At 33.6% G+C, this 72,089-nt stretch overlaps 2 protein-coding genes, 1 long non-coding RNA gene and 1 pseudogene across 3 annotated transcripts; all 4 read left to right on the top strand.

Moving 5' to 3' along the window:
• The first annotated feature begins 27,090 nt into the window (after window positions 1-27,090).
• On the top strand, window positions 27,091-32,429 carry LOC124915475 (protein DAMAGED DNA-BINDING 2). Its single transcript, XM_047456199.1, has 11 exons — window positions 27,091-27,428; window positions 27,500-27,590; window positions 27,922-28,049; window positions 28,553-28,675; window positions 28,795-28,883; window positions 28,969-29,089; window positions 29,237-29,328; window positions 29,800-29,929; window positions 29,999-30,247; window positions 31,564-31,760; window positions 31,978-32,429. The coding sequence occupies exons 1-11, from the start codon at window positions 27,198-27,200 to the stop codon at window positions 32,198-32,200; spliced, it is 1,674 nt and encodes a 557-aa protein (XP_047312155.1). The 5' UTR covers window positions 27,091-27,197; the 3' UTR covers window positions 32,201-32,429.
• A 1,408-nt stretch (window positions 32,430-33,837) lies between these two features.
• Window positions 33,838-35,778, top strand: LOC124915485 (peptidyl-prolyl cis-trans isomerase CYP20-1-like). Its single transcript, XM_047456211.1, has 7 exons — window positions 33,838-33,997; window positions 34,207-34,285; window positions 34,492-34,539; window positions 34,648-34,671; window positions 34,799-34,981; window positions 35,285-35,360; window positions 35,456-35,778. The coding sequence occupies exons 1-7, from the start codon at window positions 33,932-33,934 to the stop codon at window positions 35,592-35,594; spliced, it is 615 nt and encodes a 204-aa protein (XP_047312167.1). The 5' UTR covers window positions 33,838-33,931; the 3' UTR covers window positions 35,595-35,778.
• Window positions 35,779-47,403: 11,625 nt separating this feature from the next.
• LOC124921158 lies at window positions 47,404-50,657 on the top strand (annotated as a pseudogene).
• Window positions 50,658-50,675: 18 nt separating this feature from the next.
• On the top strand, window positions 50,676-51,016 carry LOC124921157. Its single transcript, XR_007097651.1, has 2 exons — window positions 50,676-50,722; window positions 50,801-51,016. It is a non-coding gene; the product is annotated as an uncharacterized LOC124921157 (long non-coding RNA).
• Window positions 51,017-72,089: the final 21,073 nt, after the last annotated feature.

Genomic DNA, 72,089 nt, shown 5'->3' with positions numbered 1-72,089 from the left:
CCGACTTCTTCTAAAACATCATCTAAGTCGCATACGTTGCTTCAAACTGAAACAGACATTTCCGCCCTTGAACCCGGTTCAAGAGTCTGTGACAGCTTGTGTAGTGCTGAGAACGATTTTAGTCTCTAACCGGACTATCACCAAAGTGTTGTGTGTATTGTAAGCGGGCACCCTTCCCGAAACCAGAAACACCCCGGTCCTCCAAGGGCGTCCCCGATCCTAACAAATGGTATCAGAGCGAGGTTCTTAGCACTCAAGCAACCGAAGAAGATGGGAAGCATGACCCACAGCGACAAGCCGCCAATGCTAAACAGCGAAGCGTTTAGCAGTTGGAAGAAACAGATGTATCTACATCTGATTACGTTAGATGATGAGATGAGCCGAGTCCTGAAAGAAGGACCGATCAAGATCAACAAGGAGGTAGACCAATGGTCAAATGAAGATCGACGACGGAGTAACCTGGATAACCACTGCATGAGGCACATCTACAAGGCTATAGATGATAACACCTTGAATAAAATATCAGATTGTGATAGTGCAAAGGAAGCCTGGGAAACGATCATTCAGATCCATGAGGGAAACGAAAGAACTAAGGAGAACAAAATTTTGGTGGCTACACAGAAATATGAAAACATCAGGATGAAACCGGGGGAAAACATGAAGGAATTCAGTAACCGGTTCACCAGTGTAGTCAACGAGCTTCAAACACTCGGAAAGAAGTATGACAACTGAGAAGTAATCATCAAAGCCTTAAGATCTCTGCCAAGCACTTGGGATATCAAGACCATGGTGATGAGGGAATCAAGCACCCTCGGGCAGATGAAGTTGCATGATGTGTTCGAGGATCTAAAAGCCTACGAGTTCGAGATCAAGTCTCGGATCGAAGATGAAGCATCCACATCAACCGCAACTTGGACATTTCAGGTCAGAATGTAGAAAACCAAGGAGAGACGATAGAAAACCGGAAGGAAACTATCAAGGAAACAACTATCAGGGAAACAACTATCAAGGCAACCGGTACCAGGGAAACAACTACCAGAGAAACGATAACCAACGAAACGACTACCGGAGAAACGATGATCAGCATGCAGACGAAGGAAAGGAGATTCAGAAGGCACTCATTGCATCCGACGGTGGAAGCGAGTGGGCATACTCCGATAATGAAGATAGTGAAGAGAGAGTAACCTGCTTCATGGCAAACGACGAAGAGGTATTCGATTTCTCTTCTGACGAGTTTACCAAACAAGATCTGATTTCTGCACTCAACGAAATGGTTGCTGAGTTCAGAAACATATCTGCGTACATACCGACTCCGCTCGAATCTAAAACCGAATAATCAAATAATGTATATGATAAAACATGTGAACCCGAAATGAATGAACCGGATGAACTATTCTCCGATAATGAGAAGACAGTTCAACCGGTAAATGAAACCGATGAACGAGCAATGTACGTCACGACTGCGTGGGAGAGATCACGTCAAGCTGTAAAACAAATTTGTAATTATAAAAGACACCCTAAGTGTAGGTTTGGTATCGATTACGAACCAAATAAACAAAACGAATCAAAACAACCTAACGGGATGAAACTCACGAAAGACAACTTTCCATTCATAAGATTTGTCAAGAGTTTAAAAACCGAAAATGATTTAAAACCGGAAGAAACACTTAAGTATGTAAGACCTACTGAATTAGAAAAATGGCTTCATCCTGAGAGAATGAAAGCCAACCGGAAACCAAATAAACCAAATAAAACTCGACCTCAAAGAAACTCATCACAACATAAGGCATTCTTGAGCAACAGCCAAGAAGTTAAGCCAAATATCATAAAAACAGATACCGGGAAAGTGATCCGACTTATTCAAGTCTGGATCCCAAAGGGACTAATCAACCATGGACCCAACTGAATGTGGGTACCAAAAAGGTGTAAATAATTGTTTGTTGCAGGTTAGGAGTAGCAACCGGCTAAAGAATTCAGAATGGTACCTGGATAGTGGATGCTCAAGGCATATGACCGGAAACAAAGAGCTACTAACCGACATCAAGTACGAAACCGGAGCAATTATTACATTCGGGGACAACTAAAAAGGTAAAACCGTGGGCAAGGGTAAGATTGTCCATGGTAATCTATCCATAAGTAATGTATTGCTGGTAGAGGAACTGCGTTTTAACTTGTTAAGTATAAGTCAAATGTGTGATGTGGGTTACAAAGTTGAATTTCATAAAAACTCATGTTTAGTTAAAAATCAGGATAATGACATTCTTTTAACCGGTAACCAGATGGGAAATATTTATAAAGTAAATTGGAAAACTGATTTTGAAAAACCTGTGTGTATGATAGCCGAAAATGATCCAAACTGACTTTGGCATAAACGGTTAAATCACTTGAATTTCAAAACAATCAACTTCATATGTTCCAAGGAACTAGTTCACGGTTTTCCAAATGTTAAGTTCTCAAAAGATAAAGTATGTGCCGCATGTCAAATGGGCAAACAAGTAAAGTCATCTTTCAAAAGTAAAGGAAATTATCAATCTGAACGATGCTTAGAACTCTTGCATATGGATCTGTTTGGTCCGGTTAAAGTAACTAGTTTAGGAGGCATGCATTATACTATGGTAGTCATTGATGATTACTCTAAATTTACTTGGGTTACTTTTCTAGCTTCTAAAAGCCAAGCAACTCCAAACCTGATTAAACTGATTTTGAGAATACAAAATGAAAAATCTATTCGAGTGAACAAAATCGGAAGTGATAGAGGAACTAAATTTATAAACAGTAATTTAACTACTTTTCTTGATGACTCCGGTATTAGACACGAGTTGTCTAGTGCCAGAACTCCTCAACAAAACGGCCTGGCTGAGAGAAGAAACCGAACTCTCAAGGAAGCCGCAAGGTCGATGATAGCTGATTCGAGTATTGCTCAAAAGTTTTGGGCTGAAGCTATCAATACCGCATGCTTTACACAAAACTGATCTTTAGTAACTAAACGATTTTCTAAAACTCCTTTTGAAATTTACTTTGATCAAATTCCATGCGTACGGTATTTTCGAATTTTTGGTAGCAAATGTTTTGTTCACAATAACGGCAAGAATTACTTGACCGCTTTTGATGCTAAATCCGATGAGGGAATAATGTTGGGATATTCAGCTGTGAGTAAAGCCTACAGAATATACAATACTAGGACTTTAACAGTTGAAGAAATCGCACACGTTGTTTTCGATGAATCGGTTGAATGAAACACTGCATTACCCTTCGATCTTCACAACAGAATGGAAAATTTTAATATCTATTATGATGATGAAGACAAGGTTCCGGTTTTTAGACGATTTGTCAAGGACCAAGCGGTTGATGCTGAAACTCAGCCTGATCAAGCTGCTTTACCGCAGAAAGTTGACTCTTCAGCTTCTACTGAAGAAATCGGTCGGTCTGACTCTGTTCAACCTACCGATCAGTCTAACCTTGATCAGCCAACCGAAAGCTTGATAGACACGTCTCGGATTAATCTCAGAAGGAACAAAAATCATCCTCTTGAACTAGTAATAGGTAACATATCCTCACCCGTCCGAACTAGGCAACAGAATTTGGATCACTATGAAAACTCAGCTTTCATATCACAAATTGAGCCGAAAAAGGTGGATGAAGCATTGTCAGATCCCGATTGGATACTAGCAATGCAAGAGGAATTAAACAAGTTTGAGAGAAATAAAGTCTGGTACCTAGTCCCTAGACCGAAAAACAAACCGGTTATAGGAACACGATGGGTATTCAGAAATAAACTCAATGAAGACGGTTTAGTTACGAGGAACAAAGCCCGGTTAGTGGCTCAAGGCTATAAACAGGAAGAAGGCGTTGATTTTGAAGAATCATTTGCCCCTGTAGCTAGACTTGAGGCCATTAGAATATTTTTAGCATATGCAGCTTTTAAAAATTTCAAAGTTTTTCAAATGGATGTTAAGAGTGCTTTTCTAAACGGTAAAGTAAATGAAGAGGTATATGTTAATCAACCTCCAGGTTTCAAAAATCTAGAACACGAAAATCATGTTTACCGGCTGAACAAAGCCCTTTACGGTTTGAAACAAGCTCCAAGAGCTTGGTATGATACATTGACACAATTTTTATTTGATCACAAATTCACAATAGGTTCGGTAGACAAAACACTTTTCAAATTTGAAAGAAAGGAACAAATATTACTTGTTCAGATTTATGTCGATGATATTATATTCGGATCAACCGATCCAAAGTTATGTGACAAGTTTTCAAAAATGATGACTGATAGATTTCAAATGAGTATGATGGGAGAATTGAGTTTCTTTCTAGGACTTCAGATTAAGCAGATTGAAGCCGGAACCTTCATAAGCCAACCGAAGTATACAGCCGAACTGCTGAAGAAGTTTGGAATGGATACATGCGCCGAAGCGGCTACGCCAATGAGCCCTTCCGTAAAACTGGACAAAGATGATGATGGTCAAGCCGTTGACATCACAGCATATTGAGGAATGATCGGATCACTGCTATATCTAACAGCCAGCCGACCTGACATTCTGTTTGCGGTTGGAGTATGCGGAAGATTCCAAGCAAATCCAAAGCAATCTCATTATACGGCGGCCAAAAGAATCCTAGAATATCTGAAGGGAACTCAAGAAGTGGGACTTTGGTACCCAAAGGACTCAAGTTTCAACCTTATAAGCTACTCAGATGCCGATTACGCAGGATGCAAGATCGATAGAAAGAGCACAAGTGGAACCTGTCAGTTCTTAGGTGACCGGTTAGTCACTTGGAGCAACAAGAAACAAACATCTGTTGCAACATCAACCGCAGAGGCAGAGTACATAGCGGCCGGAAGCTGCTGTGCACAACTTCTCTGGATCCAACAGCAACTAAGGGACTTTGGGATAGAAGCCAAGGAATCTCCAATTTTCTGTGACAACACCAACGCTATAGCGATTACATACAATCCGGTGTTGCACTCAAGAACAAAGCATATCGATATAAGACACCATTTCATCCGGGAGCACGTTCAGGAGAAACACATCCGGCTGGAATATGTCTCGACCGAGCAACAAGTAGCGGATATATTCACGAAACCGCTACAGGAAGCTAAGTTCTCTCACTTTCGAAATATTTTGGGACTTACTAATCTTAATCAACTCATATCATGATTATGCATGCATGTATAAAACCGGGATATGTGTTCAGGGAGAAGCTCTCGCTTCTCAAACCATATTCAAATAGGCCATTGATAAATCAAAAATGCTAACCGGGAGGAAGTCTCCAGTTATGCCCGATTACATCATAACTTCAAATCACATGTATACTTACTATACGGTTGAAATAACCAGATTGAAGTGGATATAATAAATCCAAAGTTGAACAAATATTGACGTAAATCAACATTTCCTCACAATCGGAACAAAATATCCTACTAAAACCGGTCATGGAAAACCGCTTAGTACAAATGCATTCTGGTCTGATGGAATGAACTTCTCCAGTTAACCTGGGATGACTAACTAAGTTTTCATGCATATTTTGAAAAATGAAGCCTGTAATAAATAAAACAGTCTACCACAATCGAGATGACGACATGTGTCCATCATCAAGAGAGGGAGACTCACATCTTGTCAATAGATATTTGTCATCATTAATATCTTGGTAATAATTAGTTTCTGCCTTGGAAATAAACATTATTTACTTCAACAAGTTAAAGCCTATTAAATAACTGATGACATCATCAAGCATGCTTAAACCTATTAATCTAGTTGAACCCCTGGCTATATAAACCACCCTTAAACCTTCACAAATCTTCACAAGATTACTATTCACAAGTATCAGTCTTGAGCTTAACATTCTCTCTCAAGAACATGAACTCCAACTCTCTAGCAAAGAAGATTCTATTGGCAGATTTTAACTCAATCTACCAATATGAAGATCACGAAGTTAAAAAAATGTTCTTAGCCGTCGAAAGAAGCGGGCTAAGAAGCTTCCTTGAAAACAGATTCATTCTCGACTATCTAGTAGTCGAAGAATTCTTCCAGACCGCAAAAGAAGTGCATCGAGACATAATCGTTACACAAGTCTACGGTCAGAAATTTCTATTCAGCGAGACAGATTTCGCTGTATACTGCAGTTTGCCCACTGAAGGGGTAACCGACATAACATACTCCCCGGTGACCATGGAAGAAATGTGTCGTCGGTTCTCAGGATCTGACATCCCGGTTAGACCCTGGGGTGCTAAAAGCCAACTCTCTCACAAGTACCAGCTTCTCTGTGAGATTCTAAGAAAGTCCATCTTGGGCAGAGAGAAAAGCTACTATTACACCCAAAGGCTTTTCGAGATGATGATTGCTGTAACGGTTGGGACACCAGTTAATTGGTCCTGGATCATCTTCAGCAACCTGAAGAAAATGCTCCTCTCCAACAAAACCGGCTACGCTCCTCAGCTGAGCAGTTTTTGTGCCAGTCTGGACATCCACTCCGGACCTTTCGTGACCCTCCATCTAAGGAATGTGCTCACTAAAGAGAGAGTACAAGAGCTGGTTGACCGGTGGGAAGCAGTCAAGGCTAAAAGAAATCAAGCGGCTGAGTCATCTAACGTTTAGCCTATCTTTCCTTGTCTCATTTCTTTTCTTTTCCAAAACCGGTAATTTTGTTGTACTACCGGTTTGGTACCCCAATTAATGAAGCTTATTCCCTTCCACTTTAATCTAAAATTCAAAAATCATTATTGATCAAATATTTAATGCGTCGTACCAAATCAAATCAAATCACTCTTGGAAACAGAAATCTTCATTCTCAATGAGCATGTCTGACTTGATTCGACAAGACATGTCTTTATTCTCTTGAAAAATCACAAAGTCATTAATGACCAGACATAAACGGCTAGATTTTTCAAATATCTTCATTAAATGCTTTCAACCGTTTCAAGCTATAAAAGGGGACTCAACCCTCCATTTTCAAAACACGCTTCCTGCATTCCTTATCTCTAAAGCTTGAAAGATCAGAAAATCCCTTCAACCTTTCTTCATTCGTCCTCACAATGTCAGCTGAACTCAGAAACACCCTCATCGTCGACTTCGAAGACGTCAAAGACTGCAGATATCATGACTGCATCTTCCAACCGATCATAGAATTGGGGCTTCAAGGTTTTCTCAAAGGCTCAGACACTATCCTCGTGGAGGAGGTGTGTGAGTTCTTCAACAATGGCCACATTCTAGATGATGGCAACATCTGCACCATCATCGATGGCCAATTTCTTCGGATTACCGAAGAGCAATTTGCCAACTTCTTTCACCTTCCAACCGAAGGCTTTTCAGACTTCCCGACGCCATTCCTTCCGGCTAAGGAAGACTTCTTTCAGATCGTCTCTTCTTCCAACGCTCCGATCAAAGACTTTGGAAAGAAATAGAAACTTGCTCCTCACTACCAAGTCCTGCATGACTTGGTTCAAAGGTCTATCATGGGCTGAATGCCAAACCAGAACTACAACCGGGAGGCTTTCGACATCATGATAGCCATCATCCACAACTCGTCGATCAATTGGGCAACCTACCTTTTCAACAACCTGAAGTCGCTCATAACCGCTTCAAGGGGAAGGACCAGCTTCGCCCCTCAAATCACCCGGTTTCTGATGGCTCAGCGCCGTCACCTTGAACCCGGTGTTCCGGTCGGACCGTCCAATACCATCACCATACCCATGTTGGAAAGATGGATATCAAGGATTGAGGAACGGACACCTGACAACACTGTGAACAAGTGATACGAAAGAATGGTGGAGGGGGACTGGTTCAAAGAAAACTAAGTTATCTGTTTTTCTTTCCGGTTTTTGGTCATTTTGTTGTACGACCAAAACCGCTTAAAATATCTAATTTTGAAAGTCTCCGGTTCTCATTCATATCTTTCCTTCCGGCTTTTAAAATTTAAACACAAAACCTTAATGTTAACCGAAACTTCCGGTTAACAACGCATCAAGTAAAACCGGAATCTCAGGCAAAACGAAAAATTTGAAAAATTTACCGCCCACGGTTTTAACCTCCCAAAATTTACCGCCCATTGATTTTCCGCATTTACCGCCGAAAGTTACTACAGTAACTTTTGGAGGGAAAGTTGGCGCCAAAACATCATCAAGTGACGGTTCGTCTTCCAACCGTTTGGAACCGTCGTCTATATAAGTTCAAACCAGCCCATTCGACACATGCGCTTTCTCTCTCTAAACATTTCCAGATCTTCAAAGGCTTTCTAATCTCCGATCATCTTCTTTCTTCATCTTTTCTTCTTCAAATCTACCATGGATCTAGGCAAAGCTCCCTTCCAATGGATGTTGCAGGTCGATTTCGCGGATATTAATGAACACGCTGATGATAAAAACAAGGTTGTTCTTCAATCTCTAAGAGATTCTGGGTTGGAGGAGTTTCTATATGGTCCATTAACTGTTTATCCGGCGGCGGTGATGGAGTTTCTGACGACGGCGACGCTGACAAAGAGGAAGGTCTCCGCCACCGTCAACGGGAAGGACATTCTGATCACCGAGGAGCTATTTTCTGAAGCTCTCGGTTTACCCAACACCGGTTTGGATCTCAAAACCGATCTAACCGATGCAGAGTCTAACGCTGTCCGGTTGGTGATATCGTTTTCAGATCAGGATCTGGTGATTTACTCCAGCCGGAAGAACAAGCTAAAACCGGAGTTCAGATGGCTGCTGAACATCATCGCTCGCTCACTTCAGGGAAGAGGATGTAACTTCGATAACCTGACAAAACTTAAGCTCAAAATGTTGATGGCCATTGTCCGCGGTGACAAGGTGGATTGGGGAGCGGTTATCTTCGAAGAATTCTGTGGGATGGTGATTAAGAAGGATGGCCGGGTTCAGGCCTTCGCAATGCAGATTGTGAAAATCCTTAAGTTTCTCAAGTTCGATCTTGGTGAAGATGAACCGCTCCCACCAACAATATTCTCAACTCAGAGTCGATGATTGAGAAGCCCGATAAAGCGGTGAAACCGAAGTCCTCCAGAACAAAGTCGTCCAAGGGGACCAGTTCTTCTGCTCCGGCTGAAGAATGTTCCAAACAAAAGAAACCGAAGAGAAAGGCGGTTGAAACCGAAGCCGCACAAGAAACGAAGGGGAGGAAAAAGTCGACTGCAAGGAAGAGCTCTAACAAACTGGCGGACTCCGAGAAAACCCTTTCCTCGGACAATCCACCAGAAAGAACCGGAGACGTCTTCCAACCCATCCCCATCAACATCGTTCGTCTTATCCCTGTTCCATATAACTCACCAAGGCAAACTGAACCGACGGGGAGCCACAAAACCGAGTCAGCATCAAAGGAGGAAGCAGAGGTTAGTATCTACTCTGAAAACTCCAAGTCCCCAAGCAAAATAATCGAAGAGGTAATAGCCGACGTAGGCTTAAATACCTCTAAAGCTATTGAGAACGTTGTCCAAGACATTGCAAGGGAAACCGATGACGATGTGTCAAGTCGTCGTAAGTTAGTTGATCAGGGTGAGATACCTGATCAAAGTGAAGTTCAACCGGTCGAAGAAACGGCCAAAACCGCAAACATCACTCCTCCGACTCAGGAGGGTAGTTCTGAAGAACAGGAACCATCCGGTTCCGCGGGGAACAAGTCAGTTCCAAATAACACAGCAAACCAATCGGCTCAAAATGGGCCAACTGATTCAGCGATCATACCTGAAGGGTCAGTTCAGGTCAACAAAGGAAAAGAGGTCCTTGTTGAAGATTCAGCGGTGACAGGAAAAGGGACTCTGCAAACCGGCCCCCAACCAGAAATCTTAACCGGGGACACGGCCAATCCTTCAGCAGAACAAGAAGATGAATTATTCGAGGACTCCTCAGGGACATGAACTAGAGTGCAAATGATATGATTTCACCATACCTCATGTGGGTAAAGCTCCGTTGTGAGACAAAGCTATCGGATATGGTTCCAGGGATGAGCGGTAACAAACATTGGGACAGACTCATAAAGCTAGAAGAAAGGGCCCTCAAGCTGGCACACACCAATCTTCTTCAACCCGCCTTCAACAAAATCGCGGTAATTCGCGAATACGCCCGGTTACAAGCTGTTGAAGATGCTCTAAAGGAAGTGGAAGGAGCAACGCTAACTCCAATCGAAATGAGAATGTCTGAACGGTTTCTTCCAGTGCGGGAAAAGCTCCTGCAAAGCCTTGACCATCTTGATGCACAATGGAGAAACGACTGCCGACACCAACTTAGCAATGCCGATCTATACAAAAGCAAGCCTTTCTTTATTGCCGGGGAGACTTCTAGAACAGCGGAAAACCTGGAACAAGATCCTTCTCAAACCGCTAAGGCTCCGGAAATCGATCAAATGAAGCAGGCGGTGGTTGATACCATTGATTCATGTCTTGGAAGTTATAAAACTGCAACCGATGAGAGGATTGCAATAGCTGAAGCTAATCTGTCAAACACTATATGGGGATCTGTACAAACCGAAATAGCAAACACCGTTCAAACATCTATCAAGTCCATGATAGATGAGGCTGTGCAAACCTCCGTCAAATCCTTGATCGTCGAGTCCATCCAAACCGCAACCGCCCCTCTAATAGATATACTGCAGGCAATGGCTTGTCAAATTGGGGAGATGTCTAAACTCCAAGTCAGCAAGACTCAAGAGCAAATCGAGTCTGATGCTGAAACCGCTAAGAGGAGGCAAGATGAAGAAAGGGAAAGGGAACGGGTGCAGAGCAGTCAAAGAAAAACAATGGAACCAGTCGGGCTGAATGTGCAACCTCTTGATGAAGAAGAAGAAGAAGAGGACATCGAAGAACTCAACCGGCGCAAGAAGAGGACAATTGAAAGTTCAACCGCAACTACAAGCTCCAGACCAATTGTTGCTCCACCGCCTCCTCCACCAAAACCAGTTTGTGCCGGTTTTGGATTTGGCAAAAGGACTCCCGGCATCTCAAGTGTATGGGCCGGAATACTGATTGACGCTGAAAGACGCGACAGGGAGTGGAAGGCAATGGAAGAGGAAGAAAGAAGGCGGCTTGAAAAAGAACTAGAGAAAGATCTTGAAAAGAGGGGATCATCCAAGCCTTAGTCTTCTTCTTTCTTTCCTTAAAAACAATTTATGTTTAACTATGTTTCAGAACTTGGTTATTTTATCATATTTCTCTTTGTTAGTTTCCACATACCTTTTTGAAAAATCAAACACATGTTTTTGAATACATATTTCGCTAAACAAGTTTTTCAAACCGGCCACACATTACAAGTTTTGAATATTTATTCTAAATAATCAAAAAGGGAGAAATTGATAGAAAAATTAAGAAAGTTAATTTTCAAACCGGCCACACATTACAAGTTTTGAATATTTATTCTAAATAATCAAAAAGGGAGAAATTGATAGAAAAATTAAGTAAAGTTAATTTTTGGAACCGGCTAGAAAAACTAAACAGGTGTTAACTTTCATGTGCAGGTACAGATCAAATCGTATGAACCGGTTGGGGCATCATAAACCGGTTGCTGAAATACTTCAAAGAAACCTGTTCCAATTGATCAAGTCAAAGATCAGAGGAACCGGTTTTCACACTCTCAAGCGACCGGTCAGCAAAGACAAAAGTTCACATACCAGCCGGATCATACTGCACAAGAGACAAAACCGGAAAATTCAAACTTCAAGAGTGACATAACATGACGAAACAGACGTGTCTTGAAGGAATAAAAGAAGATCAGATCCGATCGGAAGCATGCGAGGAAAGCAATGATGCTTTATTGATCTGAAGTTGACAACATGAGGTGCATGTCCAACACGTGTCCAAATCTGAAAACCGATTATGTCATCTTACACTCAGAGTTGCCTGCATGACTGCCAAGTGTTGAGGAAGGTGAAACGTGCAAGCAACCTCTCTGCACCGGCGTGATAATGATCAACCAATCCAGAGGAGAGAGAAGAAAGTGACCGTTGGCTCTTCTCAACTATAAAAGGAAGACAAAACGTCCTCATTTAATGCATCAAGCATCACAGAAAACGAATCATAAAAGCAATAAGTTAGAGAGATAAACTTTTACATTCCAAACCGGTGTGTCTAAAACCGGAAGCTTTCTATATCTTGTTGCGTTGAATTATTGTATTACATCAAAGAGTGAGTTGGTGTAACCGGCGAGTAGCGAGTTGGGCTCGACCGGCAGTGTTGTTGTAACTATAAAAGTTAGTGGAGATCCTTCTCATAACCTGAAAAGACGGGGTGACGTAGGAGAGTTTGCTCCGAACATCCATAAAAATCCTTGTCTCGTGTTCTTTCCTTCGCTTTCATTATTTACTCACTTAGTCTAACCTCAAACCAAATTAATCGTACTCCTTAAACCGGTCCACTCATATCCATAAAACCGACTTCTTCTAAAACATCATCTAAGTCGCATACGTTGTTTCAAACTGAAACAGACATTTCCGCCCTTGAACCCGGTTCAAGAGTCTGTGATAGCTTGTGTAGTGCTGAGAACGGTTTTAGTCTCTAACCGAACTATCACCAAAGTGTTGTGTGTATTGTAAGCGGTCACCCTTCCCGAAACCGGAAACACCCCGGTCCTCTAAGTGCGTCCCCGATCCTAACATCATCTTTTAAGGTCATCTCCATCACTGATAATTGATTAATCAAGCTCTGGAACTCATTTAAATGCTCAGCAACACCTGCACTTCTTCTGAATTTCAGATTTACTAACTTTTCTAATTAGAAACACTTTGTTATTTGTTGTTTTCTGCTCATAAAATGACTTCAGTTTCTTCCACAACTCATGTGCACTCTTCTCACTTACTACATGGTGGTACACGCTATCATCAAGTCATTGTCTGATTGTACCAACTGCTTTCCGGTTCAATTTTGTCCAATCACCATCAGCCATATATTTTGGTTTCGCACTATCTCCTTCAACTGACTCATACAAGTCTTTATAGTAAAGAATATCCTCCATTTTGGATTTCTAAATCTGCCAGTTATTATTTGTCAACCTGATCATTGTGTTATTGCCTTCCATCTATACCTGCAAAAACACTCTTCAAAAATAAACCTAGCAACTCTGATACCACTTGTTAGAAATTTTGAAATGAATAATACTTTTATACTGTAATCAAACGATGTGAGATTGGTAAATGCACAGGTTATCCAAATCTAAAACAGGAGATCAAGAACACAACAAGATAACACCAGATTTACGTGGAAAACCTTCTCAACCTGGAGGGTAAAAAACACGGGGCTAACCGGAAAATTTCAATATAAACAAGAAACGGATACAAATGTTTTTCTCAACTTTAAACCCAAAGTTGAGGTATACAAACAGAGAAAACCAATTCCATTTAGACTCAAGCTAGTCTAGATATACAACAAGAAATTGGAAGCTGAAGGTGATAAATGTAAGGAGATCTCTATTGCCTCTTTCTCTTCTTCTTCCTTTGTTTCTTCTTCTATGTTTCTTCTCTTCTTAGCAAAATGTTCTCTCTCTAGTAGTGATAGAATGAGCAGCATTCTTAGGTTTTGCTTGTTTAATTAAATGTCTGATTGGACTGGACCCAAAGGCTCAACAAGTATATTTAGCGAGATTGAAAAATGTTTAGACGTGAAAATATTCCAACTTATTTGGAGGAACCATTCCTGATTTGTCCCAGCTCAAATGTACATATACAATATCTAGATTTTTTTGCAAGGTCAAATTCTAGCATTTATGGGAAATTTTATGTACTTGCAAAATTTGAATCTTTCTTTCAATAATCTCGAGGGGGAAGTACCCGAAAAAGGAGTCTTTCCTTATCTCTATCGCGTTGTTTCTGACATATAAGTTTGGATTGTTGAGAAAATCAAAGGAGAAGCCTTTTCAGATCTCTTCTTCATTTAGGAGTGTTTATTTGAGGGTTTACTATCCGGACCTATTGGATGCAATTGGTGGATTCTCCTTGAGCAATCTGATTGAGTTCAGCACTGACTTCAAGGCTTTAATATATGAGTTCATGCTAAACGGTTGGGTGTTCAAATGTGTAACTCATATTCAACTCAAATTAAATTTAGTTAACCCATTATCCAATCTATATTATTCAATAATATGGGTTGGATTGGATAACCTAAACTAAATTTTTGTTGGTAACATATTTATTATGTTTTTTACTCGTTTAATATTTAACATGTTTGTTAACACATTTTCATCAATTATTTAATTTGTTTTACCCAATTTAATACACTTATGACTTATTCAACATATTTTTAACACGTTTATTTAATTTTTGATTCGTTTGACATATTTTGACTCGCTTAATACGTTTTTAGTTTTAACAAGTATGCAATTCGTTTCAATCGATTTCACACGTTTTTAGCACGTTTAACACGTTTTTAGTACATTTAACACGTTTTGACACGTTTTTAGCACATGTAACACGTTTTGACACGTTTAATACGTATTTGACATGTTTAACACGTTTTGACCTGTTTAACACACTTGTGACACATTTAACATTTTTGGTTTGTTTAACTTGTTTTTTGTTCTGTCTAATGTGTCTTTGACATTATTATATGTTTTTTTATCCGTTTAACATAATTTTGATTTGTTTGAAATTATTTTGATAATTTAATTATTAAATTAGTTGAAGAAATAATAGGTGAGATTAATATGAATTATTTAAATAATTCATACTAAATAAAATCTTAAATACGATAAACTTTGTTTATTTTCATAAACAAATTAATTCATTAAAATGTTTTAGAACAATTGTGATAGGTTAGTTTTGTATGGCTAAACTATAATTAATAAATATATTATTAATTAACGAGTTTTAAAATTTTTAATTATTTTTTATTTGACTGTAATGGAGATCAACAAAGTAAAAATTAAGAGAATATACTAGAGTTAGAAGAACGTTAGTTTATATTGGATTAATAAGAGAGAATTAATTTAATTTGGATAATCCTAACTTAACCTGAAATAAATCCAACATTAATTCAACCCAACCCAAATTAACTTACCCAAATTAATATTTTGAGTTTAGGTAAGAGTTGAGGTTGGGGTTTAGGTCAACCCAAACTATGTTCATCCCTACCAAACGGTTCCTTGTGGACAATTGGCTACATAGGATTTTTAATTTGGATGATTTTCAAAGAATAAATATCACGATAGATGTGGCATCAGCAATGCGTTATGGTTCATCACGAGTGCTCAATATGTATTGTCCATTGCGATCTTAAGCCGAGTAACATACTTCTTGATAATGATTTCACCGCTAATGTAAGTGACATTGGATTAACCAGGATTCTTGCACGATCAAGTAAAGATGCAATTAGAAACCACTTTAGCTCTATGGGACTCAAGGGAACTATTGGATATGTTGCTCTAGGTGTTGTTATTGTTTTTGTTTGTTTTTTGTTTCTTGTGTTTGACATTATTGATGAATGACCATTAATTGGTCTACTTTTGGGATATAGAATATGGGATGGGAGGTGCAGTCTCAACTAATGGAGATATGTATACCTTTGGAATGCTGTTGCTGGAAATATTTAGAGACGATTTAAACCTTCACAATTATGTAAGGGCCACATTTCCTAGAAAGGTGATGGATATCATGATAGAATGTTTATCATTATCCTAATCATGAATATAGACTATAATTATAACGCAACGGAAGCGTACTTGAAGATGATCCCATTGTAGATCCGGATTGATCTGTTCTTGAAAGGAACGACTAGGTCTTCCAAGACTAAGTATTATCCATTCTCCTTTGATATTGACGGGGGAAATCAAAGGACAAGAAAACGGAGGAGAGTTGAGAGAGAGAAGGCGTGAGAGTTCTTCTTTGAATCTCCCTCTACTGTTTCTTAAATAATATTTGTCTCAGAGACCTAACCCTAGTTGAAGCCCATATATTGTTAAAGCCCACAATATAAGGAGGCCCACCATATTATTAATACTTGTTTTGTCACGTCACCAAATAAACAAATACTAAAAGGGTATCTACAATTATTCATTTCATAATCATTAAGCCCATGACTTTAATCTAATAATATGTTCTACATATATATTTAAATCCAAAATCCAGCAATCTCCCACTGGATTTAATATGTATCCGAATGAACACATTATTCTTCAAGAGCTCAATTTATCAGTCAATAAAAATAAAGGGCTTATAAAAATCTGGTCCATCAATCATAGCAATATAGGACTAAAGAAGCATTCGTCATATTTATGGCTAAACTAATAATAATCACTGATACTACTGCAATCAAATGACATAGATCAATTATGAAACATGTAGAGAGAAAATCACATCAATGTGACCTGAATATATCAATTTTCTCTGGTCCAAACTGAATGAGATCGTTATCTTTGAATATAATGTACAAAAGTGTCAAAAATAAACTTTATTTCTGATCAGAAAAGTGCTTTAGAAAATATCGCGCAATTGACAAAAACTTAATTGTAGCATACTCTCCCACTATAATGAAGTTTCCTTAAATTGTAACACACCCATACGTGCAGTATGCCCGTAAAATACCATAGGTGTTACACCTTTAGTTAGGGGGTCTACTAACATAGATTTTGTTCCTAAATGCTCGATGCAAATCTGACCACTTTGTACCATTTCTTTCACACGTAGGAACTTAATGTCAATATGCTTTGACTTCAAAGAGCTCCTATTGTTATTGGAATACAAAACAGCTGAATTATTGTCACAAAAAATCTTAATAGGTCTTTCGACCCCCGGAATAATGCGCAGCCTTGTGACAAAATTCTTTAACCAAATTCTCTAATTTGATGCTTCAAAACATGCCACAAATTCAGCATCCATAGTAGAGCTGGTAACAAGTATTTGTTTGGAACTACGCCAAGAAATGGCTCCTCCAGCCAATATATAAACGCAGTCAGATGTAGATCTCCTACTGTCTGGGCAACCCGCAAAATCGGAGTCAGAATACTCAACGATCTCCAAATGGTCTGACCTCCTATATGTGAGCATATAATCCTTTATTTTCTTTAGGTATCACATCGCCCTTTTAGCTGCTTTCCAGAGATCCATTCTAGGATTATTGAGATATCTTTCTAACACACCAACTATGAACGCAATATCCGGACGCGTACATACTTGTGCATACATAAGACTTCCAACTGCAGAAGCATATGGAATCTTTTGCATTTCCTGGATGTCTAAACTTGATTTTGGACATTGATTTAAACTAAATTTGTCTCCTTTGGAAACTGGGGTATTTCTTGGTTTGCAATTCTGCATGCCAAATCGTTCAAGCACTTTATCGATATAACTCCTTTGAGATAACCCAAGAATATACTGAGATCTTTCACGGTATATTTGGATCCCTAATACAAAAGATGCTTCACCAAGATCTTTCATTTTAAAGTTATTCGAAAGAAATTTCTTAGTTTCGTGCAAGAAGCTCATATCGTTTGTGGCAAGCAGAATGTCATCCACATACAAAACCAAAAAAATAAATTTACTCCCACTAAATTTTTGATAAACACAATCATCAACTACATTCATTTCAAAACCGTATGAAAGAATTATTTGATGAAATTTGTGATAACACTGGCGAGACGCTTGTTTTAGTCCATAAATAGATTTTCTTAATTTACAAACCATTTGTTTCAGGACATCGACCTCAAAACTTTCAGGTTGTACCATATAGATTGTTTCATCAATGTCACCATTCAGAAACGTTGTCTTTACATTCATCTGGTGAAGCTCTAAATCAAAATGTGCCACTAGAGCCATGATTGTCCTAAAAGAGTCTTTCGAAGAAACCGGAGAGAAAGTCTCTTTATAGTCAATTCCCTTTTTCTAAGTATAACCTTTAGCTACAAGACGTTCTTTATACCTCTCCACATTTCCATTAGCATCCCATTTGGTTTTAAAAATTCATTTACAACCTACGGGTTTTGCACCTTCTGGCAATAGGACAAGTTCCCAAACCTTATTGTTTTGCATTGATTTATACACATCACGCATTGCTTCGATCTATTTATCTGAATTAGGACACTTCATGGCATGACAAAAGTTGATAGGATCATCCTCAGTCATGCCACCATTGTCCTCATTTTCTTGAAGAAATGTCACATAATCATTTGGAATGACATTTCTTCGTTCTCTAGTGGATCTACGTAATAACGTTGGCTCTTGAACAATATATTCTTGAGTTTCTTGAGTTTGTTCTTCAGCTACAACTTGGTGTTCTGAATGGATTCCTCAATTGTATCTTGAAACTATATGGGAGTCGGAATGACTAATCCTTCATGAGGTGTCAGGTCAATCACTTTGGTGATTTATTGATCCTCTAAAGAAAAGTCTAAAACTGTATTTCTCCCCCCCCCCCAAACTCAACATTCTCAAAGAACGTGGCAGTACCCATCTCAAAAATGTTTTTTGATGTGGGATCATAAAACTTATACCCCTTTGACCGTTCCGAGTAACCAATAAAGTGACTACTCACCGTACGAGATGCTAGCTTTGGTTCATTTGGCATATAACGTCTTGCCTCAGCTGTACATCCCCACACCTTAAATTGACGTAAGTTGGGTTTACGCCCAGTCCAAAGTTCATAAGGTGTTTTGATTGTCGCCTTAGTCGGTACTCGATTAAGAATGTAGACTGCAATTTTTAATGCTTCCCCCCAAAAAGATTTTGGCAAAGTAGTTTGACATAGCATACTTCGAACCATATCTTTTAATGTGCTATTACGTCTCTCTGCAACACCATTCATGCTAGGAGAACTCGGCATGGTGTATTGAGGGACTATTCCACACTCTTTAAGGAAGTCAACAAAAGAGCATGGACGTTGTTCACCCGATCCATCATTTCTACCGTGATATTCACCTCCACGGTCAGATTTGATGATCTTAATGCGTTTGTTGAGTTGATTTTCAACTTTAACCTTAAATGCTTTGAACATGTCCACTGCCTCAGATTTTTCCCTTATGAGGTAAAGATAACCATATCGAGAATAATCATCTGTGAATGATACAAAGTATTGTTGACCATTCCATGAAGGTGTGGAAAATGGCCCACAAATGTTTGTATGTATCAACTCTAAGACTTCTGTAGCTCGATAAGCACATGTCCTCTTCACTTTGGTCTGTTTACCTTTAATGCAGTTAACACAAACCTCAATATCCGAAAAAACTATGGAATCAAGGATTCCATCCTTAATGAGTCTTTCAACTCGATTTTCCGAAATATAACCTAAACGTTTGTGCCATAATAAACTTGAATTATTTAATTTTCGCTTAGTATCTCTCGTTTGCACATTTAGAGTTTCATGATATGAAGTTAAAGTGTCAAGCATGTATAAATTGTCATTCAATATAAAAGTATCAAAACCAACCAAATTTGAATTCAAAGACAATGTAACTTCATTGTTTCCAAACGAACAATAATAACCGAATTTGTCCAAATAAGAAACAGAAACCAAAGTCCGTCTAAATAACGGTATAATAAAAGTGTCTTTTAATTCAAGAAAATGCCCAGTACTTAGCAACAATTTAAAATTGCCAACTGCTTCCACTTCGACCGATTCCCCATTTCCAAAGTAAATGCGTCTTTCAACATCAATTGGGCTTCGGTGGCTTAGGCAACCCTGCATTGAAACACTGATATTAGTAGTTGAACTAGAGTCTAACCACCAAGTGTTTCGAGGCACTGAAGCTAGATTAACTTCAGAACAAACCAAAGTAAGAACAGTACATTTCTTCACACACCAATTGTGATAGCTGGCACAATCCTTCTTTTCATGTCCAGTCTTCTTGCAAAAGAAGCAAAATTTCTCCATAGGACGAGCCTGAGGAGCTGGGACTGGAGCCTTAGCCGTCTCAATCTTCACGGCCTTAAACTTTCTTTTATTGTCGCCGACATATTTCGAGGTTCCAATCATATGTACCTCCTCGATCCTTTTGTGCTTCATTCTTTCTTCCTCTTCAACATAGTGAGAAATTTGTTCATTAAGAGTCCATTTCTCCTTTTGACAATTATAACTAACTTTGAACTGATCGTATTGAGCATGAAGTGAGAGCAGGACCAATAGGACTAATATGTCCTCTGAAAGGTCTAACTTGAGTGCTCTCAGTTTTGAAGCGACATTGGACACATTAAGGATGTACTGCCTTATGTTCCCCTTCCCGAGATACCTCATGGTAATGGGTGACTTAAGAAAAGTACTCATTTCCGCCTTATCGCTTTTAGTAAAGCGTTTTTCTATCTCGATGAGAAATTCTTCAGCCTTAGTGATATCAACAGATATCGTACCCCGAAATATTCCAGGAATGATTTTCTTTATGATCATCAGACTTAAACGATTAGATCTTTCCCACTTCTCAAACATCTACCTTTGATCAGCAGTGCTTACATCCGTAAGAGGATCAGGTTGGTCTATCCTTAATGCTAAGTCCAGATCCATACAGCCCAAATGAATTAAAATGAATTCTTTCCATTTCTTAAAGTTGTCCCCCGATAAAATGGGGACTGGATAGTTAGCAGATATCAAAGAACCAGATCCTGAAGTTAACAAAAAAATATAAACACTCACATTATTATAAATATTTAAATAATAAACAAATTATGGTTAACCCCATCGCAAGATACCAAACACAGCATTAAAACCAAATCTTTGGATAATAATTTTGATTGTAAGCGGTATTCTTGTTGCAATAATAAAATCTTGACAATAAATTCTGTAAAACTAATAAATTTATCTTTAGATAAAAGTATAATCCACATGAAAACTTTATAACTGTCACAGATTTATTACCACGAGTATGTTTATATTTCTGCCAAGTATTGATCAACCTTTGGGTTAATCAATAAACGCATGAAATAAAAATATATATATATATATACAACCATCTTTAAGAATTTAAATAAAACAATTACGAAATAGAGGTCACTTTGGTGACATCTGAAGATGAAATTATTTTATTTAAATGAAATAAATATTAGATTATTAATATTATTATCTAATTTAATAAAACAGATTCTAATAATTATTAATGATGATAAAAAATAAATATTATATTATCAATTCCTTATTTATTTAATGATAATAAAAAATTATTATATTATCAATTCCTTATATATATATATATATATATATATATATATATATATATATATTGATTCTTAATTTTTAAAGTGTCCGGATTGTCAAGTCAAGAACTGTGGTTAATTTGGATATTTATGTGAGAATAAATGGATACTTGGGTCGGATTGTGGGTTGACCTGCCCATAAACTTAAAACGGTTAAAAATAAATTTAAAAATGTTATTTGTATGTTTCGAATTTGCAACCTAACAAAACAAGTACAGCCCTTTAACCAACTAAGCTAACAACACTTTATATTTAAGATTCAACACCAAATTTGATGAACGCGAGACATTTTAACAATAAAAGTTCAAATTTGTAACTAACTAATATATATATATATAATGATGCTTAATTTTTAAAGTGTTCGGATTACCGGGTCGATAGTTGTGGTTAATTTGGATATTTATGTGAGAGTAAATGGATACTTAGGTCGGATTCTGGGTTGTGGGTTGACCCGCCCATAAACTTAAAACGGTTAAAAATAAATTTAAAAATGTTATTTGTAGGTTTTGAACTTGCAACTTAACATAACAAATACAACTTTTAACCAAATGTGATTGAGATGTGGTTTTTCAAGTGATGATAGATCGGTATAATTTGAAAGTGGTTAAAAAATATGAATCAAATATTTAATTGACCAAAGTGTGAGGTCGCGATGCTAATTATTAAAAAATATGAATCAAATATTTGATTGACAAAGTGAAAGTGTAAAGTCATGAAATTAGAGATTATTCGGAAAAAAATATGTGATGAAACATGTGAGAAAATAAGTTGTTTTATCGAAGTGAATAAAATATGGAATGAGAGCGTTATATTTTTTATTTTAATAATTTTAAACATTGAATAAACATTATTATAATTTTGTTAATTTATTTTATTTTTATCCTTATCCGTGTGTATCGTACGAAAATTTTCCTAGTTTGTTTAATAATAATAAATATTATATTATGAATTCCTTATTTATTTTATTTTCTTAATATTAATAAAGAATATTATTTCCTTATTTATCTTGTAGTTTAATCGATAATAAAAATAAAATAATATATTTTATTCCTTATTTATTTAATAATAATAAAAAATATTATATTATCAATTCCTTATTTATTTTATTTTCTTAATAGAGAATATTAATTCCTTTCCTAGTTTAATAGTAATAATAATAAAAATAAAATAATATATTTTATTTATTATTAATTAAAAAAAATAAACTCATCCAGATTCATTATTATAAAAATTATCGATTCATAAATAGGATAGCTCTGATAGCAACTGATAGAATGTTTATCATTATCCTAATCATGAATATAAACTATAATTATAACGCAACGGAAGCGTAACTAAAGATGATCCCATTGTAGATCCGGATTAATTTGTTCTTTAAAGGAACGGTTAGGTCTTTCAAGACTAAGTATTAACCGTTCTCCTCTGATATTGACGGGGAAATCAAAGGACAAGAAAACGGAGGAGAGTTGAGAGAGAGAAGGCGTGAGGTTCTTCTTTGAATCTCCCTCTCCTGTTTCTTAAATAATAGTTGTCCCAGGGACCTAACCCTATTTGAAGCCCATATATTGTTAAAGCCCACAATATAAGAAGGCCCAGCATATTATTAATATTTATTTTGTCACGTCACCAAATAAACAAATACTAAACGGGTATCTACAATTATTCATTTTATAATTATTAAGCCCACGACTTTAATCTAATAATATGTTCTACATATATATTTAAATCTAAAATCCAACCTATCATTTGATCTATCAATACGAGAAAGTGAGAGCGAGACTGAAGAGGGTTATTCATTGACGAGTTTCAGCAGCAGCAGCAATGTTTCAGATTACTTTGTAGCTATAATGGAATTGGGAGTGACATGCTCGGATTAAGATCCAAAGAAAATATTGGACATGAAAAAGGTGGTCAAGCAACTTCATGAAATCTAAGAAGATTTCTTAAAAGGAAAAGGCTTCAGAGCAGCCAAGATGGAAGGTAACAGTTAATACTAGAATTAGTAATTGTTAAGAGTGATACATACCATAATAATATCACTACATATCTCCTATCCCTTCGGTTCCATCGATAAGTTTTCCTCCAATAATGATTTCTTCGTTGTATTTCCCTTTTCTCTTGAGGGTGTAAGTTAAGATCGACAGACTCAATGCTATCTTTCAATGTATTTTGATTATTAGAAGTCAACGAGGAAGTCTTTCTTCATTAGAGTGGCTTGTTTCATAAGTGTCTTATTTCGACTAGAGAAGGATTTCGACTACTCGGTTCATCTATTAAGCACCCTGCTCGTTCATCCATATATGATATCTATTTATGAAATTTACTTGATATTTCGTAAACTTATGGTTCCCATTACCTTGATGAACTTAGTGATAGTTTTATTTGTTGCATGATGAGAGAAAGACAAAAAAAAAATAAAAAAAAGAGTAGTCAGAAAATAGAAAGAAAATATTTTTGTTTTTTTTATTTGTTCCTCATGCCTTAACCACTAATAAGGTTGTCAATATATTCAGTTTTGAGATTAAAGGGTTGTAGTTTGAAATACGAATTTAAGTAATGGTTAACAAATTTCTATTTTAATGTGGACTAAAATGTATGTATGTATGTTTACTTATTCTCAACTTTTTGGACTTCTCTTTTTATGGTTTATATTCATTTAGATATTTTTTTTTATATATAATGTTTAGTTGGTTTCAGAATGAAAATATTTTTTTCTCTAAGCTTATATATATATATTGCTTAAATTTAAATTATCGGATGGAGACACTGGTTAATTTGAATCTTAGCGTGAGAGTAAATGAATAGGCCTGTATAGGTCAAACCGTGGGTCGGTTTGAATAAAAAAACGGATAATACTCTTTATATTATTTTTTTCATTATTTCATTTGTCTTTATAACTAATAAATGAAATATATAATCAATATTAATAATTTAAAATTAATAAATTTTAAGAATACAAATTTAATTTAATTATATTAAAATAATAAGTATATTATAATAGAATTTTTTTTAATAAATATTTATATATATATATATATCAATAATTCTACACTATTTTTTGAAATTATATATTGTTTTTATTTTTTTTATTTAACTAATAAATGAAACATTGACAATTCAAGGATAGATTAATTTTAAGAATAAAAAATTAATCTAATTATATTAATGTAATAGTGCTACCGAATTATTTAATAAATATATATATAATTATATTTATATTCATTATTTTTATAATTTGTATAAATATTATATATATGGACTATTTTTTAAAATTATATATATATATATATATATATAATCATTTATTTAAAACTTAATTTGCGATATATTTAAATAAAATTAAATATTATTTTTGATTATTTGCCTACCATTTATATTTGACGGATAAATAATATTTTTTATACTGATAAAATAGTTTAAAATAAATTAATCTTTTTGATTATTTATCTACATTTTCTATCTAACACAAAATGATAAATAATATTTTTTATATTGAAAAAATAGTTTTAGCTTATTAATAAAAATGGTCCAATGTTATTTGTGAATTTTATAAAAAAAAAATCAAAATTTCATTAGTTAAAAAATATATAACAACTTGCATACAAAAATTATAAATAAAACACATCAATTATAAGCGGTCTGATGGTTAAAGTGATCATCTTCCACATACACAAGAGTTCAAATCTTTGGAAATACAAATTTAAGTAAATTGTATGTGTGGTAAATATATGAATCATATATTTGATAAGAAATGTGTGAAAGTGTGATTGATGGTTGGTTTGGCGAGGGATAAAGGTTGATAACAAAGGATCTCGATGTCACGAGATTAAATGTTGATTGAGATTTGGTGGTAGGTTTATTGAATAAGAGGATGATAACATTGATTTTTCAAGGATAAGAGACTTGTGAAAGTGTGTTATTGAAATGTGGTTTGTCGATTGATAAGAGACTTGTGAAAGTGTGATTGATATTGGTGGTTGGTTTGTCGGAGGATAAAAGACGTGTAAAAGTGTGTGTGAGAGATCGATTGAGATTGGTGGTTGTCAAGGGATAAGAGGTGTGGAGGGTGGAAACATTGGATTATCAATAATAAGATATTTATGGTTTGTTTGTTAAGGGATAAGATGACAGATTAATAATATGATAAACTAATTGTAAAACAAAAAATATTTGCGGTTAAATATATGGATGAGATTGTTAGTTTGTCAAAAGTGTGAATGTAAAAGGTGTGGTACTATTGAGATAGTTGAGTACAAAAATAAGTGAGGTTACGAGATTAGAGAGGTCGATTGATGATTAATTTGTCGAGGGATAAGAGGCCACGGTATCATTGAGATTACGATTTGGTTTGTCGATGGATAAGAGGTCGATTGAGATTTGGTGGTTGATCCTTCGAGGGATAAGAGGTCGATAACATTGGTTTGCCAATGATAAAAGACTTGTGAAAATTTGATTGGGATGTGGTTTGAATATTAGTGGTGGTTAAATATATGAATGAGATTGTTGGTTTATCGAAGAAGTTGAGGTAAAGAGGTTAGTGTTATAATGAGATTGTTAATTTGTCAAAAGTGAAGTTAAAATATGTTGGTATTGTTGGTTGCAGAAGTGAGATTACGGGATTAGTAATATGAGATGTCTATTATGTAAGAAATAATATTTTTGGTTGACCGAGAAATGAGGATAAAATCGTTGAACTAATTAAAAAAAATAAATGAGAGGAGTAAGACTACCATTAGGTTGTCCCAACCATTGAAGTTTTTCATGTTCAGATTATATATATTGTTGACGAAAAAGATGATGAATGCGATGAAAACGATGAAAACGATGATAACGACGACAAATAGGTGAATATTATCTATTTCAACTTTATAAATGTGAATTTTATTTATCATTGCAACGCAAGGAATTGCAAGGACATTGCGCTAGTATAATAAAATAGAGTGAAAAGGATCATCTCAAACCTTTTTATTTTATTTATTTGAAAAAACAATTTGAATAAGGGTATTAAGTTGGAGCTCTCTGAAGTGCAATTCCAATGAGATATTTTGGATATTAAAAAAAAAACAAAACAAATTATTTTATGATAGATCGCGTTCTTTTGTCATCTTATATTATATTATATTATATTATCGTCTATTTTATAACTTGTAACGCTCTTGCTGCTAAAATAAATTGGATATCACTCTATGTATATGATTCTGTCTCTCTTTTATTTAATATATTTTTAGTTTTAGAGCTTTGATTAGTGAGGAGCAACTACTAATGTAAAAGTTTAAGTGTTATATTTAATCTTTATTATATTTTTAAAACTCGATTAGTTCAGTTAATCTCAAAAGGGTAAAAAAACAGTTGTATATGTTTTATTGATTTTATAACTTTAAAAATTTAGAATAAAATTTTAAATTTCAAATATTTTTTTTATGTCTAACTTAAAATTTGTAGAAAATTTAGTTTTCGAGTCCAAATATTTGAGTGAATCCCAAAATGATAGAAAACTTAATTTTAAAATTAAAATGATTTTTTTTTTTATTTTAATGTTGGAGATGAGATTTTAAGGTTAGTTTGTATGAATTTTTAAATAATTCAAACAAAATCAAACATCATTTCACTCCACCCTCGTTCATCTCATCACTAAAATCATTAATCAAAATACTATAATACCATATATTTTAAATTATTTATATATATAAATACTTTTTAAATTTTTTATTAAAAATAATCATTAACTTATCAAAATTATCAATAATTTTTTTTTTCTCACTATAAATTTTTTAAATATCCCCAATCCAAATCACTTCGCCTTATTCTCCTTTAATAACTTTTTGTTTTGTTTTTTCTCAGTTACTTAAACAAAAAAAATAAAAATTCCTTGTACCGCCGCGAGCCACGTCGTCGCGCGCTAGTTTCTAATTTGTACAATGACGGAAACACCCCTCGTTTTGAAAGAATACTCACATAAAATGCTATAGATACTAAACCACAAGGGCGTTTCAGTAGTTTGATAATTCCCTCCACCGACCCTTCGTTCTCCTTCCGCCAAATCAAGTTCCAGCGTTACGCCCTGCTTCTTTCCAGAGCAACTGTTTTTGAATCCTTACTCTTTTGAAGATGGCGCCTCAGACTAGAACAACGGCGTTTCCAAACGTACTAGTTATCGAGAGAGACACCGACTCCGAACAAAGTTCGTCGGAGGAAGACGAAGAAGAAGAAGAAGAGGATGAGGCAGTTGAGGAGACTGATAATGTAGCGCCAGAAATGGACGATGCATCTACCTCTGAGACGGCGACGAAAAAGCGAGCGAAAGTTCCCATAACCATCAGTCTCAAAAAAGTCTGCAAAGTACGGAAATTATTTTCCTATTTTTCCTGTTAATATTATTGGAATGTGATTTTCTCTGTTTTTTTGTCAAGGTTTGCAAGCGATCTGGCCATGAGGCGGGGTTCAAAGGGGCAATATACATAGACTGTCCTATGAAGCCTTGCTTCCTTTGCAAAATCCCTGGTATTTCATTGTTTCTTATTTCAATCTATCCATTATCATACATAACGTTAAAACAAGAAAGCTCCTTTATTGTTATGGATATTCCAAAATTGTGGGTTTTTTTCAGTTGTTGCGATCTCAGTCTTTAAGAGAATCTGTATACATTGGGTTTGTGAAAATAAAGAAAATGACATTGTTTTGTGGAATTGAATTTTGTATAGTTAGTGAGTGGGGGAGTGAATTGGAAAGATTATGATATTTCTATAACCTAGTTTGTTTTTTGTACCTTTGAATTTTATTACACTTACATTTCTATCTTGAATTTTTATGTGTCTTTGGTTGGCAATTGAAGGTCATACCACGATTACTTGTCCACATAGGGTGACTCTTGATCATGGGGTTATTCCTGCTCCTCGGGGAATCAGCGGGAAATCACCTGATTATGTTTTTGGACGCCAGATTAGACCTAACATTCCAAAGGTAATGGAGTGACCATATTTTTTTCTAACAAAACTTGTGCTTAATCTGAGGTGCATTTGCACTCATTTAAAGAGTTAAGATATTTTACGTGTTGTTAACTTAAACAAATATTCTGAGGTCATATATATCGTTCTAATGAATAATCTTTCTATTCTGTTATGAATAGCTCTGTTCTTATTTGTGCTTCTCTAGTTACACCTTTAATAGTAGTTAGGATCACATTTATGTTTAGTGGGAGTTTTGCCTCATGTAATGTGGTATAGGCATAAATCATTTCTGAGAATTTTTGGTAGTTCTGAATATTCTAACAGCTTTGTAATTTGTTTTTTGGGAAGGCACAATCTTACAATGTTAAAATAATTTGTGATGTCCCATATCGAGTAATTACAAAAAAAAACATGGACTCCTTATACGTTGTGTGACCAATGTGCTATAATTACCTTCATAGTTACCTTTTAGGGTTTATCTGATGAATGTTTTCTCTTACTTTATCAATGATGTAGATTAAACCGGCCTATGTAATTCCGAACACGGTGACTTGTGGAGTTAGTAAATACCACAGCAGGAGAGTAACGTGCTTGGAATTCCATCCAACGAATAATAATATTCTGCTCTCTGGTGATAAGGTTATTCTTACCTAGATCATTAGTGTCCAATGCTTGTAAATGGAAGAAGTTTGTTCTTTTATATTTTACTCATTTTCTTTATGTTATTGGTCCTTCCTTTTCGCTGTTTGCCGATAAAGAAAGGACAACTTGGAGTTTGGGATTTTCATAAAGTGGATGAAAAGACAGTTTATGAAAGTGTACACAGTTGCATACTTAATAACATGAAGTGAGTTTTTCTTAGTAATATTTGTGTATCCTGAAAACCATTGTCTGGGATACTCATAGAGCAATCTGCATTCTTATAATTGCAGGTTCAGCCCTGCTAATGATGGATCAGTATATTCAGCATCATCTGATGGAACCATTGGTTGTACTGATTTAGAGACTGGAATTTCACAATCACTGATGAACCTCAATCCAAATGGGTGGCAGGTCTTCTTTTATTCAGATTACTTTGTTTTGTTACATAAAAGATAGAAAACTACACGAATTGGGTTTAACATAGGTTGGAAATGTTCTCAAATGATTATAAATTTACTAATCATTTTCAATTAACAGATTGATTTATCTTTTCTGTAGGGCCGAAACAGATGGAGGATGCTTTACGGGTTGGATGTGAACCGGGATAAAAATCTTGTAATTGTTGCAGATAACTTTGGATTCCTTTACAGGTACATGTGCTCTAATTTGACATTGATGAAATCTGGTGAACACGTTTAAATTGGGTCATCAAATTTGGCCCTGAGCTCCCTTTTCATGACTTTGGCTAAGGTGGATACCCAAGGTGGAGTGGCCGGTTATCTCTTCTAGGGTATTGAGACCTTTTGAAGGAGCTTGAGCTCAGTACTGTTTTGGGCTCTCTCTTGTGATTTTTTTTTGGCCTGGCGGTTTTGTCATTATTTTCCCTTTCTTTATGGTTATTTTTTTCGTTATTGTTATACATTTTAGATGTGTCACTGTCAGAACCATTGGAGTATGCTTTGCATGTAATTTCTTCTTCTTGCCGCTATACTATATATTTTTTTAATTCTGCCCCTCAATAGTGCTTTTTGTGTACCTGCATATTCATTTCATTATAGGAGTATAAAATTTAGGAAAGGGAAGCATTATCTACCACTGAATCCCTTACATGATGAATGTAGGGTGGACACTCGTTCTAATTGCAAATATGAGGATCATATTTTAATTCATAAGAAGGGAAGCAAAGTTACTGGGCTGCAATGTAACCCTGCTCAACCAGATCTTCTTTTGAGTTGTGGAAACGATCATCTTGTAAGCATCTTTAACTAGCTTTGTTTTAACTCGTCTTAAATTATTTATCTTTCATATTTTTACTTTCAGGCTCGGTTATGGGACATGCGCATGTTGAAGACTGGATCTTCGCTTTGTGAACTTTCCCATGGGCGTGTTGTGAATTCTGCCTACTTTTCTCCCCAAACTGGCAATAAAATACTCACGACTTCTCAGGATAACCGACTACGTGTATGGGATTACATTTTTGGGGATCTAGAGACCCCTAGTCGGGTTATTGTACATAGTCATGATTTCAATCGACATTTGACCCCCTTCCGAGCCGAATGGGATCCAAAGGTATCTGTAGAGTCATACATAAGTAGTTCCCTTTGTTTGTTCCATTGTATTAACCCCATTTGGAAACACTTGGATACAACAATTTTTTTGGTAAGTAATTGATTCTCAATCAGCCTGGTCTTAGAATAGAAAAAAATGAACACAATGAATTGTGTTAAATTCTTGAAGAAGTGAAACTGAAAATGTAATTTCTCAATCAAACAAGTACATTCCTCCTTAATATAGGAGTTTTACTACTAACTTAAATGAATAACTAACTAATTTGTTATTAACAAAACTAATTAGCAAACAACTTAACTAATTAACAGTTTCTTAAACACTTTTTATTATTTTCTACATTTTCTTTTTGAGGTTGTTTTGGCAATTTTCATTCTTTCACTCAAACGATCACTAGCCCAATATCTTTCAAAGAAGCTATATCCCCTTACTGTATAATCCAATTTTGAGTCATTTTTTAACAAGCCCAATTCAGCAAACTCTATTTTTCTCAGCTACCCAATATAGACAGCCCAATTTTTGTTCAAAGAAGTCCACACCAAAATGACGAGTTCTTCTTGTGTCCATCCACAACAACCTCTATGGAACGTCTTTCCTTTATCAGCTGCCAATCTGAAACCCTAGCAACTTTAGTTTTAGGTCTTTCAAAGAAGCCAATTTAGAATTCTTCTTCGCCTCGACGAAGACGAACCCCTTCTTTCTTCCTTCATGAAGACATGCATTTACAAAAGAAGCAATGTCTCTACACGCCTGAGATGATAGTCCAGTCCCACCATTTCGACTGTCAGTCCATCCATGAGGTTCCTGCCTACGCTCATAATGAGGGCTTCTACTTATACGCTTATAGTCTCTATTGTGGCTACGACTAGGGTAGAGAAAGAGGACTATAGGAGTATGAGTAGAAGCCCACATCATGAGCGTAGACAGGAATCTCATGAATGGATTGACAGTCGAAGTGGTGAGACTTCATCTTAGGCTTGTAGAGACTTTGCTTCTTCTTTTTGTAAATGCAGGTCTTCATGAAAAAGAACGAAGGGATTGTGTCTTCAAACCAGCAAATTAAATCAGTATGTGCAAAACTAGATATTTGCATTACAAAAACAATATTGAGATCATAGTTTAAACTAAAAAGTTTGTTTCATGGATCTTAGCCTGATAGAGATTCAGATCCAGAGGTGTTATCAAATTGAGCTGTATCATCTCTTTTATAAGTCTAACCTATTCCATGTATCTTTTCTCCCCCCTACACTAGAATGCATATCTTTATAATACTGACTACTGAGAAAATTTTACTCATCTCTTTTTCGTTTAACATGCAGGATCCATCAGAATCTCTGGTAGTAATTGGGCGATACATAAGTGAAAATTATTATGGGACAGCTTTGCATCCTATTGATTTCATTGATATCAAGACTGGGAAACTAGTAGCTGAAGTTGTGGATCCTAACATTACAACTATTAGTCCTGTGAACAAATTACATCCTCGAGAAGATATTTTGGCATCTGGAAGCTCAAGGTTCGTCTTCTCTTTACTGACTTACTTTGATGATTAGCATTATCTCAAATTTCTTACCTCAACAACTATGTTGTACTCTTTAGTGTACAAAAAGGTCAGTGTATCTAAATTGGGACATGTATTGTACTACTCAAAACGCAAGAATTTAACTGTGTTTGAATAATTTTCCTAAACCGATTTTGTTAAAGTTATTTATCTAGTTGAACAACTCTCCTAGGTCCATTTTCATATGGAAACAGAGGGACAATCATGAGATCGAACGGCCTATGGAAGAAAAGGTGATCTTAATCTGCTCTACTGATGATAAGAAACGAAGAAAAAGGCTCAATGGTGATATTGATGAGTCTGACGATGATTTGTCAAGCATAAAGAAGAAAAGCTCCAAATCTGGGAAAGGGAAGCAAAAAGTGGCTCAAACCAGTCTCAAAAGAAAGAAGTAACAACCTCAATAATTGAACAGTCCTGCAATGCTGACCTTTGTTCTGATAAAAGCTTTTTCTTTTTTCCTATTTTGCTAATGGTCGAATGTGTGCATTTGATGCCCCATAGCAGCAGTTTGCAGTGTATGTATTCCTTAACCTTTTGTGTACTAACTTATTGCCTTTTGTTAGCTGATACCTTATGAATTATGGAATGGAACTTTGCATATGCAGTTACATCAATTCTTCAGTTCTTTTCATTGTTCTTATGGGGTTTGATTGACTCAGTCTTTCATTGCTCACATAATCAAGTTTGTTTATTTATAAAATGAATGTTTTCTAGTGGAATTTGATTTTGCTGTGGCATGTTGCTTGTATAGTTGATTTTTAGCATTTGTAAGTAGATTAATATTTGCATTATAGTACAACTAATGTTATTATTATTATTATAAATGGATGCAATAATATATGGATGCAATAATACAAACTTTGTGTTCAATTAATTTAGGAAGAGGATTATCTATTTCAAGTTATTAAGCCACTTTGAGTAGGGTCATAAGGGTCCCTATCTTATCAAAAGATGTTTGTGTAGCCTATGCTTTAAGCCTACATAGATAGCTCTCCTCAAAAGATTGAGCTCAATGCATAAGTATAGATCTGAGTAAGATGTAAGATTGGGACTCGTTTCACATCCATCCAATACACCCTCTATCATTCAGTGAGATCACTCTTTAACCTGAACTAAGTCCAACTCCTTATACCTGAATTTGATTCCAACGATCGACATAAATCTCATAAGACCCACTCACTATTACTGCAAAAAAAACTATATGTCATTTTCTTTCGTTAAAGTTCAAGTAAGCACACTATTACTACGAAAAAAACTATATGCCCTTTTCCTTTTTAAAGTTCAAGTAAGCAACCCTGTGCCTTTTTCCTTCACTAAAGTTCATGACAACCTGTCAACCTCTATCAGTGTCAAGCAACCCTAAGCCCTTTTCCTGCGCATCAGTGTCAAGCAATCCTAAGCCCTTTTCCTACGCTAAAGTTCAAGTAAGTAACCTCTATTAGCATCGGATCTTGATTTCTTAAGGTTCTAACCCCCTTGCATTACTCTTATAACAATAATTTTTTATTCATAATTTATAATTTCGAATTTCTCAAGATTAAAATAATGACTTTATATTAATCGGATTTCAAATTAATTAAATTTCAGACAATTTTAAATAAAGTCAGATAATATAAATCAGATTTCAAATTAATTAAATTTCAGACAATTTTAAATAAAGTCAGATAATATAAAAAAAAGTTCGAAAATAATTTATTTTTCTTCAATTAAAAAATTAAAAAATGAAAGATATAATAAAGTATTAGCATTTTTTTTCTTTTTTAAATTGTCAATATAATTTAATATTTAAATTATTAATTATTTATTTTAAATTTGTAGATATTATTTATTAATTAATTTTATACATAATTTTTTAAAAATTAATTAAAAAACAAGAAAAAGAAAAGTTCAGACAATCAGACAATCATATGAGCTGGCAATGTTTAAACCAATCGGAATAACCCACGTCATATAATCGGATGCGTGCCACGCATTTATTCATTTTTATTTTCTTTTTTTTTAAACACTTTTGTTCCCCAAAACATGATCATCATCAATACATAATATTCATCATCGTTTTTGTTTTGCTAATCCTAGTTCCCATTTTCTTTTTTTGACTGCAACACAGCCAGCGATCGACAAAAATGGGATCTTGTACTGCAAAAATGGCATGGATCTTGCTCTTCTTTGCAGTCGTAGCTCTTGCTCAGGTACTTCTTTCGCCCCAATACTTTCCTCCTCGCTTGATCCCGTCCAGATTCATCTCAGGACTCAAATCCTCAACACTTATGAATCTATCTAGCCAATAATCGATTCCACTTTGCTCGAGTCTACAGATTGTTGATTTTCCTAACAAGTTAGTAACTTTGTTATCAGTGTAAGTTATATTGATGGTATTAGGAAATTGTTGTTTCTCCAGGCAAAGAAGCCGAGTCAGAATAAGAAGGAAGTGACACACAAGGTTTATTTTGACGTCGAGATTGCTGGAAAACCTGCTGGTACGCATCTACAGTTTGCGAATTAAATTGGGTTGTTGAAGATTTGTGGTTGAAATTGCTCTTTTAGATTCTATGAATATAAATTGAAATCTCTCTGTATGGATCTTTACTTTTTGTTTTCCTGTTGTGTGAAGAGAAAAGAAACCATACTCTCTGTTAAATGCAATTGTGAGAAAGCTGAAACATTAAGTCCATTTATTTTCCAGGACGTATTGTGATGGGTCTTTTTGGAAAAACAGTTCCTAAAACAGTTGGTATGTGTCATTTCCCAGATTTAAGATCCTTTGTTATTCAACATAGAAGATATCTCCAATGGTTTTGCTATATGCACTGATTGAATTTCTTAATCTCATCTTCTGCAGAAAATTTTCGAGCATTGTGCACAGGTAAACGACTTATCCAATTTCCTTATCGTTTTGCTTTTGGTTCATCTTGCATGATGTTGAACAGATAGGACTAAAAACTGTTGTATGTTTGCTTGTATAATGTAATGATTTGGTGTATTTCATTCAGGGGAACACGGTGTGGGCAAGAGTGGAAAACCTCTTCACTACAAAGGAAGCACGTTCCATAGAATTATTCCAAGCTTTATGCTCCAAGGAGGTGATTTCACACTTGGGGATGGAAGAGGTGGAGAATCGATCTACGGTGAAACTTTTGCTGATGAAAATTTCAAGATAAAGCACACTGCTCCAGGTATGATATATTCTTGAGATGTTGTAGGCCTTCTTGTATCTGGACTTTTCAATTTAAATAACCCATTGTCTCATTATCGATAAGATCATTCAAATCATCAACCAAATTACCCTATATATTTCTTTTACACAAATAACCACTTATAACCCAACATTGAATTACAACAGCCAAGGTTATTTTGAAATAACCCAAGATCGAACAAGGCATTATAAAAAAAGATCTATTCTTGACTATTCTGCTCTGAAGTTCCTGGAACAAGTAGGAAAGAACACAACACCAATAGCTTATGTTTATTGTTTACAGGACTTCTTTCAATGGCTAATGCTGGCCAAGACACTAATGGCTCCCAGTTCTTCATTACAACAGTCACAACTAGCTGGTAATTCTAAAATCCAAAAAATATAAGATGTACCTGCTTTCTTCAATTTAAAAATAAAATTTTGATTTGTTAATGAAGTTTTATTATTAATGTAGGCTGGATGGTCGACATGTTGTGTTCGGGAAGGTGTTATCAGGCATGGATGTAGTTTACAAGGTTGAAGCAGAAGGTAATCAGAGTGGCACACCCAAAAGCAAGGTTGTGATATCAGATAGTGGGGAACTTCCTCTTTAGAAGTTTTTTCGAAACAATTGTTACTATGTATGTGGAACTAATCGATTAAGATAAAGACTTTTTTTCACTGAGTAGTCAATGAAGAAAGAGTTGTCCATGACATTATTCACCATTTTGACATACTTGTTTAGTTGTTTTGTTAGTGATTTTGTTATGGCACTATATGAAGCTTTTTCATGTATGTTTTGAGTATTATTGCTATTTGCTAGCACTTATTTGGAAGTCCATATACTAAAATTGCCTTTGAAAATAATTTTTCTCTTGGATACAATTGATGGGGAGAACAAGAAAATGAACATAAGTTCATTTCCACCTTAGATTCAAATATGAATTGAGAAAATAAACATAAGTTCACTTCCACTTTAGATTCAAATATGAATTGAGTTATAGAAATATAAATGTTTCCAAGTGTTTTCAAATGAAGTCTTTAATTCTCTTTCTCTATACCAAAAAAAAAGTTTTCAAAAGTTTTGTTTTTTCTTGCTCAAGACTTTAAGCATTGGAGTCTCATTTCTCTTTCTCAAGTTAGTTTTGTATTTGTTTAGCATGATCAAATTTGTCTGTTGGGTCGTTGTTATTGCACTTATCATCTGATTTTGTTAGAAATTTTGTTGAATTCGCGTCTGTCTACTTCTTAGCATTTATCATTTCGCCAATTTTGGACTTTAAAGGTGTCTATAGAAGGTTACAAGTCAATTTGTTTTGAATGAAAGCTAGTTTTGATCATTTGGTAGACGTTTTTGGAGATTCACTTATGAATTAATTTAAACTCCAATTGCTCTGAACAATTAATATGATTTAGATGACTTAAATATCTATAACATTGTGTTAGCTCTTTGTCATCTATTCTAACTCTAAACATGACATATGACCTATATTTTTGTTGTTGTATTTCAGTAGATCATGGATTGTGGATTTGGTTTTGGTCCATAACATGCCTGACATACATATCTACCAATTTGATTTATATTTCTCAAATTGATTTTATCTCTAGTATAACTTATGATCCTTGCATAATAGGGTTGAAAATCTGGTAACTAATAAAACATTTGGTGACATTATTTTGTAAAATTCATAACAAATCAATTATGCTCCAAATGACTTGTAATATTAATTGAACATGAGTTCAATTAACTATTTGATCTACACATTGACGAATGAGATCATTTTTCCACTTCGACCTCGAAGTTGTCCAGATTATTGTTAAACAATCTAATACCTGCTTAAAATGGACTAAAAGGAAGTAAATGAATTAATTTTCTTTAGGTCTTAGTTTATTTTCTTGACTTTTTGATCTTGAGATTGCAGGTACTAGGATAATTGTTTTTCTTTTAGTTACCTCCATATTTATTCTTTTAGTTACCTCCATATTTATTTATCTTCATTTTTTTTTAATTAAAGGAGAACTAGAATGACACCCCACAGTCATGATCCCCGCTTAAACTCAAAACGCTTTTAGATAGAATTGAACCCATGACATTTTGGTCTCTTAAACCGACTTTTATCATTGGACTACCTTGGTGAGATTTTCTAACTTTAGAAATATTGAGATGTGAATGAAATAAAATGAGAATATTGTGTTTTTACAAAATGACCAAACATTTATAGTAGAGACGGTCGGGACATTTTCCGAAATGTCATCAAACACCAAACCAAAAAATAATTTTTTTTACTTGCGTTTCTGAAATACTACATTTTCTTTCAAAGTTTTTATAATATTAAGCCCAATCGTTTGGATTCTCATCTCATTAAAGATTCGAGAATAATGTAAGTTACGATAAAAAAAAATCAGGTTCTCATTTAACGTGCATTCATCGCTTATTAGGCGTTATAGTTATGGTTTGTATGAAATAAAAGAGAATAAATAAGGAGATATGTAGAAAAGAGAATACAAAGAGATTTATTATTGTAGCAAAGATGTTATCTTGTAATTACAAAAAGAGACTATTAATAGGCAATTAATAATTAGCCGTTAGACACAAACCTTTCAACTTCTTAACTATTGAGTTTATCTATGAACTGACTAATAAATATAACTAATATATTGTTATACCTTATACCTAGAATTAGGTATAAATTTTGAACATAAAAGAGCAGAAGAATTATATTGAGATGAGTAGTGAAGACTTAAGGAAAAAGATAAAACCCTAACTGCTAGGGTGAATACAATGGGGATGAGAGAGAGAAATTCTAACAAGAATTTTCAAGTAAATCATTTCTTAACTATTCTTAACAACTAACTGTTCTATTTATACTACTACATTATAACTGCCATTTTATTCCCGCCACTATATTTAACCCTAATATCATTTTCCCTTGTATCATTGCCCTCTCCTTCACTTCGTTCGTCCGCGAACGACAATAGTTGAAGGTTCCGTTGAAACTCTAAAACATCTGGCGGCTCTTCGAACCATATGAATAGCCGAAATTGTTTCTTTAGACTATCGGGTGGTTCTTCAAACCATACAAACTGTCCCACAAGATTTATCGATTGTAGCTCATAACAACAATTACAAAACTCTGCATCAGGTGGTTCTTCAAACCATAATAAATATTTGCATCTCATCCATGTTTTATGCCAAAAAATCTTCTGAAAGCAAGACCCAAAATTTTGCGGTTTCTCGAACCACAAAATCTGGACACAGTTAGAACTTGGCACTAAGTATGCTTGAGAAATGGGATCAAAAGTTAACATTCTATCTTCAAGACCCAGAATATCTTCAAATAGTCCTTCAATTTCAGCTTCTCCCAAGTCACCCCGATAATGATCATCCTTTTCAACGTAGGTTTCTTTCGTCTTCTCTCGGTCATCGTACACTAGGGAGACTTGCAAATGAATAAACGAAGAACATGAATTATCATAAATTTCTTCATCAAGATTGAGATTGTCGTGTTTTGTATCAGTAGTGCGTGGAGTCTCCATTTCTTTTTCATAACAAAAGTCGTCGAGAGAAGGCATGTCTTCCACTTTAGAACAATCGTCATCAAAAGGGGTTTCATTTTTGTTTGGAGCCGACTGTATCAATAGGGAAGGCGTCGATTGTCCCACATCTTCTACATGTTGATCATAATCTTCCAATAACTCATCGGATTCGAAGATCAGTTTTTTCCGACCATTTTTTCACCTTTGCCTTGTTATTTCTTTATCAGCCTTTTGATTCTGCCTTTTTATTTCGCCAGCGATCCTCCATGATTTTAACAAGTTGGTTATTTGTCGACACTGTTCCGCGATTAACTCCCACGGTTCTGACTGCACTTTCTTTTGTATATGTTGGGAATCGTCCTTTGCACATGACCCAAACTCACGTCGCAATAGTTGTTTCAGCTCCCTCCACGTCAATCCTTTGCTTAGAGTTTTCATGACCACATGTTCCCTAAGCCATCGTAGTGCCTTTTACCTCATTTGAGTTGTCGCAAGATGTACCTTGTCTTCTTCAAACGTATCATTAACCCGAAAAAATCTTTCTGACTCGTAAATCCAGTCTTCGACCTTTTCGACATCTTCTCCAAAGAATTTGGGAAATTCATTTTCAAATTTGACCAAATTTTCCTTTTAAGACCAAAAATTTAATTCAGCTTAAATATAATTAAGGAGCAGTGAAAAGTAAAATCTATATAGTCGGTTGCTACCGTTCTTCTTGCAAGTCCAACTTCTCTCTCTCCTCAAAGATACTTATCAGATACTTATCAATTAACCAGGGATCCTACTTTCTCTCTCTTCAGAGATTCTTATCATCAAATTAACCAGGGAATTGAAAGGTGACTTGAAGAGAGATTCTTATCATCAAATTAACCAGGGGATTGAAAGGTGACTCGTACTGCTTTATCTTACCTGATGCAATACCTAGATGTATGGATTCATTCTTCCGCTACGATGAACAAAATCAAAATCAGTCCGTCTTCGGCGAACAAAATCACAATCAGTCGCGAAATTAGAAACCGCTGGAACAGTTCTTAAATCATTGGACGTTGTTAAATCCAGTTCCAAATCCTTCTGCAAACTCCTTTTTCTCCGACAATGTCGGCAACTCCGCACGTCCGACTAGCTTTCCTTCCTTATAAGGAACTTCGATCTTTCTTCAATAATAATCCAAGTCTCTAGTTTCGATTCGCAACTATGTGCTTTTACTCTTGCCGATTTCCTTTGTGAACTGTTTCTTAGCAACGGATAAAGAAATTGACTCAAATCCAAATTTGCTTCAGCTATAACCTCATAGTTCACACCATTTTGCCAAGAACGAGCTCTGATACTAGTGTTATACCTTATACGTAGAATTAGGTATAAATCTTGAACATAAAAGAGCAGAAGAATTATATTGAGATGAGTAGTGAAGACTTAAGGAAGAAGATAAAACCCTAACTGCTAGGGTGAATACAATGGGGATGAGAGAGAGAAATTCTAACAAGAATTTTCAAGTAAATCATTTCTTAACTATTCTTAACAACTAACTGTTCTATTTATACTACTATATTATAACTGCCATTTTATTCCCGCCACTATATTTAACCCTAATATCATTTTCCCTTGTATCATATATGACATATTTTTAACACTCCCCTCAAGTCAGGAGTAAAGAGATTGATTATTCCTAACTTATCGATGATGTTATCAAAATTTCTTTTATCTAGAGCCTTCGTGAAAATATCAGCAAGTTGATCTTTGCTAGGTACAAAGGGGGTTTCAATTTCACCAGATTGAACTTTCTCACGAACAAAGTGACAATCAACTTCAATGTGCTTGGTGCGCTCATGAAATACTGGATTTGATGCAATATATCTAGCAGCATTATTGTCGCAATATATTTTTATGGTCTTGAGCTCAACTCCCAAGTCTTTGAGAATATATTTAATCCAAATGAGTTCTCCAGTAGTAGCCGCCATAGCACGATATTCAGCTTCGGCTTGAACGGGAAACAATATTTTGCTTCTTACTTCTCCACGTCACTAGATTTCCTCCAACAAATGTACAAAAGCCGGTAGTGGACTTTCTATCAAAGCTGCCTGCCCAATCAGCATCAGTATAACCAATGACGTCAATGCGGTTGTTTCGCTTCATCCATATGCCTACTCCAGGAGTAGCTTTAAGATAATGTAAAATCCTGTAAACAGCTGAAAGGTGTGAAGTTTTTGGAGCATGCATGAATTGACTTACATTGCTAATTGCAAAGGTTATAACGGGACGAGTAACTGTTAGGTAGATAAGTTTACCTACAAGTCTTTGATACATACTAATGTCATAAAGAGGTGTACCTTCTTCAGTATTTAATTTAGTAGTTGTTTCAATGGGAGTTTTTGCGGGTTTTGCAGCAAGCTTACCAGTTTCTTTTAATAAGTCCAAGACATATTTTCTTTGAGAAAGAAACAAACTTTTCTTAGTATGAGCAATTTCTATCCCAAGAAAATACTTGAGAGTGCCAAGATCTTTAATATCAAACTGCTCCTGTAGATACTTTTTAACCTTGAGGATATCACTTGAGTTATTGCCTGTTACTATAATATCATCCGCATACACAAGTACAATAGTAGTAGTATTGACAGTAGTTTTAATAAAAAGAGAAGAATTAGCAGAGCTTTTTCGAAAGTTATGATGAACAAGAGCGTTACTAAGTTTAGAATACCATACCCTTGGAGATTGCTTGAGTCCATAAATATCTTTATTCAACTTACAAACAGATTTTGAGTTAAGATTTTCCTTATATCCTTGTGGGATAGACATATATACTTCTTCTTGCAGATCGCCTTGAAGAAAAGCATTTTTTACATCCATTTGATGTAAATCCCAATTTTGATTTGCAGCAACAAATAATAATATCCTTACCGTGTTTATTTTTGCTACAGGTGCGAAGGTTTCCTCATAGTCTAATCCATAAGTTTGGGTGTATCCTTTGGCAACAAGTCGGGCTTTATATCTTTCGATTTTTCCTAAGCTATCATACTTGATTTTGTATATCCATTTACAACCAACCACTTTCTTACCTTTAGGAAGAGGGACAAGTGTCCATGTATTATTCTTTTCTAGAGCCTCTAATTCGTTATGCATGGCAACACACCAAGTAGGGCTAGACTTAGCTTCTTGAAATGTTTTTGGCTCTATTTTATCAACAGATGTGATAAAAGCATGATATTCATTAGATACATTTTCATATGATAAGTATTTTTGAATAGGATACTTTACCGAATAAAGATGATAACCTTTAAGCTTTTTCGATGGTTGAACAACCCTTGAGGACCTTCGAACATTGTCATCCCTTGTAGTTGTTTCTGAAATGTCTCCGGATATAGATCCATTGTTACCTTCTCCCCTGAAGGTGCACTTAGTGTCTCATGAGTAGTGTCTGGAATGTCACTTTGAGTTTCATAGTCATTATTTGTGACCGAATCATTGTGACTTTCTTCTTGTGGGATATCACATGATGTCCCTTTTTCTGCTTCTTTATTTTGAGAAGTATTTGAATCACTGTCAGAAAATATATTCTGCAAGAACAATTCATATCCATGGGCAATACATGATCTTGCCAACTAAACTCATTGAGATCATCATTATTATCCTCCTTATTTTTGTAATAAAATTCATCTTCATTAAAGATAACATTACGAGAAATATATAGTTTTTTAGAAATAGGATCATAACATTTATATCCCTTTTGGGTAGTCGAATAACCAAGAAAAATAGTTTTAACTGATTGAGGACTTAATTTATCAATATGGTTTATATGCACATAACATACACAACCGAAGACGCGGAGATGATTAAGGTCACTTTTCTTGTTTTTTAATTTTTCTAAAGGACTCAAATTATTAAGAATGCTGCTAGGAATACGATTAATGAGATGAGTAGCAGTAAGTAAAGCATCAGACCAAAATCTTTTTGGAACATTAGATTGAAATAATAGAGAGCGAGTAACCTCAAGAAGATGACGATTTTTCCTTTCCGCTGTACCATTCTGGGCCGGGGTATGGACACAAGAGGTTTGATGTATTATACCTTTGTTTTGAGAAAAGATGAAAATTTTTTATTGATATATTCAGTACCATTGTCAGTTCTAAATAATTTTATTGAAGCTTGAAATTGGTTTTCAATAAAAGAAACGAAATCTAAAAATTTTGAAAATACTTCTGATTTATCGTGTAGCAAATAAATCCAGGTGGCTCTTGAAAAATTATCTATGAATGAAACATAATATTTAAAATTATTATAAGAAGTAGTAGGTGCTGGACCCCAAACATCAGAATGAATTAACTCAAAAGGAGCTTTAGATATACTATTTTAATTGTGAAACGGAAGTCTGGCTTGTTTAGCAAAATGACATACATCACAATCTAAAAAATCAAACTTCGATTGAAATAATTTTTTAAGCACATGCTTTGATGGATGTCCTAAACGACGATGCCATAGAAAATCAGAATTATTCTTGGATTGTAAAGCATAACTAGAAAGTTTAATAATGTAAAGGTTATTTTCAAGTCTTCCTATACCAATCGTGATCCCGGTCGACCTTTCTTGAAAAACAACATCAACGTCAGAAAAAATAACTAAACAATTAAGGTCCTTTGTGATTTTACTAACCGAGATTAAATTTGGTGATAATTCAGGAACATACAAGACATTATCAAGCTGTTTTGAGAAAAGTTTAATTGATCCAATTCCATGAATGGGAATACTAGAATTATTAGCTACTTTAACATTTTGATTGAGTTTTTCCAAATTTAAATTTTCAAAAAATTCTTTATTTTTAGTCATGTGATCTGTGGCGTCGGAATCAACAATCCAATAGTTTGAAACGGAATTGAAATTAGAAGAATGCGCAGAAATACCTGGGTCCACTTGATTAGTGGACTTTTCTTGTCAGGTTTTCATGAATTCAAAGAATTGGAGAAAAAGTTTTAAGTTGTTTGGATCCACACCATGTATTTTATTATGATTAGGCTTTGGAATATTCCCTTCAGCTTGGATTTGCTTGTTTGAAGGGAGAGCCCAATCTGAGAAACTCTCCTCCACGTTAAAAACGTTAGAAGCCATTTTATTCATTTGACCCAATCAGATTGCAGTTTCTCATTATACTGTCTTTTCCGTTTTCTTTGGCGAGAAATTCTCTTTGACCATTTCCGGTGGCCATTGCTGCTCCTATCCAAATCGATGAAAAAGAGAAAAAAAGATTTAGATAACCACTTGGGCTTAGAGAAAATAGAAAAAATAATATGAGAATAATAGACAGTTATGAAGAGAATCAGAGTCTGGCGAGATTATATTATTGTTCCTCTCCAATCCGATGAAGAAAGAGAAAAACAAAAGATTTAGAGAGCCACTTGGGCTTGATGAAAATAGAAGATCTAGTCCTCTTCAATCGAATGAAGAAAGAGGAAAACAAAAGATCTAGAGAGTCACTTGAGCTTGGTGAAAAAAGAAGATCTAAGATCAGATTTTCAATAGATTAGATTGAGCCGGATCAACCGTGCTCTGATACCATGTAGAAAAGAGAATACAAAGAGATCTTGTTATTATTGTAGCAAAGAGGTTATCTTGAAATTACAAAAAGAGACTATTAATAGGCAATTAATAATTAGCCATTAGACACAAACCTTTTCAGCTTCTTAACTATTGAGTTTATCTATGAACTGACTAATAAATATAACTAATATATTACATATTTTTAAAAAGATACCTAGTAAAAAATACAAATATTCTCAATTACGTGTAATTCTAAAATCTCAAAATCAAATAAACAATGAAGGCTTTAAAAAAAATCTTCTTTCTTTGCTTATTTACTTTCATTTGATTGCATTTTTATGACCGTTTTAAAATAAGCATCTGGGCAGTTTAGGTACCAAATTTGGAAAAATGACAATAGTAAATCATTTGTATATTAGAGTGTTAATTACTTTTATTTTATTTTGTTAAAAAACAAGTCATTTGGAGTAATAACCAATTTGTTAGGAATATTCTAAAAATTATGCAATCAAATGTTGTTCATTTTCCAAATTTTCAGACTTAATTTGTGAGCTTTATGAGTCATATTTAGAGTAAAAATCATTGGATAAATACTAATTGTATATGACAAAATTTCAGCTCAATTGTAGAAAAACCAAATCACAATCATTGATTTACCGAAATGCAACATAAAGATTTAAGAATTCTCCAATTTAATAATTGTTCTATGTTGACTCCATAAGTCCTCCTTAAACTTAAAATGGATAAAAGTAAAAGAGTTTGCATAATGTTGTAGATATATAAGTCATTTATGTCATCATAAAATATTAGAGCAATTAAATTTGAAATTAGTTGACAATCTAATTCCAAAATGTCAACAAATAACCAAAACCAATTTTTAGCTCTAACATATTTTCTTGTAACCATTTGAAAGAATTGTTTATATTTCGAATTTGGAAAAATGATAATAGACAAGAATTTGTAGAAAACATAGTGTTATTTAAAGCCTCTCACAATTTAAATCAATTAAAGTTATGGTTAGATCACAATTATGTGCCAAACTTTGCCTAATTTAATGATTTCTAACATTTCAACAATTGTCCTCAATCTTAAGAATTGACCATAAATGACCAAAACACTATTAGAGAATTCTTTTTGCACCATTTAAACATGTCAATTAAAGCCCAAATCAAATGAACATTTGAAAACATAATTTAAAACTCTAAACTATATATTAAAGCATTGAGATCAATCACAACAAATCAATTATCAAGCCAAGAACGAAAATATGATTTTGAATTTGTTTTTATTGAGGTTGAAATTGAGGGTTTTCAATTGGGGTAATAGGTATAATGCTCCGGAAAGATTTAACTAACTTTGCAATATATATATATATATATATATATATATATATATATATATATATATATATATATATATATATATATATTGTTTGAAATCGTATGTACATTTACTTTTGTTAAAAATTGGTTTTTGTATATTTATTTTTGTTCGAAATAATTAGGCTCTTTCAAGCCGTACAAAATTAAGAACCTAATTCCGAGTATAAACAACTCTTATTCTATGGTCGAAATTTCAATCCACTTGATAATTAATTTAAAATCATCAACCGCATAAAATTTCAACAAGGTTGTGTTTCTTAGATTTGAGTTAGAGTTTATTTCGATTAACAAACTCATTTTGTATTCAAATCAAATTATATTCACTCACTTCAATTCATTATTACTAAAGAGATAGCCGCCTTTTTGGTGTAAATAATGTTTGGACAATCGATTAAAGACACATTGTATGTTTTGTATTACGATATCATATTTCGTAATCTCTATCATATAATTATATTTTAACTATATAATTATCATACATATTTCTCTCATTCAATCTCAATATTCTTTAATGATTGAGATGATTTGAAATAAAAAACACAAACACACAATTTTTAAATATATAGGAGACAAATGATCAACAACTTCATCGTCGTCTTAGTCTTCAACATTGTTATCTGGAAATGGAACAGATCAGATACATCGTCATTTAAGAATGGAGTTGAAGAAGTCATCTAAAGATAAAGGTAAAAGGTTTCCTAGAACTTAGCAAAATAAAAATAAAAATGAATATACAACCTATGGAAGGAATTTGTGCTAAATTATTTTCAACACAAATGAAAGTGTAAATTCAAATAAAAATAAATGTACACTAAACAATTTAAAAAATGTACAAGAAATAATTTCAAACAAGACCGAAAGATATTTCAAACTTAATTAAATGCATATAAGAATTATACCTATACCTTTTTGGTTTTGTCAATTTAGATTGTTTATAAGTGTTGAGTAATTGATCAATTAAGTACTCAGAACAAATTTAGATCATCAATTCAAGCCAGGAACAACAATATAAAAAATTTAAAAATTATGTCCAAATCAGTTTTTTATAATTTTCAATTACAAGATTAACAGCTCACAAGTGATTCACAATGCTTCACTAAGTCCTATAGACACTCTATAATCAACCTCACAAACTATAACAATCCAAATAAAAAGCCCATATTCTTGAAGTTTTTCAACTCTACACTGGAGAATTCTTCTAGACTCCATTTTTCTCTTTCTCTCTCATTCTTCTCATTCCTTCCCTAAATCTCAATGAAACTATTAAAACAAACCACAACTGATTTTGTGGAGTATCCAGTGAGAATTCATCAAAAAAAAAAAAAAATCTTTCTTGAAAGTCCTCTCTCGGCTTGATGATTTGACGATGAATCTTTAAGAAAATCATATAGCTCAACCTTCAAAGAACAATGGGACAATGGGGTGGACAATGAGTCACTACAACAAAATAGGCTTTGGGTGACACATAATTGCCAACCCATATTAAGGGTTGGCAAAAGTCAGAAAAAAAATATTTTTGCCAACCTTTCAATATCTTTAACAACCCTTATTTTATTATTCCTTTAAAAAAATTTATAAGTAAATAATTAGATAAAATTTTGTTTTAATATTTTATAATTTTTATTTTAAATTTTATTTTGTAATTATATAGACTATTATTTTTTAAAATCAAGTTATATACTTATTTTTATCTCAAACCTAAAATTTATTAATATTTTGAGTTAATTAAATATAAAGTCATTATTAATATTAAATTAATTAAATAGAATTAATACTCTATTAAATAAAATAAATATTTTTTTAAATAAATAATATAATAAAATTATTTATTAAATAAATTATTTATAATTTCAAGTTAAATTTAATAAATTTATAATTGGGCTAATTTAATGGTATTGTGAATTTTGTATGGACTTTTTTCAAATGATATATGGGCTATTTTAATGTTGCTTTAATGGATTTAAGTTTAGAACATCAATTAATATTTTCTCTCCACTAGGTTTCTTTAATTTTGCTGCATCATCCATCCGCGCCGCTTCGTCTTCCCCGGACACCATCTCTCCTTCAACTTTATGTACGCATCGAGATTCAGAGAAGAGTAAGAGTTTGATCTAAATTCTTCTAAGTTACGGATTTCTGCAGGTAGACTTCTCTAAGTTTTCCGTCTTCATTCTCTCAGATTGCCAAGAGTAAGTTAGCTTCTTTGCATTCTTTAATCAGATCCATCATTTTATGCTTTCGCTCTTCCTGTTTAAGCACGATTCCGTAGTTTCATCTCATGCTATGTTTTATTGCTTCGTAGTTTGTTGTTGTTGGAAGATACAAATGAACTCTGTTTCATTCTCCAAGAATATGTTTAGCTAGTTTCTGCTTATCATGATGCGAATTCTAATCAATAGATCTAGTTGGTTTAGTACCGCATTTGATGATTTTCCTGGCCATTGATCGCTCTAGGGTGTATTCTTTTGTGATAAAATAGTGTATATATATGATTGTGGTTTTGTTCAGTATCTTCAACAGAACATTGACTGTAATTTCTCAAATTTTATGGCTATGAAGGTCTCGACCTAGGTTTATCTGATCTTTTTTAGTATATTTGTAACACAGCTTCGTAGATCTTCTTATCTAAGTTTTTATAAGTTATTGATTCTGAAGGCAACAAAAGGAAAATGGTAGCCTTTGATATTTGTTAATATATTAGTATTCATCTTTCCCTTTAAGCAAAAATAGAAGATAATGATGATAAGATCTTCTAATAAACCATTGATGTTGGCTCTCAGGGGTTCAGTGAATTTGGAGTGAATTTGGGGTTGATGGTGGACCAGCGGCTAAGACCCTGAAACCGAAGTTCAACATCTTCTTGAAGCATGCAACTGATTATACTGGTTTGAAAGTGTCAGATGTTGAAGTAATAATCAACTAGTTAGTCTGCTATAAGATGGTTTTGAAAAAAAACGTAATTGTTTTCTGATATGATTGTTCTTTTCTTTGACAGATCAAACATTTAATTGCAGCTTCAATTGTTATGAAGGGATTGGGAAGCTTTCTTTTCATATTTGGGAGTTCAATTGGAGCCTATTTGCTGGTCTGTAGTGGGTATAATCTTTTTCTTTTTTATCAGAATTTGATATTGAATTCATCTCACAGTTTTGTTCTGTTTCAGCTTCTTCACAAATTGATAGCCACTCCAATCTTGTACGACTTCTACAACTACAATGATGACAGAAAAGAATATGGTCAACTTTTTGTTAAGTTTACACAGGTACAAATAACAGTCCATTTTCTCTTTATGATTCAAGATAAGGAACATAATTGATGGTCATTTTTTTTGTTTAGAGTCTGGCATTGTTTGGGGCAATACTGTTCTTCATCGGTATGAATAAAATATCTTCATCACTCTATGTTCTTCCCATTTCGTGATTTGTAAGTATTCCTCCTTCATTTCATAAAATATATATCTATAGATCTGCATTTATTCATGTATTATCATCTCTATTAAGTCGATTCGAGCTTTATCTATTTCCGAACTCGATTTCTCGATCTTATATGAATTAGAAATGTATATACCATAGGTTAAAATCAAATGAAGAATTATTCTCATGATTTGTGATAATTAGGTGTTTTTTGAACCGAAGATGTCAACAGCTATTGATGTTACTCCTAAAGGTGGATTTAATCTCGACTTATGTCGGTGAAATGAAATTCTATTGAACAAAGGACTGAAATGTTTGTCTTTCCTTAAGACTGGAACTACCATTGTTGGCTTAATCTTCTAGGTAACTTTTTTTTCTTCACGATTCTCTGACTTCTCTCTATTGAACAAGCATTAATTATTATTTCTGAATTGATTTACAGGATGGTGTTTTTCTTGGATCTGATACCCGAGCTACTGAAGGACCAATTGTGGCTGATAAAAATTGTGAGAAAATTCATTACATGGCTCCTAACATCTATTGTTGTGGAGCTGGTACTGCGGCTGATACCGAGGCTATTACAGGTGATGTTATAGTTTTCTATATGTTATTATGATAGCATCGATTTACAAAATGTTAAACGTCTTTTGTCGTTTCTATTGTCTGTTTAGATATGGTTAGTTTACAGTTGAAGTTACATCGATTCCAAACTGATCGTAATTCGAGAGTGGTGACTGCTCTTACATTGTTGAAAACTCGTCTTTTCGGGTATTAATATTATCTTGTTATTTGAATGTTTTTTGTTTAGAATAGTTTATAAACTTAGATTTAATGATTATTTAGTTACCAAGGACATGTCTCTACTGATTTGGTTCTTGGTGCTTTGGTTCTTGGTAAAGCTGACATTATTGATCCACATTTACACACTATGAGTTATATCTACAGAAAAATAATCAACTATATAAGAAAATGTTATTTTTATGCAATAATCGGTTTGCAGATTTATCCTCATGGATCAACCGATACTCTTCCATTTGCCACGATGAGTTCTGGTTCACTTGCTGCTATGGCGATATTTGAATGAAATATGGTGAAGGTCTTACTGTAAGTGATTCTGTTATCACTTATTAAAAAAACAGTCATTTGAATTATTGTTCCTGATTATGGCCTTCGGTCCTCAGAAGGAGGATGGGGTCAAGTTGGTAATTGAGGCTATTTGCTATAGTATATTCAATGACTTGGGCAGTGGAAGCAATGTTGACCTTTGTGTGATCACAAAGGTTAGTTCACTTTCTCACTTTGTTTTAGGAGTCAAACAAAGATGACCATTTTTAACATTTTGAAAAAACACTTTCTTAATGTCAGTTATTTTAGGTTTTATATTAGACATCTAGAGTTTGTTTGATGTTATATGAAGGATAATTTTTTGATAGTTTGGTTGATAATGAAGTGAATTATGATGGGCCCTAATGTATGATTGTGTACGATCTTTGCAGGGACAAACAGAGTATTTAAGAAACCATCTAGCGCCTAATCCTCGTACTTATGTTAGCAAAAAAGGCTATACCTTCTCCAAGAAGACTGGTTAGTAAACCTCATTTATTCTGATTTATTATTCTACATTCCTACATCATGTGTTCTAGGAGAAAATGTTTCTTCATGTTTGCAGTGCATGTCTTAGTTATACTCCTTTTACTTTCTTTGAAAATAAATGATTTCGTTACTTGTGATAAAATACAAAAGGAGAACCAAACTTGACATTAACTATGATTATTTTCTTGTTTTCAATTGTCTGATTCTTTTGCTTTCTAATTTATGTTCTATATTTAATTAGGGTTAAGAAATAGAGGTTTTACTAGTGACAATGCCAGACTGCAAAGTGAGGTAAAAATTTACAGTTATCTTTAGCATTAATGGTATTGAGTAATTTTGTCTAATATGTTTTCACAACTTCATTAATAGAAGTTGATAAGCAAGTTGAGGGAATTATACCAACACTCATCGCCAAAGGATATAGATCGCCAAAGGATATCAATGAAGTGTGACTGAAAGTAGTTAAGTTATTTTCAGGAACTATTTATTTGAAATTTAATGCATTTTATTTAAATAAATTTAACATTAAATGTAAGTTAATTAATTAATGTTCTTTTTATTTAATTATTAAAGTTGTTTTTATCACCTTTAAAAATTGTAATGATGTTTTTCTTTAATTATTTAATTTATAACAAAAATTAAATAAAAACATCTTAAAAAATGTAGAATTATAAATAAAAATAAATAAAATTTTAAAAGAATTGTTAAAATAATAGGTTAAAAATAAATTAGACTTTTGGCGACGTTTAATTACTGTTACCAACGCTTAAATAAGCGTCGTTAAATATTCTCCCTTTGGCAACGCTTAAAATTTTAATACTGACGCTTAAATAAGCGTTGTTAAAACTTGCGCCCACCCTGCTTTTGGCGACGCAAGAATAAGTGTCGGTAACATTATTGGCGACGCTTTTAAGGGTTGGCAGAGATCTTTTTAAGCGTCGCCGTTGGTCTTTTTTGTTGTAGTGAGTGGATTAATTTGAAATTCAATTCGATTATACTAATTCAAATAGGATTGAGATCAAATTGAATTCGAATCGGATTAAATTTGAATTGGATTAAAATTATCCAAATTATTTAAATAAAAATATATTTTTTTAATTTGTTTTTCCTTAAATTACATTTAACCTTAATATAATATACTTTTAACTTATTTTCGCATCATTTAATTAAGATAATTTTTTTTAAATTGAAATTATAAATAAACAAAATTAATTATAACATTATAAATTTAATAATATTTTTATAATTAATTAAACTTTAAATAATAAAATAAATAAAAAATAATATAATTAGATTTTACGAATTACAAAATTGAATTAACTATTTCGGATGGAGTTTAGGTGTGATTCGAATAATTCAATTAATTCAAAATCATTTAAATTAAAAATATTTTTTTTCTTCCTACTTATGCTTCTCTCTCCTTTAACCAAATTTTCATCACTTAAACGAGTTTTTTCTTCTTTCTACATCAACGGAAGAATTTATGTTTTTATGATATTAAAACTTTAAATATAAAAAAAATGTAAAAAACAACATTTAATTAAATTATAACTATATTTATATATATATATATATATATATATTTATATATTTCATTCACTTTTTCATTTTTTAATTAAATACAAATAAAATTAATGAATTAAATATAAAAAAAATTATTATTAATTTTTTCAAGTTAACATTTACAAAAATATAAATATTTTTTAATTTGAATTGTCCAAACTATATTCAATTCAACCAAATCCATATCCGATCCGTATTAATAAGTAAAATGGTTTGAATTACAAATTTGACAAATTTAATTTGAATTTAATACGAATCGGACAAAACTAATTGGATTTACCTGTTTGTTCACCCATGACGAACAATCTTTTCAAACGAAATTAGATTTGTTGTCATAAATCAAAAGTTGAGTTTTTTAAAGAAAAAAAAAGTTATCGCGCTTGTAATCATGAAAATTTGACATACCCCGATTTATAATAATATTAATATTTTGAATTTTTATATTTAAAAATAGTCAAATGAGAAGTTAAAAGTGAATTAGGATTAATTATTGTAATAATTAATTAGAAAATTTAATGAAAAATTCAAAAATAATTTGGGATTAAAATATTATATATATATTATTCAAAATAAACCCCAAAAGGGGTTGAAATAATTTAATTGTGATTTTAAACATAAATTATGTATAGTTTCTTATTTAAAATAATTAAATAAATACCTTAAAGTACCTAAAAATAAAATAAATGAACATAATTATTATTATGTTATCAAAAATATTTTTGAGTATTAATTTGGTGAAGAAAAATAATAAAAATGGTTAAAATTCGATTTCAAATAACCCTTTTATTAAAATAAAAAAAAAACTGATAATCCAGAGCAGGATTTATATCCATCGGATCAGTGCTGGATTTTCATCCAGCGCCTAGGAAGAAGCCACGCATCCGGTTTTAATCAAGGAAGCGTGTGTCTGGGTCCACACTGAATCAGCTCGCGGGATGCTAACTCCATTAGCCTAGATGCCAAACGAAATGCATGGCGATGGTTGGAACGCCAACGACGCGTTCATTTATACAAAACGACTTCATTTTGTTCATCTTTTCCGTTGATAAAGGGCGAACACTAGAGGATTGCGCTTGACGTCGGCGATCCTTCCAGAAGCCTTATCTCCGCCATCTTCCATCCTTATCCCTCCAAATTTCACTAGCGTACACGTCTTTTCCTCGCCTTCAATTCCCCTAGGCTAAGAATTCAAACTCTACCCTAGAATTAGGCTGGCGAGGAAAAAACAGAAATAAAAGGATAAGGTTTCAAAAGCCAAATTTGATATGAATTCGACTTTGATAACTGACTTAGATCGAGTATAAATACTCCTTAGGTGTTCTTCTTCTGATCCATCGAACAAAATCCATTTATCATAGTCAATTCAAAGATTTAAAGAAGCTCCGACGACTGTCTTTTTAAAGAAATTGTTCTGGTTACCTAGGCTTCGAGAGGTTTGAAAAGTTTTCTTATGATCATTGGAGTGTTCTCCAATCACAAGTAAGCTTCCAGACCTGCTGTAATTCAAAATGTGATTCAAAATTGGATTTTTCCAATTTCAATCGGGTTGATCTTATTTAGGGCTCAATTTTATTATTTTATAGTCAAAATCAATCCCTAGATGATGTCCAAGCTTTCTTTTGAAAAGATTTCATCAATTCAACCCCAATTAAAAAAAAAACCCAAATTTGATTTGAAAATTTGAAAATCGTGTTCTTGAGCATTGTTTCAAATAGTTGCCTAACATTATTTTAAACATGTTAGAATGATTTTGAAATGATATTACATACATCCCGATCACGTTTGATCGATCTGTAAATTTAGAAAGATAAAGTTTAAATTTCAGTTTGTAAAGTTGTTACAGAGATTGCTTGATGTTCTTCTTTTAGTCCTGTTTGATTGTAAACATCATTTTGAAACTATTGGAACAAGAATTATGCCATGAGATCGCCTAAATCAAAAGTTCCTAAGTTTTACCCTAAAAATTATTTTGAAAAATCAATTGTTGTAGAGTTCGATTGATTGGGTTTATGATTAGGGATTATGATACATACATCCAATGGAGTTGACATCATAAATCATGTTTTCATGATCTATATCAAAGATACAAACGTATAATCTTCATACCAAATGAAGAACACTCTGTTCCCTTGGACCGATCCCTGTAAGAACAAGGACCAAGAAGTAGGACCAAGAATTCTTAGTCCTGACCGAGACCAAAGACCGAGAAAATTGACCTAGGACCGAAACCAAGGACCGATGTTCTTGAGTTAGGACCAAGCCTTAAGACCGGTGTTCTTGACAAAGGACCGAGAAGTCTGACCGAAGATTCTCACCTTGGACCGAGACGTCTGACCTAGGACTGAGACTCCCAAGAGCCATTATTGAGAAATCTAGATCTGGGACCGAGACTCCCAGACATAGAACCGAACAATCTAAGTTCATTACCGAGCCTCCCGAACCCCAGGACCGAACACTCTAGTCCTCCGACAGAGTATCTAGAGCCCCGATCCAAAGCACCCTCGGTCTTGACCGAGCGCATTCGGTTCTAGACCGATAAAAACGAACTCAAGCCCTAAGACTTCGATCATAAGGATCCCAATCCGTTTTTGTAGTTTTTGGTTCCACCTTTCAAAATCCAAAATTATTTTTGTAGTTTTAGGATCCCAATCCGTTTGTAAAAAATCCCGAGAGGTTAGAAAATGATTTCAAAATATTTCCGGGATATTTCCAAAGAAATATTTTGACTTAGGCTCCGTTTAGAATTTATTTTTAAATTATAATACTTTTCTGATATTTTCCAGGTCTTGTAATTAATATTTAATAACTACAATCGTTGGTACGTACTTTTAAATAATTTTGTACAATTATTTGCGTAATCTAATTTTATCCTTGTTTAGAACTCCTAAACTACTAATTAAAGAAAATAAATGTTATAAATAAATCTTTTGATAGCCAAACATTTAAAAAATAAATTATTTTTTAACGGGCGCGTAGGACATAACGCGGAAGTCCTTTCCCGAGCGTAACCAAGTAACGAACCCCTTATGGAAACTCTAGTATAAACTACATTTATATACATACATTTTATTGATTTTTCTAAAATCATTTGGCGACTCTTTTTTTAAATAAATAAATCTTTTTTAAAATTAATTATGTTTGATTAATTTAAACTGGATTTCAAATCAAATTGTCATTTGGTTACAATAACTCCTAAAATTATTAAAATTTGAATAAAATTAATTATTATTACATAACTGATTTTAAAATATGTCAGATACTTTCAAAAATTTTAAGAATAATGTTTTATTTTAAAAGATGTCTATCACATAAACCAAGGTTGAAATCATCGAACCTCGAGCCACCCTAGATCCCCCGTATTGCCACGTGTCATCCGACATGTGCTAAGCTATGGATCAAGGGACATTGCCGGAGGTTACAACTTTCTTGGCGACTCTACTGAGGAATTTTGATTTATAAATAAAATTCTAGCTATATAAATTTTTATTTATAACATTTCAAACTTTTATAATAGTCCACATTACGGGTTTTATCACCCCAAAAGGTACCTAGGCTTTTATCCTAATAATTGCCAGGAAATAAACGGGTATATCATCTAGGACTACGTGAAGAAGTACCAAATCAGAATTCTCTACTTCTACGAATTACGTGAAGACCGATCATACCGGTCTGTGACCGAGAGATGTTACATGAGGAAAAACTAGGAACTTGGAATCGATCCCCCACTTTGGCTTTGATACATTAGTTAGGATGCGACCTTAGCGACGACGAGGAGAAATTCGCAACCAAACCTCGACCGCACCTTAACACATTACTTTTACCCGGTTGTTTGACGTCCCCAAACACCAAAACCTCAACAAGTCAATTTGTACGTGCTTATTTATTATGCATGCATAAATCTATAATAGATATAATTAACATCTCTAAGAATAATTACTTTATCAAAATCAAAATGACATGTTTGTCAAATTTGATTATACAATCGTAGAATGACTCTCATAGAGAACGAGGATTTGTTCCTTTGGAGCCACCATTTCCATGAAATAGAATGGTACTACCGAGGTTACGGCCTAAAGGCCGTCCTCAAGTACACTAACTTTCCTGGTTAGGGCTCAAGGAATTCTTCGGTCCTAGGTTAGTTTTAGACTAATTTTCCTCGGTCTTGGGTACGAGGTGTTCTCGGTCTTAGGTTAGCCTTGAGCTACCTTTCCTTGGTCTTAGATGCAAAGTACTCTCGGTCCTAGGTTAACCTTGGGCTAACCTTCCTCGGTCGTCAAGAAAATCAAACTACAGGTTTTATATTTTTAATAGGGGCTTTGATTCGTTAATTTAAGGGCATTGGAAGCTTCATGTGATCCTAGAGATCATTTATAACATCATCTTGATGTGTCATTCGATTAGGATGATGTTTCATTTAACTCAAATAGTTTTGGTATAAAAAATGTATTGTTGAGTTTTAATGTTTTTTTTGGGGAAAACGGTTAAAACCATTTTATTAAAGTCCCAAAAGTGGGAGGGTCAAGAATCAAAGCTAGACAAGTCTTAGCTAGGATTATAAGATGACAATCAAACGACCCTAAAGAACCTGATTAGTAGCAATCAAACATACAGGAAATAGAGATTACAAACAAAGATTATAAACTATATCAAATCCTAATTATCCCAATCAGGATTTTTATTTCCATACCAACCTAATGTTTTAACATATTGTCTTCCTCTTCCCCTTGTCTTTCCTCTTCCTCTTCCCCTTCCCCTTCCCCTTCCTCTTGTAATGAACGGGGGATGAACTGAAGAGGTTGATGAATACTGTATATTCTCATCTTGATTTCTTTCTTTATATGAACTTGTTCTTATTTGATAGAAAGAATTATTCTTCAGAATTTCTGAGCTTTTCACCTTGTTGTTCTCAACTTGAATTTCAAGATCATTGTCTTTTATTCCTTCAGCTTCATCTTTGGAATCCTCAACAACTTTAGATTTCTTTGTATCAACATTGGCATTCTCTTCTTCCTTTTGATTAACCTGAGTATCTTCCTCTCTATTTTCATCAGCAACCACTTCAACTTGATTTGATTGAGAATCATCAACTATCTCTTCAACATGATTAGGTTGAGGATCCACATCCTTCTTCATATTGCTTTCTTCTTGTACATAATTTTTTTTATCTTCTGTTTCCTGTTCTTTAACCACATTTTTCTCTTTAAAAATAGGCATATTTGTATCATTTTCCTGCATCTTTACTTTTTTACCATTATTAATTTTCTGATTTTCTTCCTTAGACAAATCACATTTTGGGCTTGCATGTTGGAAAGTATTGCAGAAAGAGCATTTGTCTAGCCTCCACTCATAAGTAATTTGTATGACAGTAGGTTTTTCTTTTCTGTCTACTATTGTCATACTTTTCGGTAATGTGCTTCTAGGATGCACCTCAATGCTAATTCTAGCAAATGTTAGGTGCTCTCCTCCTTTAGTAATTGGATCCATGTATAATGGTCTACCTAATAAACCTACAAAATGACTAAGGGCTTCAGAATTGTACATATGTGCAGGTATATTCTAGAGCTTAAACCATATCTGTGCAGTTTCTTTTGGTTTACTCAATAGGTTCAAGTCTTTGGACCATTTTTCTAACTTTATACAATTGGATCCTATATATGTATACCCATTTTCTAGAATTTCCTCTAGATTAGATCCCTTTTTGAATTTAAGGAAATATAAATCATGGACATTTGCTGAAATCTTCTCCAGCCCTTTTCCTTCACATTGCTTCAACAATGCATCTTTAGTAATTGGGAATGATACTCTATTTTTCCCTATGTAGTTTCCCACAACTACATTTTCACATTCCTTTATACAGTTTTCATCTACTTCAGTAGGCAATTTAAATTTAAATGGAGAATTCAGTACCTCCACTTTTGTGTGTGTATTGCCAAGTAGATTTTCCCTTTATAAGAATGATCTTCTAACTTTTTTGCATTATTGTTCTTCCAAACTTCATTAGTTTTCCATGTCAAGTTGCTCTCGATAGTATATGACTTAGATTTGGGAGCCTCCATTAGTTCCTTCATTGTAGCAACTGACAATTGAACAATTTCTTCATATTCTTCTTTTTTTAACAGATTCCAGTCTTGAAGATAGTGGGTGTTGAGTTGAATTGTAATATGTTGTGCTTTCTCCTTATTGATGACAATTTCTCCCCTTTTGGCATGCATAAGGAGCTTTGTAATCTAATTCTTGAGCTCAAACATATTAGCTCTTTCATTATAGCGTATCTTCCAAGCTCCTTCATTATCCCCTTTTTTTTCTGCATTATTTTTAATAGGAATTTTTCCAATAGTAGTTGGAGCAGATTACTTAATTGTGTTGGTATCCTACTGTTCTTTGATAACTTCTTCAGAAATTCTTTCAAATTCTTTGACTGTTGCTTCCTTAATTCCTTCCAACACAAAATCCCAAACTTCTTTTGATTTATTACTTTTGTTCCTCCCCTTCCCCATAATGGCAGAGACAGAGTAATAGAACAAATTAATTGCAGAAACTCTAAGGGATGATCAAAAGTAAACCACAATCGAGCGCAAAATCTAATGACGCTTACAAATGTACAAGAAACCCTAGACTAGCAACATTTAATGAACCTGCAAGACAATACTGGGATGCTCGTGTCGATCGTCCCATGCCGCCTGTGCCTATTATGTCGCCTGTCACTGGTAAAAAAAGTGTCTTTACCGACGGTTTTTCCCGAAGGTTTTGTAAACCTCTCCTAAATACTCCCGAGAGGAACAAATCCTTCGCTATTAAAAATAGATTCCGAGAGGGGTGTAAAACCCTCGGGTTTATTCATTATTACCGAAAGTTCTACAAAGAACTTTCGGTTTTACCTTCCCAAAAAACCCAAAAAAATTCTAAGTGTTGGATGTGGGTTATTTGCGAAGGGTTTTGTGAAAACCTTCGGTTTTGAAATCCCTTGGTTTTTTAATTCCGAAAGTTTTACAAAGAACCTTCGTTTTTGAAATCTCTTGGTTTTTTAATTCCGAAAGTTGTACAAAGAACCTTCGGTTTTGCTCATTAAAAAAAAATTCAAATTTTTGAAATTGGTTTTTCCGAAGGTTTTATAATAAACCCTCGGTTTTGACTAATATCAAAACCGAAAGTTTTATGAAAACCTTCGGCCTCAACCTCTATAAATACAAACCCTAACCCTTCTCTTTTTCATTCCGCTTCTCTCCTTTCTCTCTCTTCCGCCTCCGCCGCCGCATGCCTCCTCCAAGCCGCGGGTTCTTTCTTCAGGTAATTTGTTTGATTTGGTTTTTTTGTTTTGTTTATTGTAAGATTTAGATTTTTCTTAAGTTTGTATATATATATATATTATAGATCTACATTTTTGTTAGTTTACGTTATTTTGTTTGATGAATATATATATATATATACATATATGATCTGAAATGCATTTAGGATATGGGTGATGATTCGACATGGAAGAGACTTCGGCGTACACCGGAGAAACTGCATCCGTGTTACCAGAATCTGATAACACAATCAGAAATTGCGGCACGTGAGGAAGAGGTTAGAAAGATGACGCTTGAAATGGAACAAATCCGACTAAGGGATGCCGAAAGAGGTCGTTTGCTGAGTGAAATCAAAGCGGACCGGGCCGAAATGTCTCAGAGATTAGAGAATCTCGAACAGGAACTTGTCTTGTTGAGGAGTCGACTGAATCAACCACCCGCTCCTTCCACCCCATCTAATAATTAATTTGTAGATTTATTATGGATTTATTATGGGTTTATGACAGTTATATTTTAATATTTATGAATTATTGTTATTATGTTTGTTTGGTTTGGTTTAATATGTTTGATTAATTAATTATGTTTTTATTTACTTTTCATATTTTTTTTAAAAAAAACCGCATCGCCAAAACCGAAAGTTTATTTGAAAACCTTCGGTTTTGACCCATTATTTTAAAAATATTGAGGTAAAAACCGAAGGTTTTCAAATAAACCTTCGGTTTTGGCCTAGCATTAAAAAAATCAGATTTTTTTCTAAGTATGGGGAAGGGTAAAAACCGAAGGTTTTCAAATAAACCTTCGGTTTTGGCCTAGCATTAAAAAAATCAGATTTTTTTCTAAGTATGGGGAAGGGTAAAAACCGAAGGTTTTCAAATAAACCTTCGGTTTTGGCCTAGCATTAAAAAAATCAGATTTTTTTCTAAGTATGGGGAAGGGTAAAAACCGAAGGTTTTCAAATAAACCTTCGGTTTTGGCCTAGCATTAAAAAAATCAGATTTTTTTCTAAGTATGGGGAAGGGTAAAAACCGAAGGTTTTCAAATAAACCTTCGGTTTTGGCCTAGCATTAAAAAAATCAGATTTTTTTCTAAGTATGGGGAAGGGTAAAAACCGAAGGTTTTCAAATAAACCTTCGGTTTTGGCCTAGCATTAAAAAAATCAGATTTTTTTCTAAGTATGGGGAAGGGTAAAAACCGAAGGTTTTCAAATAAACCTTCGGTTTTGGCCTAGCATTAAAAAAATCAGATTTTTTTCTAAGTATGGGGAAGGGTAAAAACCGAAGGTTTTCAAATAAACCTTCGGTTTTGGCCTAGCATTAAAAAAATCAGATTTTTTTCTAAGTATGGGGAAGGGTAAAAACCGAAGGTTTTCAAATAAACCTTCGGTTTTGGCCTAGCATTAAAAAAATCAGATTTTTTTCTAAGTATGGGGAAGGGTAAAAACCGAAGGTTTTCAAATAAACCTTCGGTTTTGGCCTAGCATTAAAAAAATCAGATTTTTTTCTAAGTATGGGGAAGGGTAAAAACCGAAGGTTTTCAAATAAACCTTCGGTTTTGGCCTAGCATTAAAAAAATCAGATTTTTTTCTAAGTATGGGGAAGGGTAAAAACCGAAGGTTTTCAAATAAACCTTCGGTTTTGGCCTAGCATTAAAAAAATCAGATTTTTTTCTAAGTATGGGGAAGGGTAAAAACCGAAGGTTTTCAAATAAACCTTCGGTTTTGGCCTAGAATTAAAAAAATCAGATTTTTTTCTAAGTATGGGGAAGGGTAAAACCGAAGGTTTTCAAATAAACCTTCGGTTTTGGCCTAGCATTAAAAAAATCAGATTTTTTTCTAAGTATGGGGAAGGGTAAAAACCGAAGGTTTTCAAATAAACCTTCGGTTTTGGCCTAGAATTAAAAAAATCAGATTTTTTTCTAAGTATGGGGAAGGGTAAAAACCGAAGGTTTTCAAATAAACCTTCGGTTTTGGCCTAGCATTAAAAAAATCAGATTTTTTCTAAGTATGGGGAAGGGTAAAACCGAAGGTTTTCAAATAAACCTTCGGTTTTAACTATGTTCAGGACCGAGAGTTATATGTAAATCCTTCGCAAATACACATAAAAAACGAAAGTTAATGTTATAACTTTCGGTTTTGACAATTCCTAATTTGTTAAATTATTTTGTTTTTAAGCCACTAATCTTAACTCCTAACTAATATAATCAAGTGTGAGTTATATTTAAAAAATGAATATTGTGTTTAATGTTGAAATGTTTATGATTGTGTTTGATTATTATAGAGAAGTGTATTTATATATGTTTGAATGTTTATGTTTGATTATGTTAAGAATGTGTTTAATGTTTGATCATATGGATTGTACAATATTGTAAGGATAACAAATGTGTTAAATCGATGTTGTTTAAGGTCATTAGAAGGTGAGAAACAAAAGAATTTAACAAATTTGGAAGTGATAAAACCGAAAGTTAAATATTTAACCTTCGGAATTATCCATCTAAACCGAAAGTTGTATATATAACTTTCGGGTTTTATACTTCTGAAGACCGAAAGTTATATATACAACTTTCGTTTTTTATGTGTATTTGCGAAGGTTAAGTATATAACTTTCGGTTTTTATATTTTCAATTTTTTAAATTAGAGTATTTTTTCTTTCCAATATAGACTCCTAACTAATATAATCTAGTGTGAGTTATATTTTAAAAATTTATATTGTGTTTTATGTTGAAATGTTTATGATTGTGTTTTATTAATATAGAGAAGTGTATTTGAATGTTTATGTATGATTATGTAAAGAATATGTGTAATGTTTGATCATATGGATTGTGCAATATTGTAAGGATAACAAATGTGTTTAATCAATGTTGTTAAAGGTCATCAGTAGGTGAGAAACAAAAGAATTTAACAAATTTGGAAGTGATAAAACCGAAAGTTAAATATTTAACCTTCGGAATTATAAGGGTGAAAACCGAGAGTTGTATATAAAACTCTCGGGTTTTAAGTGAAAACCGAGAGTTGTATATAAAACTCTCGGGTTTTAATAAGGGTCAAAACCGAGAGTTGTATATATAACTCTCGGGTTTTAATAAGAGTAAAACCGAGAGTTATATATACAACTCTCGGGTTTTAATAAGGGTAAAACCGAGAGTTATATATATAACTCTCGGAAATTATAACATAAAATTAAAAAACGGGCGCCTCTTTCTCTTCTTTTCCCGATTTCATTTCCCTCTTCTCCTCTCATCTCCGCCGCACTCAAGTCTCTCCCCGACGAACAAGCCGCCGCGCGTTCTCCTGCCGAAGACCTTGCGCCGCCGACCTGCCGAAGACGTTGCGCCGCCGCCCTGCCGAAGACCACCGATTATTTTGAAGAATAGCCCTCTGCCGCCGCCGGAACGTGAAGAAAATCCTCTGCCGCCGCCGCCGCCGCCCTGCAAGGTTAGTTTTTTATTTATTTTGCAATTATGTTAGATTATTGTTAGATTCTTGTTAGATTTGGGTTGATTATGTTAGATTATTGAAATTAGGTTAGATTAGGGTTTGATTTTTGCAATTAGGTTAGATTCATTTTAGATTCTTGTTAGATTTGGGTTGATTATGTTAGATTATTGTTAGATTATTGAAATTAGGTTAGATTATTGTTAGATTTTTGCAATTAGGTTAGATTATTGTTAGATTATGTATATATTATTGTTAAATTAGGTTATAAGTTTAAGATTAGGTTATTGTTAGTATGATTTGGGTTTATTTTTTATTGTGGTTGGTATGATTTGGGTTTAATTTTGATTTAGGTTTGATTGTGGTTGGTATGATTTGGGTTTAATTTTGATTTAGGTTTGATTGTGGTTGGTATGATTTGGGTTTAATTTTGATTTAGGTTTGATTGTGGTTGGTATGATTTGGGTTTAATTTTGATTTAGGTTTGACTGTGGTTGGTATGATTTGGGTTTAATTTTGATTTAGGTTTGACTGTGGTTGGTATGATTTGGGTTTAATTTTGATTTAGGTTTGATTGTGGTTGGTTTGATTTGTGTTAGATGTTGTTTCATTTAGGGTTTAGGGTTGTTGAGGGATACAACGGATCTGAAACTATGTCATACTACGGAGTTTTGACGGATATAATCGAATTACAATACTATTCTCACAAACGAGTTGTTTTATTCAAGTGTAAGTGGTTTGATACACACTCGGGGGAGCTAGGAGTGAAAGTGGATAAATATGGCTTCGTAAGTGTAAATGTAAACCGAATATTGAAAACGCAAAGTCAAGACCCGTATATATTGGCGAGTCAAGCAAAACAAGTATTCTACGCCCCTGATATGTCAGCCCGACCCGGTTGGAAGATTGTGACAAAAATAAAACCCCGGTTTACAAACATATAGTTCAGATTAATTAATTAGGTAGATTTAATTATGTTTTTAACTTTAAATTCATTTTTATTACTACTTTATTTCAAGTATTCACTCATTTTTATTAATGGTGTGAATTAAGAATGTCTGAAGGTCCTAAAACAACTTGGAAGAGTATGAGGAAGACACCCAAGAAATTGGATAAGAGTTACCAAAACCTACTTGCCCAATCCGAGTCGTTAAAGCAACGAGGATCGTCTTCGAGAGACCAACCACCGATTCCTGTGGTCCCGATAGCTACTGCACCTCCCCGAACATACGAGACTGAAGACGATATTGATGACATCGCAGAGTATATAGAGAGCACATTTGCTGATAACGTGCCTAGCGATGAGGCTGAAGACGAGGGTCTTGAGGAGCCTATCGAGGAGCAGGATGACGAGGAGGAGCACGGGACCACTCCCGACCCATCATCGACAGGTATTTCGTTTACAAATTAGTTAGTGTTTCAATTGATTGAAATATTTAATTAAGATTTTGATAATTTCGAAGAATCTTCTGCCCGCAAGAGACGGGGGAAGAACAAGAATATTGCGCTGTCTAAGAGGCTAGCGGGGACGAGGATCCCTCTAACGTTTAGAGAGAAGGATGGGAGGCCAGGCGGTACAGACGTGGGAAGGACACTGTGGTCTAGACATGTGGGGTCGATTATCCGGAGCCCCGCAGCCGTCTCACACCGTCTTCTCAAGTGGAAGGCTTTAAGTGCAGACCAATTGGATTCACTGTGGACTGCTATCAAGGTTAATAATTATTACTTGATTATACATTACGTCATTAAATAATTATTTTTCACATTTGGATGTTATTTTTTTCAGGATCCGTTCGAAGCGACTAATGGTGACATTGACTCTTTTCGAACGAGGGGGTTGGGACACGCCAATCAGATATGGGATAGATGGCGGTCGGATTTGAACAAGAATTATATCCGCGTCCACAAAGGAGACGAGGCGGCGGTACTGGCTAATCCTCCACCGGACTACGATCGAGATGATTGGGAGTTTGTGTGTCGCAACCATTTCTTCACAGAAACGTTTAAGGTACGGTTTCATAATTCAAATAAGAGTTGATATTAATTAATCTAACTTCATTTGTTATTTCAAATACAGAGACACAGTACTACAAATATGAAGAATCGGAAGAATCTGAAATTCCCACATCGAACGGGAAGTAGACCGTTTGCACAAATTGAAGACGAGTTGGTAAGTACATTATTTGTAATAACTTAATATAAAGATTGTTATTAATTATATAAATCATTTATTTCAACAGGCGATTGAAATGGGACGGCCACCGTCTGTAATTGAAGTATTCAAGAGGACCCGTACACCAAAACCGACACAAGAAAACCCAACACCCGTCCCGGACGAACACGTGCAAGAGAAAATTGTAAGTGAATTGAATATGCCTAGTTTTTTTATTATAGAAATGATATTTTATTTTAATTGTGCAGGCTGAGATGGAGGAGGTTGTTAGTAACGAACCGGGAATATCTGATTTTGAATTGACGGAGAGGGTGTTCGGACAACAAAAACACGGGGTCGTCTTCGGAATGGGATCAGGCGTCCGACCCACACACTTTCGTGAGGATCGTCGTAGTGGAAACAGTTCACAGCGAAACAATGAGCGATTGTTAGAAGAGAATCAAATAATGAAGCTCAAGCTGGAGGAACTGGAGAAGAGAGATGAAGAAAGAAGGCGGAAAATGGATGAAATGCAATTGGAAAAGCAAGAAATTGTGGAAAGAATGGAGAGGGAGAAGTTAGAGATTACCGAAAAAATGGAGAGGGAGAAGTCAGAGATGAACGCGAGAATGGAGAGAATCGAATTATATATGAGGCAACAACCACCTCCTCCCCCCACAAGCTAAGGTTGTTTCGATTATGAACATGTTTTCATTATATTAGTTGAACTTATAACAGATTGTTCGGAATATTTGTTTGGTTTCGAATTTTGTAATGTTCACGATCAATTAATGTGATCGTTTAATGTATGCTGCATTTCTTTTATCATTAATATATTGGTTTGGCTGAACAGGTTTTGGTTAGGTTTTGGTTGCTAGCAAAATAATCCGCACATTTTTAAAAATTTAGGGGAAAAAACCGAAAGTAATATTGAAATCTCTCGGTTTTTCTCTTTTTGGAAAAAACGAGAGATATTAGAAAACTCTCGGTTTTTAGCCAAAGAGAAAACCGAGAGTTATATGACAAACCCTCGGTTTTTATCCTAAAGAGGAAAACCGAGAGTTATTTACAAAACTTTCGGTTTTCCTCTTCGGGTAAAATCCGAGAGTTTTAATATAACTTTCGGTTTTCTTGAAAAGGAGAAAACCGAGAGTTAGTGGAAAACTCTCGGTTTTACCCGAAGAGGAAAACCGAGAGTTATTTACAAAACTTTCGGTTTTAACGGAAGAGGAAAACCGAAAGTTTTGTATATAACTCTCGGTTTTCCTCTTCGGGTAAAACCGAAAGTTCTTTGCAAAACCCTCGGTTTTTCCACACAGAGAAAAACCGAAAGTTATTTGTAAAAAGAAGAAAACCGAAAGGTCTATATACAACCCTCGGTTTTTCCACAAAAGAGAAAAACCGAAAGGTCTGTATAAAACCCTCGGTTTTTCCAAAAAGAGAAAAACCGAAAGTTCTTGTAAAACCCTCGGTTTTTTCAAAAAGAGAAAAATACGAAAGTTTTCATATAACTCTCGGTTTTTCTCTTTATGGAAGTCCCGAGAGTGTCAATACCGAGGGATGGCGAGGGTTACTAAAACCTTCGGTAAGGTGTCTTCACCGAAAGTTATAGGGTCAAAACCGAGAGTTTTAACTCTCGGTTTTGACCCTTTTTTCACCAGTGTGTGTCGATCGTGTCGTGCCGCTTGTACTGATGGCACTTCCTTTGATTAATGGAAATTATGATGTTGATTTGATGACTTACGGTGCAGGACAATATCATGTCGTCTGTGCCTTTCTGCCTGTGCCTATCATGCCGATGTACCAATCGTGCCGTCTGTGCCGATCGTGTCGCCCGTGCCGATCGTGCCGCCTGTGCCGATCGCAAATAAAATCTCCAGAGCTTTTTTGAGAGTTTTAATGTTTAATGAAGCATAAAGAGCTTGCCAATAGCTTCCTTAGGCTTCATATGGTTGAATGAAACCAAAATATGAACACATGTTGTACGTTTTAACCAATTCAATAACTTATTTTTTTATAATTTTGTTTTTGTTTTTGATCAAACATGATCGGGATAGCTTGAAATTGGTTCAAATATGTTCTCAACATCCATAGAAACGTGTTGGAAATCTCTTAAGCAATAACTCAATAACAGAAACCCGATTTTGAAAATTTTTAAAATCAAATTTGGGTATTTCTGATTTTGGTTGATTGATTCGGTTTTGTTTCAATAGAAAGCTTATAAATAATCCTAGGATCAGTTTCAAATCAAGAAATTAGGTAATATATGAAACCGACAAAACTGAAATATCAATTCAAACTTGAATTTGAATTACAGTGTGATTGAAAGCTTACTTGGAGTTGGAGAACACTCCTTAACTCTTATGGAAGCTTCATGAATGCTTGAAATAGAACCTTACAGCCTTATACGAAATTTTCAAAATTTCATAAAAACTTGAAGAACTTTAATGGTGGATTTGTGTTCAGACTTTTTTGAGGGCTTAAGAATGGATCTTTTGCCTTTGGTTTGCCTAAAGGAGGCTATTTATACCTCTCAAGGTTGGTTCGTTGACCAAGTGGATCGGATTGAGTCAAAAGGCCATTGATTGTCTTTTGTTTGATCTTTGGACATTTGTTGGTATATGTCATGATGATGCCTCAAAGTGTAGGGGAAATGATAACCGGATTAGGGTGATCATTTCACCTTTTGAACGGAGTCAAAATGTGGAGAAACGACAAAGTTCCATCTTTGAAAAATCAAAGATGGAACTGTTCTTATCTAATTCGTCGTCGTGAGGAATAAGACAAACCAGACTAGAACGACATTGTTTTTCACCTTCCGTGTTTGAGCGTCGAGGAAGGGCTAAGACGTCGTTATTTCGAGCCTAAACGCGGACGATTGGCGCTCCGTTAGCGTTTTGTTGGCGATGGGCGATCCTCGCGCGTCTGGGCTGACGTCGTTGGAAGCGTTCGTCTGTTGATCTCTATTGCGCGAGCGCACATCTCTTTCGTTGCAGTGGGCGACGTGGATGGCTCTCGTACGTTGGATGGACTTCCAACGTTCATCTAATGATTGTATGGTCAGTTGCAATGAATCCTCCTAATTTCGACTGCAGATCACGTTACGTTTTCAGTCTAAAAGCTTGTTTGTAATCGATTTTTTATCCCTTTGGCTTTATTTTTGACCTAAAAAATATAAAAAATAATTTTAATAAATATTACATTTATTTTGTGAATTTATTTTATTTTTTATATTTTTAAGATTTAATAAATAATTTATTTGAAATAAAATTGATACAACATTCATCCTAAATTATATATTTTAATCCTCTTTGATTTTCTTAACATTAATTTTGAGATAAAATGAGTATAACATTTTTATCCTAAATTATCTTATTTTTTTTGTAGACCATTATTTTAATTAATTAAAATTTAATTATTTACAATAATATCATGTTTTGGCCTTCCTTCTAATTTTTTAGTGCCCACAATAATGTCTTACTTTATTTTATTACAATAATAAATTAACTTAAAATAATAAGCTCGTTTATATATATATATATATATATATATATATATATATATATATATATATATATATATATATATGTTTAAACGTATAACTATTAAAAATTTATATAAACATTCGTACTACTCTTAAAGTTCATATAAACATACTTAGTATTAATAATTGACTTACCCTTGTTATAAAAGGAGTTAAAGACTTTTTTTTATAAATTTATCAATTAATTAAATCTAAGTACATAAATAATAAGAATAAATTATTTAATCATGCATCTTCTTCTCTCTCCTTTTACCTTCTTCTTCGTTCATATTTCTTCTCTCTTTTTCATTCTTTTTCTTCATTCATTGTCTTTCTCTATTTTCCTGCAAAGAATTGCATGCCTTTTACAAAAAAAAAAAAAAGAAAAAAAAGCTTGATTCTTTGTTATTCGTAACACTTTTTAAAAAATGTGTATAAATAAATAAATATGTGAATCGACATTTTTTTATGTGTTGTTTATATGAAGGTGACGGATCATCATGTTAGTAAGGATGTTCTTCTTGCCTACGTCTGAAAACAGGAGGAAACAAAGCAAAGTTGTATCACAAAAGACACACACATATATATATATATATATATATATATATATATATATATATATATATATATATATATATATATATATATATATATGATTTGCTTGTTGACCTGATGGTTTTGTGTTATAGATGAAGGGTAGAATCAAGAAATTGAATGTGGTCTACTTTGTTAATTTTTTAGTTAATATTTGTTTAGATTTTAAGTTGAAAAGTCAGCAAAATAAATAAATAAAAGTTAACACTTATTATAATGTTTATAAGAATAAGGATGAAGAGGTTAATATTACGAACGGTTAAATGAACTTTTTCAAAATTAATATGTCAAGACGAGCTACTTATTTAAATAAAATCGTAAATACTAAAATACTTAGTGATAAAAATTATAACTACAAAATTAAAAGTCTAATAATTATTTAATAATAATATTTTTTTTAATTAATGGTTAAAATATAATATTATTTTTAATTATAAAAAGATTCAATGTTAATATTTTTTCTAAAAATATAAAATTTTAATTTTTACTCAAAAATATATTAATGAATTTAATATCAATAATGAATTTAAAATATATAAAATTTAAAATTAGTAAAGAAATGGGAATATTTAGTAGTAATACACTTAATCCTATTAAATACAGAGGGGATAAATTAAGGTAATTTAAAATAAATGAAGGTAAGCATTACGATATTGCTGTTTTTTTAAAGGAAGATACAGAAAAAATAAAAAATAATATATTTTATTTTTATTTTCTCAATTATATACTATATAAGTACTCATATATCTTCTAATTACAGAAGAGATAAATTATATTAATTAAAAAAATACTCTTTTATATATATATATATAATTATGCAATATTTATTTATATATATATATATATATATATATATATATATATATGTGACACACACAATATATTATTATTAATATGCTTCAATAATAGACATACTTTACTTCTAAGTAGATTATTTTGGGTGTTGAACAATAAAAATAAGTTTTCTGTGAAATATACAATTTTTAAATAATTTTTCTCACATTTTACATTAAAAAAAAATTAGCAGCTAAATGATTTAACAATATGTCTAAACTGCTATTTTTAAACAAATATATATTTAACTGTAAGCTTTTGAGTGTGTGTGTTTTCCAAGTTGACCAGTGTGTTAAATAATTTTACAAAGGCCAGCCTGTCAATAAAAATGGATTTTAAAAATTGATTATATATTATGGTAATGATTATATACGGTTATTGAAAAAATGATATATTTTTATTAAATAGCAATAAATAAAATATATCCTATTAATTTATAAATTACCTTATAAATATGATATACCTATCATTTAAATTAATTTATAAATTACCTTATAAATATGATATACCTTTCATTTAAATTGAGAAGAAATTCATTGTTTTATACAATTGGATATCATTTCTCTTCTAATAATATAAAAAATAATGGCAAAAACTTATCTAAGAATGGTTTCATTGATAATCATTTTTACTATCACAATCTCTAGTAAGATTAATTGATTTTCTTTTTATCAGCAATAATTATTCATTCGTTTATTTAATTATTTATTTGTTTAATCTAACATTTCGTAATTTATGTAGACATTACTTATTCAACGGAGTCAACGATATCGCCAAAGTATCAGCCATGTAGCAATGATGCAGATTGCAATGCTTATAGAGTGAATTACGAAAAGCCTGATATTGGATATAATAATGATCCTGAATTTCCCTGTAAAAAGGATTCAGATTGCATAGATTATTCAATCGGAATTTGCAAACAAAGGATTCCTATATGCAACTTCAATGACGGTACTTGCATGTGTTATTAATAATATATAATATGAAAATAATGAAAAATCACTATTGAGAATACAAATTTTGTTTATGTTTTCATATTATTTTTATAAAACATAGATTTGCTTGATCATGCAATTTTTTCTCTCTTAACAATTTTCATGTTTCAAAAGAGAAAAATAAACACAAATAGATTGAAAGAGAAGATTAAAAATGGTTTGAAAATAATTTCAAATAAAATAGATAAATAAATGTATTAAAACCAATTAATCAAGACTATTTTCATGTCCTGTAATTAAATGTAATAAATATAGGCATCTTGGTTTTACATAGTTGAAACTCTAATTAAAATCACATTGTTTCTTTTAAAAGGTGCAACAAATTTAATTAATCAACCATTTATGACTAAATGACACAAATAAATGTGTTGAAAAAGAATAATTAAATAAAGTACAACAAAAGTCATGACATAAACTTTACGATTTTATAAGAAAAAATATCAAAAGTTGAAACATTATAAATATGTTAAAGAAAAATAATTATAATTTAAACACTCAATTTCACGGCTTGGCCCTTTACAACCTAGTCAAGACCATCTGCAAAATAATAAACATTAAACATTAGCCCAACAAAAATTGGTGTACTTTTCTTGAAGTTTAAATTGAAAAATCAGGGATTCAAGATTTTTATTTTAAGTTTTGTGTTATGCTTTTTTAAATTGTTTTTCATTTCATTTTTGTAATGTTTTTGTCGTTTAAGTTTAGCTTAAACGACTATCATTTATACTATTTTGCATGAACTATTTAAAAAAAATGTATTTTTGTAGTTTAGAATCTTTATGCCGAAAGAAGTTGTATAATTGAAAATCATGCATTATAATTTTACTTAACCCTAATTTAGAAAATCAAGACCATACAAGAAAAGAAGATCAAGATTTTGTTCCACCATGATCAATGTGAATTGTTAATTTTCTTGTGATTATACAATGCCAACCAAATGGGTAAAAATATTATAAGATTGACATAAAACAGTCAATTAAAGGAGATACACCATTCCAACATTCATCTCAACTATGAGCTCTCCCAATAAATCTCCCATAATATCATCTTCTAGTTCTTCACCCATATATTCTATATCTTGTAGCTTTGGAGTTGTTCTGTAAATCCATCTTGATTCATCAATCTCTTCATTACATACCTTTCCAATTTCATCCCATATCTCCATTTCCTTCCAGAAAATGTTATCAAGTGTCCCTTTCTTGTTACCATCCACTAAAGTTGAAACCTTGTATTCCTCCAATTTTGATAACTTCATTATTGAGGTTGGACTTCTCAACTCTT

The sequence above is a fragment of the Impatiens glandulifera genome, chromosome 1 (genome assembly GCF_907164915.1).
Source record: "Impatiens glandulifera chromosome 1, dImpGla2.1, whole genome shotgun sequence".
NCBI classification, from domain to species: Eukaryota; Viridiplantae; Streptophyta; class Magnoliopsida; order Ericales; family Balsaminaceae; genus Impatiens; species Impatiens glandulifera.
Note: the sequence above shows the minus strand (reverse complement) of the source record. Positions and strands in the feature narration are given on the sequence as shown.

Bases quoted from the DNA above. Each gene is read 5' to 3' on its own strand.
- LOC124915475 (XM_047456199.1), top strand. From the start codon at position 27,198: ATGGCGCCTCAGACTAGAACAACGGCGTTTCCAAACGTACTAGTTATC. The intron at 28,676-28,794 runs GTTATTCTTACC...TTGCCGATAAAG, and splicing joins TTCTGCTCTCTGGTGATAAG to AAAGGACAACTTGGAGTTTG. The intron at 31,761-31,977 runs GTTCGTCTTCTC...CAACTCTCCTAG, and splicing joins TTGGCATCTGGAAGCTCAAG to GTCCATTTTCATATGGAAAC.
- LOC124915485 (XM_047456211.1), top strand. From the start codon at position 33,932: ATGGGATCTTGTACTGCAAAAATGGCATGGATCTTGCTCTTCTTTGCA. The intron at 34,286-34,491 runs GTACGCATCTAC...TTTATTTTCCAG, and splicing joins GATTGCTGGAAAACCTGCTG to GACGTATTGTGATGGGTCTT. The intron at 35,361-35,455 runs GTAATTCTAAAA...TTATTAATGTAG, and splicing joins ACAACAGTCACAACTAGCTG to GCTGGATGGTCGACATGTTG.